General features: G+C 43.0%; 1 protein-coding gene across 1 annotated transcript; it reads right to left on the bottom strand.

Moving 5' to 3' along the window:
* Window positions 1-39,239: 39,239 nt before the first annotated feature.
* LOC126237241 (translation initiation factor IF-2-like) lies at window positions 39,240-59,423 on the bottom strand. The gene is made up of 2 exons (XM_049947188.1): window positions 59,081-59,423; window positions 39,240-39,343 (listed from the first exon to the last, which is right to left on the bottom strand). Exons 1-2 carry the CDS (start codon window positions 59,421-59,423, stop codon window positions 39,240-39,242), a joined length of 447 nt encoding a protein of 148 aa, XP_049803145.1.
* Window positions 59,424-72,089: the final 12,666 nt, after the last annotated feature.

Here is a 72,089-nt window from a genome sequence, read left to right as displayed (position 1 = left end):
GAAAACTTCATTGTGGTAGTGTTGGCTTCGTTAACGAAGTCAAACATACTGCAGTGACGGTATCAACAAACTGCTCTCTCGTTGGGAGAAATGTGTTCGTCACCTGGATAAAGATGTAGAACCTCAAGACCGTTTATTTTATTTAAAAAATTTTAAGAGTTTTCGTATAAAAATTTGGAGGGATTGCTTTTCGGAACATCCTCGAATAAGGGCAGATTTTTAAGGGTATTTTTGCGGTACTCGAGGAATTAGTTTGGACACTCGGGTTAGCCACTTGCTTGCCGAGTTCTGTATGGTAAAGTCGTGTTCTCGACGCAGTCTGAGAATACCTTCAAGAGCAAGCATATCCTTTATTAAGTGATAAATATCTTATCGTTGATTAGTAAGTATTTGTTTAAAGTGCTTGCGTTAGCTGTAAAAACACAATAGTTTTAGCTTCAGTGAGGCTACTCCATAGAGATATGATCACAGCATTTTCGTGATGTGTCAATGTTTACCGCTTTTTTCAACGAACGCAGTACAGAATTAGGGCCGACTGTGATTGCTGCCTGACGTCAATTCGGTTAAGATAAGGGATTCCGTGATGCGCATATGGCATTCATTGGGAATGTGTAATCAGCGCAGACTCGTCAAGGAAGGAGATTTCTCTCGTCCTGGAAGACGACGAGAATACTCTTCTGGTCTGGACTACAGAAGATGCCATTATATTCGTCAATTGCCGTACGATTCTGGGAATGAATTAGCATTTTGCTAATGTTTTCGTAGGAATAGACTTTTCGAATTTTTCTAGAAATGAAGAGAATTATATGAGTTATTTTGTTTAGTTACAAAATACGTGTCAGTTTACAACTGTGAAGGAGAAACTATTATGTGGGAGCATGGATACGAAACCTTTAATTAGGCCACATGCCCCCAGAACGAATTTACTCATAGAGACCACAAACATGAGAAGCTTAAATTGATTCAAAGTAATTATGATTAGCACAGTCACCGGCTGCTTGCTGGTAGCGAAGATTAGAAACTTAGTTGGTGAAACACATATACATAAGACTTTAACAAGAAAAAGTAGTTGCCAGCAACAAAATACCTCAAGGCTGTTTCGTGACTTATACGAAACTGGTTGTATGTATTACAAATAAAACTGGCACTAAACATCCTTCGCGAATTAGGACTTACGCCTGTTCCGACTGGTTGACTGCCGCTTACAAGTCAATACGATCTGTGATCGTGGGATATCTGACCAGCAGGTCTCTAGTCCCTCCAGCCGCTATTGCCAGTAGATGAATCCCGATGATGCCGCTGCTCCTTTATTCAAACCTCACTTGACCTCACGAGGCTGAGTGGAACTGAGAGAAGAAAATTATCTGAATTACTTTGATATTGATACTAAGGATAATTTACAGTAAGTTTCGCGCCGTCTGGTGACGGCACTCTGGTTACAAGTTTGCCATCACAGAAACGAACCGCCATTTTTCTTTTATTTGTATGCTACCAAGCAGTCGCGGAAGGTTAAAGAAAAGCATAATACACAACCAGCAATAATGTATGTTAGGCCACTCTTTGTGCACCGCATTCCCGACTACATACCTCGTATTTAACGTCTTTCATGCAAATGTCACTGGTCAACAAGAAACTACGCTGCAAGACATTGCAACAGAAGTAGCAATAAGTCTCACACAAATTTCCCAGAACCGCTATAAGGAGAGGAACCGCAAAGGACACGCTGATCTTTGAGTGTGGTCAGAAACAATCTGAAATCATGTAGGGGAAAGTGGGGCAAAGTGGCCACTCTAAGTGAAACTGAATTTTCATGAAACTATGGCTATTAACAGAAGCTTGTGGCATATGCATCTCATATCTACATACTGTAAGATATCACACAAAATGTTTATAGCTAAGGTGAAAGTATATTTTATAACATACACGAACGTTTTTCGGAATGTTTACGTAGTGGCCATTTTTCTCTAAATAATGGGGTAAAAGACCAGTTCTTCGTCACCATTCCCAAGTATACTGTTTAGTTTCAAAAAGTGGGTAGATATAGTTTTTATTACACCATTTATTCTTATCAGGAGAAAAATAATATAAATGAGAAAGAAACTTGTTGGTACGAAAAGGTCAGCAAATGAGAAGTATTAATTATTCTAATGATGTGAACAGAGACATCAATGACTAACTATGGCTTACTGTTTCAGTCTAATTTATTCGCAATTTAACCACTCAGAAACAATATTAACTCATGTGCAAAATTCACAAGTGAAGTTGTCATCGTCCTCATAATATCCAGCACACAGTTCTTGAGTCCTGCTTTTACAGCTCCGATATCTTATCCAGCCTTCATTTTCTTCAGCTCTAGTAAACGCTTCCTTGCAGTGAAAGCAATCTGTGTCACTTTCCTCATCAGTGGAATTTTCTTCTTCCACTTCTTCTTGAAAAAGTTTCTTCTTAGCAGAAACTCTTTCAGCGTTTTGGCCCACTTTTAGCTTCTTACTTTAATTTTGTGCTGCCTTACATTGTAGAATATTGGCGTTATCTGTTTGTTTTTCTTTGAACTTCTTTTTTATTCATTAAAAGCTCTTCATATTTCTTTCTTTTAGCTTCGGCCAACAAATTTTTAAAAGGGCTTGAAGTAATTATGCAGTCTTTCCTTTTTTATTCCGAATTTGTCTTTGATGCACACTTTGTTTCTTAGACAAAGGTTTTATATCATTTGGGCTTATGTGGAACCCACATGTTGAATACTCAGAGAGATGTTCTTCATTGGTCGGTCGCTGAGGGGAACCTAATCTTGGAGAAGGCTTATGTCGTGTAATCTGAAGTCAGCCTGCATTTGAAGAAATAAACGAGTAGGCCTATTTGAAGAAGACACAATAGTTTGGCGTCCAGAGGGACCAGCACTTGCAGAAGACTCAGCAGTTTCGCAATAAGAAGGAGCAATATTTGGACAAAGCACAATATTAGTGTCCTTATCCAAAGGAATATCAGTAACCTCAGCTGCAGTACAGTCCTCATCGGTAAACACGTTAGGGTCTAGAGGGAAAATTACACACGTTATAGAGCCATTGCTTGCTGTCACTGGAACGGCTGCACGAAGAAACGCTTCACCCATGCGTGCACTTATTTGAAACTGTGTAATAGTTCTGCCTGGATTATTGAGAAGAATTTTTTCACAAGCTTGTGTGTAGAAGGTATTAAAAGGAGACATGAACACCACATCCGATAATTTAGGGACTGATGACCTCAGCAGTTAAGTCCCATAAGATTTCATACACATTTTTTGAACCACATCCGAAGTATGGAGCTTGTGGCTACAGTCTGGGGGCAAACACATAAGAGTTCTACGATTTTCTCTGGCCTTATCAATGAAACCTAAGTTCTTAATACGGGGAGAGTTGGATCTTTAGCAGTTCGCTTTGCATGTTTTAAAAATGTTTAAATAAGTCGAAAAATCTTTCACTCTGCACCCACCCGCTAGGGTGGCAGCAAATTCGGTTCCTGAAGCAGCCGTTTTTTTAAGTTCAACCCTCAGTCTTCGCCTAGGGAAGATTACAAAAAGGGGAATGAAATTTCCTCCTGCAGGTGTGCACACTTCAGAAATCGACAGCAAACCTCTATCAGCTAAAGTAGCTGCTCCGATTTGTCGTCTTCTTTTGCCGGCCGTTGTGGCCGAGCGGTTCTAGACGCTTCAGTCCGGAACCGCGATGCTGCTACGATCGCAGATTCGAATACTGCCTTGGGCATGGGTGTGTGTGATGTCCTTAGGTTAGTTAGGTTTAAGTTCTAAGTCTAGTGGACTGATGACCTTAGATGTTAAGTACCATAGAGCTCAGAGCCATTTGAACCATTTTTGTCGTCTTCTTTAGAGTGGAAACACTTTGCTGTTCTTGGGCTGAATTGTCAGAAGACCGGTTTCATCTACATTACAAATACGATGATCAGGATGAAATCGTTTATCTTGCAATGTTTTAAGAGTATCAGAAATGTTGTTTACGTTCACCTTGTTAAACGGTTGTTCTCTAACCATAGAGTCTGCCTTCCTAAGGCTAATATTAGGATGGCGTTCTCTAAAGCACGCCACCCAGTCTTTGCTTACCATTTCACACTCTGCGTTGAAACGATGTGGTACTTCGTTACACTCAGCCAACTGGAATGCTAATCGCCATAGGTCATTCAGTGTAATTCCATAAAATCACTTTTCCATTTCGAAAATGTAATTAACGATTTCTTGCTCTTGTTCTTCACAGAAAACTGCCCTTAACCTGGCCATAACAATTTTATTGCCAACTGCAATCCTATTTTTCCTTAGAGCTCTTCGTTTTAGCGTATTACAATGGCATATTAAACTGTTTTGCTGCTGCTGAAAAAGGCGTTGTATTATTCTTTACTACTTCAATTGCCTTTTACATCGCAACAGGGTCCCATGTTTTCCGGATGTATTTTCTTGGCATATTGATGCTCTTGGAAACCCTTGCAGAAGAGCCAAATAACGGATAAGAGTTTTGTGTGTAAAACGATTTGTAATGTTTTAACTTCAGTTGTTGTACTATTCATTGAATATGGAATTACCTAATTTTCATTGGGGTAAACAATTTGAAAACGAACTGTTGGGAATAGTGGCCATCCGTTCTTGATCACTTTCCCGCATGTAGCGTGCCCAGTTTTCACGATGGGGCACCATGTCTGCCTTAGTGGTTCAAATACACTCCTGGAAATTGAAATAAGAACACCGTGAATTCATTGTCCCAGGAAGGGGAAACTTTATTGACACATTCCTGGGGTCAGATACATCACATGATCACACTGACAGAACCACAGGCACATAGACACAGGCAACAGAGCATGCACAATGTCGGCACTAGTACAGTGTATATCCACCTTTCGCAGCAATGCAGGCTGCTATTCTCCCATGGAAACGATCGTAGAGATGCTGGATGTAGTCCTGTGGAAGGGCTTGCCATGCCATTTCCACCTGGCGCCTCAGTTGGACCAGCGTTCGTGCCGGACGTGCAGACCGCGTGAGACGACGCTTCATCCAGTCCCAAACATGCTCAATGGGGGACAGATCCGGAGATCTTGCTGGCCAGGGTAGTTGACTTACACCTTCTAGAGCACGTTGGGTGGCACGGGATACATGCGGACGTGCATTGTCCTGTTGGAACAGCAAGTTCCCTTGCCGGTCTAGGAATGGTAGAACGATGGGTTCGATGACGGTTTGGATGTACCGTGCACTATTCAGTGTCCCCTCGACGATCACCAGTGGTGTACGGCCAGTGTAGGAGATCGCTCCCCACACCATGATGCCGGGTGTTGGCCCTGTGTGCCTCGGTCGTATGCAGTCCTGATTGTGGCGCTCACCTGCACGGCGCCAAACACGCATACGACCATCATTGGCACCAAGGCAGAAGCGACTCTCATCGCTGAAGACGACACGTCTCCATTCGTCCCTCCATTCACGCCTGTCGCGACACCACTGGAGGCGGGCTGCACGATGTTGGGGCGTGAGCGGAAGACGGCCTAACGGTGTGCGGGACCGTAGCCCAGCTTCATGGAGACGGTTGCGAATGGTCCTCGCCGATACCCCAGGAGCAACAGTGTCCCTAATTTGCTGGGAAGTGGCGGTGCGGTCCCCTACGGCACTGCGTAGGATCCTACGGTCTTGGCGTGCATCCGTGCGTCGCTGCGGTCCGGTCCCAGGTCGACGGGCACGTGCACCTTCCGCCGACCACTGGCGACAACATCGATGTACTGTGGAGACCTCACGCCCCACGTGTTGAGCAATTCGGCGGTACGTCCACCCGGCCTCCCGCATGCCCACTATACGCCCTCGCTCAAAGTCCGTCAACTGCACATACGGTTCACGTCCACGCTGTCGCGGCATGCTACCAGTGTTAAAGACTGCGATGGAGCTCCGTATGCCACGGCAAACTGGCTGACACTGACGGCGGCGGTGCACAAATGCTGCGCAGCTAGCGCCATTCGACGGCCAACACCGCGGTTCCTGGTGTGTCCGCTGTGCCGTGCGTGTGATCATTGCTTGTACAGCCCTCTCGCAGTGTCCGGAGCAAGTATGGTGGGTCTGACACACCGGTGTCAATGTGTTCTTTTTTCCATTTCCAGGAGTGTACAATACAACCGAGGGAAACGGCAGTGACTTGTATTTGTCGGCATTGCGTGAAGCGTGACGTTGCACGAACCTATTGTTCTATATAAAAGTGAAGCAAATAAAGTACTATGAGTAAATTACCCTACATCAAACGATCGAGAGACCTAAACATTTTCACAGAGAGATAACAGAGTAAGCTTCATTTATCAGTGTCACTGACAATACTAATAATATCGATTACACTCATTTTGGCCACTTTTTCGTAGGAAGCAGCACTGTTGAGGACATCAGATAAGACAGTTGCCACTTTTCCAACTAGCCTCTTTCCCCTTCTTACCCCTTAAGGTGTTGCAGGATAGGATATGCTGAGAAATAACTCTTCAGTAAAAAATTCGAAACGTTGCACCATTTCCGAGTTAACTAGCATTGAAATTAACCAGTCAGGCCATTCTGCTAGCAAATTCAAGCGGCCCGCCAGAGACGGTGTGTGTGTGTGTGGTTTGAGGTTTTCGGGCGCTAAACAACGTGGTCATCAGCGCCCAAACGCATAGAAACAGGAACACATGCAGTGAAGGGACGAAGACGGACAGCGAACAAGGAGAACGGCTAAAAGACACAGACCTGACGCAGTTACAAATCCTCACATACAGAGGCAAAACAAGAGGAGAAGAAACGCACTAAAAAAGGAAAGGAAACACGAGGAAAAGAGAACAGCAATCGAAGTGAAACAAGTAGGTAATCGTAACTGGCGGACCTCTTACCTAAAGCCTGGGTGAGTCAGTCATCCAGCAGCACATTAAAATCCTCTCCCTAAAATCCGAGGCAACAAATTGGACAGGACACAAAACCGTAAGACCTTAACCACAGTCGTTGCGTCGTCTTGCAAAATAGAGGGCAAATTCGGTGGCAAGGAAACCACCGCCCTCTGGTCAGAGAATAAAGGACAGTCAAGTAAAATGTGGCAGACAGTTATCTGGACGCCACAAGCACTGCAGATTGGGGGGTCCTCCCGCCGGAGTAAAAAACCGTGCGTTAAGGGACTGTGCCCGATGCGGAGGCGAGTAAGGAGAACCTCATCCCGCCTGCATGACTGGTAGGACGTACGCCATTTCCGCGTGGTGGCCTTGACCAAACGCAGCTTATTTTCACCGACTGCCAGCCACTCCTCTTCCCATTGACGCATAACACGAAAACGCAAAAGGGAGGTAACAGCATGGAGGGGGACGGTACATTCAACAACGTGAGGGAGGGAACATGCATCTTTGGCAGCCACATCCGCCAGTTCGTTTCCCCTAATACCCACGTGCCCCGGCACCCAGCAGAAAGAAACCTCCTTCCCCTGCCGTTGCAGGTGGAGTAGGGCATCATGGATGTTCTGGACGACCGTATCCGCTGGGTACAAGTGTTGCATGGCAGAGACGGTGTCGCGAAACGTGTACTCCCTTTTTTTTTCTAAAACAGATCATGAGAGGGATAAAAATTGTACCTATGATGGTAGTAAGGATCGAACCCGAACCAAAGTCTCGTATGCTATTATTTGCGCTATAGGGACCACTAACACTAATTGTATCTCGCTTTTCAAACTGTTTCTGATCACCCTGTATATATCTATGTCACGTGTTGCACCTAAACATCAGGTTCATCTACAAACAACAAAAGAACTAGACAACAGAAATGACTTTCTTTAGGAGGTATGGTCCTTCATACAGTCTAAAGTAACTGTGGCACGTAAGTGCTGATTTAAAAATTTACTGGCTTCATAAAAATGTGAGGCATAGCTCTGGAATGCGTGATGAGGAAAGGTATAGAACTGAAGGCAATATACTAAGGGAGAAACATTGCAGATCTGACTTTAAAATCTCGTCAACATTGGTCATATTTCAGTCGGAGTATGAGATTAGGGGAAAAGCGAGGGAAAACATCCGACGTGAGTTGTTAAAAGGAAAGATCCCGAAATTCCCTAACAGTGATTTAGGAAACCTATGTAAAAGCTCAGAATAAAATGGATTGTTTATTACTAAAAACGATAAAACCTCAAAAACTGAAACTGAAGATTTTGACGATTTCGGTTTTGAGTCTCGCAGCGGCACTTATCGATATGTGATGAGAGCGGTCAAAAGCCGTGTTGCTCTTATCGATATGTGATGAGAGTGGTCAAAAACCGAGTGGCTCTTATCGATACGTGATGAGAGCGGTCAAAAGCAGTGTTGCTCTTATCGATACGTGATGAGAACGGTTAAAAACCGTGTTGCTCTTATGGATACATGATGAGAGCGGTCAAAATAAGTGTTGCTCTTATCGATACGTGATGAGAGCGGCCAAAAACCGTGTTGCTATTATCGATACGTGATGAAAGTAGCCAAAAGCCTTGTTGCTCTCATCGATATGTGATGAGAGCTGTCAAAAGCCGTGTTGCTGTACCGCGGAGCTATGTTCTTCGCCATGGCACAGTAAAGTAAGGATTTAACGCCGCATGGCGGATGGCGCAGAGGGAGGGAGAGAGAGAGAGAGAGAGAGAGAGAGAGTGAGGGTGGAAGGTGGGGAGGGGGGATGCTGAGGGGCTAGCGCTCTTGTTTGGTACATCGCCTGGTGTGGAAGAGTGCAGAGGCGCCAAGCATGGACAGGTTCTACCGGCTGTTAATCAGGGTGTAGTGCTAATGAGGAACAGTCGTCAGGAGCGTATTGGGTCACCAGCACTCAAGGTTTCTGCCAGGCAAGGTTTAAACTTGGCGGTAGATTGCTGAGGCGTATTCACTGTTGATTTACGTCCGTCTCATCTGTACAGGAAGACTGTGGAATGTGGTGAGGCTTCATTTGCTGATATGAGCCAGTGCGTTTTGTTCTATGAGAAACCTGTTTTCATTGTACTGTGTCTGGCCGTACTTTGGCGATGTTAGAAGTATTTATGTTGAACGTATTTAATAAAGTGGCTTTCGTTCTGGTGAAACCAGTTTGTATTCTGGTCAGTTTCCAGAAGTCTATTAAAGTAATGTACGAGCCAACTAGATACTGATGTTATGTCCAGTATGCTGCCAAGCACAACTTAATTAGTAATTACTCTTGGCACATATTTGATGTTTTAATGTTCACTGGGTGTTTATATTTCTTATGTATTTAAGTGTAGGGCACGTATATATCCTTCCTGCCTCTATGTTTTAGTCAAGTGGTCTATTGGCTCTAATGATATTTCTAACTTATAAAGCACACACACCACCTGCACGGAGCTGAGCGTAATTCTGTGTTGACTGGGTGCCCTTGCTACAGAGGAGCTGACGATGAATTGTTATTATTTTTGAAACCCGCCTGTGAATCCTGATAGTAACCGAGTATTTAAACCTGTAATTGAAGTGTGTTACTTTAGTCATTTATCGTTTTTAAAATAGCTTTGACAATGGTAAATGCTTAGTTCAAGCTGTAGCCTCAATTGTCAAGATCTTCAATATATATTTTAAAATTCAGTTTCACTTAATCGTTGGTTCATAATGCTTGCTTTAAACTGTTTTAAATGAGCTGGAATATGCCTTTTAAATGATTGTGCCAAATTTCATTTCTGGGGACCTCTGGGAAACAAAAGCAGTTTTTGTTTGTAAACCTTACTTTACTGGAGCCCAGTACCTACGGCTGCCCTGCTCCATGCAGCTTCCACCATAGTAGATATCCTTCACCATAGCTGATTTATTGAAGCATAGACACATTGATTGGATCTAAAACGGAACACCGTCAGTTCCTTGCCGGTTGTAGAGAGCGGATTGAAATTTGCACTTGTTTCTAATAGCGGACAAATGTAGGAGTTATCTAGCTTGAGAAGTAAGTGTGTGACAGGCTACACAGATGATTTTAAGAAGAGCAGATCAGAGTTTAAAGTTTCATTGTTCTTCAACCCTAGTCGTTGGCTGAAGCACGGCACCATTGCGTTTGAGGATATCCTATTCGAGAGAAACCTCAAATGCCTGTATCTAGTCTCCATGGAATTTAACCAAGTGAGACACGCTGAAAGTTGCAACTCTTCAGAAAATAACAGAGTCACGTTATAATTTTCTGCCTCATGGCGTATTCTGCAGTTCTAACTGCGGAACATTCATACCGCATCCAAATACAAGAAAGTTGTGGAAGAATAGCGCCATCTTATTTGTGTGTCTATCATATTTTTTTGTCCTCCACATTTTTGTGTCCGCCAAATCCGATAGCAACCGTAAAGATTTTAGAGGTAGTAATGGAATCGTTAGATAATTTAATTAATTCAGCATTCCAGCTACAAAAGAACGAAATATTTATCATCTCTGTCACTTTTTTTCGACAATATGCGATTCTAATACGTAACTCGACTTACGAGTCCATAAATATATTCGCCGTTATCGTTCAGGAGTATTTTATAATTTTCCTGCGCTTCATGTGCTATATGTACTATTTAAAGTGTTTTAGTTGCTATCCTTAACAGAGGTAACTATCGCCCTGAGTTCTGATTTTCAAAAAAGTCCTACATCGTTATCAAGCCAAAAGTTTGAACTCTGTAACAAATCTCTTTGGTTTTCTTACATATTATTATACGTGACTACTCACAGTGACTGCATACTGCTGAAGTACCTTACATTTTCCCAGGCAGATAATTAGAATCGCTTTACGAAGGCAGCAATCACTTGTGGTTAAGCATTCTCTTTCTGTCGTCATTGTAATTTTCATACCGCACGACAATGAGTGTTTGAATAAATGTCATCACTCTCGTCCCAGTAAAACAGTCCAAGTTTATTTGTGGCCTCAGATTTCATTCATGCGTCCCCTACATTTTTGTCATTGGTTCCTGTCCTCAGCTATCGATTTTATTGCCCATTGTTCCTCCCTTTCTTTCGATTACCGAGAACGTTTCCTTATGTATATTTATTACATATACCCAGTATTCTTCTCTGTCATAAAGTTCACACCTTATATTATCTTCAGCTAGGGAATTGATACAGTGACTTAGCATTTTTCCCCTACCTTTTTTGTAGCCTTACTGGCGTCAGAACGATATTCATAGCTCACAAATTCAACACTATATTTCTTGTTTTAACCTAAGAGTTGAATACTAATAGACCATGAAAACGATTATTTATCTTTCTGTTTACCTCTGTATATTTTCTGCATGGAATCCGTATATACGCCAGAGCAATGGCTGCATGCAGATTAACTTTAATTCAGTTAGCTTTCTCATGCTGAGTAAGGAAGGGTAGACTGTATTTATTTAGTATACATACATACATTAATCCTTGTTCCATAGATCATGAATACGACATTTCGTACTGATGCAGAATGTGTCACTTTAACATAATTTTTCTTTACACAAAATAATTAATTTTTTTTTAGTTACTACTTCATATCTAAAGATTCATCTATTGAGTTAGAAGGAGTTGTCGTTCAGAAATTCTTTTAATTTTTTTTAAAATGTCGGTTGGGTATCTGTCAGACTTTTAATACTATCTGGCAAATGACCAAAGATTTTTGTGGCAGCATAATTCACCCCTTTCCACACCAAAGTGAGATTTAATCCAGAATAGTAAAGATCATCCTTTCTTCTAGTGTTATAGCTATGCACTTCACTGTTATTTATCATTTGGGATGGGTTATTAATGACAAATTTCATTAATGAATATATGTATTGCGAAGGTACTGTGAATATCCTGAGTTCCTTAAATAAATGTCTGCGAGGTGATCTTGAGTGGGTTCCAGCCATTATTCTGATTATACACTTCTGTGCAATGAATACTTTCTCTTTTAATGACGAATTGCCCCAAAATATGATGCCACATGAAAGCAGTGAATAAAAACAGGCATAGTAGGCTAATTCACAGACATGTTTATCACCAAAATTTGCAATAACCCTAACAGCATGAGTAGCTGAAGCTAACAATTTCAGCAGATCATCAATGTGTTTCTCCCAATACAGTTTCTCATCAGTACCCAGAAACTTTGAGTATTCTGGCTTAGCAACAGACTTCTGTTCATAGTCTATGTTTATCAATGGCGTTATGTCATTTGCTGAACAGAATTATATAAACTGTGTTTTCTCAAAGTTTTGTGAGACTCCATTTGTAGAGAACCACTTAATAATTTTCTGATAGACATTATTTACAATTTCCTCAGCTGATTCTTGCTTGTTGGGCTTGATTACTATACTTGTATCATCAGCAAAAAGAACTAGCTTTGCATCTTCATGAATATAGAGTTACAAGTCGTATATACATATTAACAACAATAAGGGACACACGACTGAACCCTGTGGGACATGATTCATCATACCTCACCGGTTAGAGGACTTAGCTGGTTTTTGCAGACTATCTGTACTGTTAATTTCAACCTTCTGCATTCTTACAGTTAGGTATGAATTAAACCATTTGTGCACTGTCCCACTCATACCACAATACTTAAGCTTATCTAGAAGAATTTCATGATTCACACAATCAAAAGCCTTTGACAGATCACAAATTATCCCAATGGGCGATGTTCGGTTATTCAGTGCAGAGAAAGCATATGTAGAATTTTCTGTTGAAAAGCCTTTCTGAAAACCAAATTGACGTTTTGTTCGTATTTAATTTTCACACATATGTGACCCCACTCTTGAATACATTACTTTTTCAGGAATTTTGGATAAAGCTGTCAGAATTGAGATTGGGCGGTAGTTATTAGCATCAGACCTATCCCCTTTTTTATGCAATGGTTTAACAATAGCATATTTCAGTCTATCTGGAAAAATGCCCTGTTTCAGTGAGCTTCTGCATATGTGGCTAAGAATCCTACTCATTTGTTGGGAACAAGCTTTTAGTACTCTTTTGGAAATGCCATCAATTCCATGTGAGCCTTTACTTTTGAGTGAATTCATTATTTTCCTAATTTCAGTAGGAGAGATGGGTTGAAATTCAATTTTATCAAATTGCATAGGTACTGCCTCTTCCATGTATTGCCTTGCATTTTCTAGTGAATAGCTGGATACTATTTTCTCTACAACACTTAAAAATGATTAAAATGTCTTCTACTTCTGACTTCTTGTAAACAAACTTTTCTTTGTGTACATATGATAGAAATACAGTCTTCCTGTGCTCTCAGTTGTCGTGTTTCCCTTTTAACAATATTCCAAATTGCTTTAATTTTATTATCAGATTTGCTAATCTCAGACATAACGCACGTACTTCTGCACTTTTTAATAACTTATCGTAATACAGTGCAGTTGTTTTTATGTTTCACTGTTTTGGGATCATTACTTCTCCTAGCTATGAGATCCATTTCCCTTTTCTGTTTACAAGATATTTTTATCCCTTTAGTAAGCCATGGCTTTTCACATGGTTTCTTACAGTTATGTTTCACGGTTTTCTTAGGGAAACTGTATTCAAATATACTCACAAGGGTATCGTGAGACAGATTGAATTTTAAATTAGCATCATGTCCCCTGTGCACCTCGTCCCACTCCAACTGTTGCAAGCTTTCTCTAACATTTTGAATTGTTAAATCGTCAGCTTGAATAAAGATAACTTCCTAGGCAAGATCACATTTGTAAAATTATTATTTATGAAGACCAGTTTCGGTAAACTGGGATACCATCATTTGACCTGTGAATAGCTTACATGAAGTGTAAAATATATTAAATTATGAAAGCTAGAGTACATATCATTAATAGAATAGATAGATTGAATAATTGCTACACTTACCTCAGTACAGGTTAAAACATGTTGCCAGTTTGAGCTCTAAATGTACTCCATATCTTAATTAGCTGACCAGCTAAAGTAAGATGCATTAGTATGTCAAACTTAAAACCACTACATAAAATATGTTTGAAGTTACAACTAGTATTTACAAAATGTTTCGACAAGTGCTTCCGACCCATACTATAGATTACAGGGTACATCACCGAAGCAAGAGCATCTCTGAACTGATGCACAGTGAAAGTTACTAGAGAACATTTAGACATTTAGGGCTGTAAGCTTGTAGTATTATTTTTGTCGTGTTATTTTTGAGTCATGTTTATATAGAATAAATTCTCATGTTAAGTGTATGTTCAGATTGTAACTAAAACCAGTTTACTTTCGTGTTCAATTCAGAACAATGTGGCCTAGTGCATGGTAATAGGGCGTTCTAACTAAAACCAGTTTACTTTCGTGTTCAATTCAGAACAATGTGGCCTAGTGCATGGTAATAGGGCGTTCTGATTACCACATCCGTGAATATATGTGGCAGTTAGACTGCCTCCCCCTCAAATAAAACCTGGAAAAACAATTGCACTTCAGTTATTTTCTGTCAATATTGTAAACACCCATTGTTGATACAGTAATTGTTGTGTGCTACTTAAAGGACCCACATGGGGTTAGCTGTCTTGTACACAATTCCCTGGAAGGTTACTATATCTTTCAGGCAAAGTGTGAATTTGTCTTTTCGTTGCAGCCGGCCGATGTGGCCGAGCGGTTCTAGGCGCTAAAGTCCGCTGCTGCTACGGTCGCAGCTTCGAATCCTGCCTCGGGCATGGATATGTGTGATGTCCTTAGGTTAGTTAGGTTTAAGTAGTCCTAAGTCTACGGGAATGATGACCTCAGATGTTAAGTCCCATAGTGCTTAGAGCCATTTGAACCATTTTCGTTGCATTGAAATATTTTCTTCCTCGGAATTTGCAACCACGTGGCTTTCTATGTTTGAACCAGTACTGCGCTTCCTGACGGTACCTGGTCTCAGTAGCAAATGCACAAGCTTTGCTTCGCCACGTATTCTTTTGCTGCTTATCTTAACATTTTTATAGCTATCCGGTAAGTCTACATGTGGCAGTTTGCTGATGTACGCAGTTTGGAGCAACTACGTTTCAGTCTCTACAACATAAATTTCGTCATTGTTTCTTAGGATTTCAAAGTTCTTCTTCTGAGCGCTTAGTTTCATACCAGAGTGATGGCAAATTCGTTGCCTTGCACTGATTTCGTATGCAAAATGAAGGTCATTACAGAGTTCTGCGTTAATGAAACAGCATTCCTAGTCAACACTCATCAATCTGTTTCTTTCAGAAATTTTTAAATAAGATTCTCCTTGCGTTTGTGAAAACACTTCCTTTGACGTTAGAATATCCGAGTCAGATTTCGTTATCAGAGCATAATATCTGAAAATTGGCTGAATATTAGGGTAAAACCTGACCTGCAGAGGATTTATAGATTCTGCAGGCTCTGGCAGTTGACTCTGAAAGTAAATAAATTTTGCATACTGCGGTACATAGAAAGAGAAATCCTCTACTGTGCAATGACACTATTGGTTAGAAACTGCTGCAAATAGTATCTACCGCAAAATATCTAGGATTAACTGTCGAGAGCGACGTTAAGTGGAATACCCTCGTAAAACAAATGTAGGAAAATCAGACGCCACACTGAGATTCATAGGAAGAATCTTAAACAAATGTAACACATCCATGAACGATTGGCTTGTAAGGCGCTTGTTCGGTCGATTCTTGAGTATTATTCATCTATATGGGATCCTTACCAGGTAGGACTGATAGAAGAGATGGAGAAGATCCAACCAGAAATGTCGCGTTTCGTCACGGGATCGTTTAGTCGTCGTGAGAGTATTACCGAGATGCCCAACAAACTCCGTTGGCAGACATTATTACAGAGGTGTTATGGAAGAGGGAGAGGTTTAACACTGCAGTTTGAAAGAGCACATTCCGGTAAGAATCGAACATCATATTACTCCCTCTCATATACATCTCGTATAATGATCACGACGAGAAAATTCAAGAAATTAGAGCCAATACCGAACATTGCCGACAATCGTTCTTAACACCCGCCATTCGCGAGTAGAGCAGGGTAAGGGGTGGGGTGATAAGGCTGGAAGGGGGGGGGGGGTGGAGGGAGAAATCAGTACCCTCCACCATACACCATTTGGTGACTTGCTGAGTGTGATGTAGATGTAGAATGTGTTTCAAAATTTTAATCTGACGTTTAAAAGCATTTTGTAAGATGACTGTAGGCTTTCAACTGACGGTGAAAATTTCTTTCACCACACGGATTCGTAATGACAACGAACGAGTCAAGTGCTAGCGCACAGACATTCTTCGGCTACTGAGACAGGCTGGGCATTACACCAGTTGTACATCTGCACTCCCACATGAAAGAGTAGTGCTGACGAAAGAAACGAAACTGCAGAGTTTGAAAATGGAAAACTAATATCTCATCTATATCCGCAAAGCAAGGTTAGATGTTATCAGACAGGTATGGAAAAAGGCCAGAGATCCCAAACATCCAGGATACATTATACAATATTTTTTCTAGGCTACGTTTTATTTCTGACACTGTCATATTTCGCACACAGGCCTCATAGTATCTCGAGCGTATACAATGAACCACTTGACGTCTATACCACATTTCACAATGTCATTAATATGTCACCGCATGAGCCGTTTCTACACAACTATCACGAGTATCGTAAGCGAAGTGACAACAAGCTATTCCCAGTGACAAATGGCTTCACAAAACTGTGGAATCATACACGTTTTGGGTTTCGCAACGATGACGGCATCGCTGCGTATAAACTGTTGACGTGTGTGCTTTAATATGCTGGTCGATGAAGCTACACATTTACGTAATTATATTGGGACGCGGCAGTAATTCTTCGGTGACAGGTTAATCGTTTCTACATAGGCGGAATTCCGACGCCTATGTGTGCTGCGTCTCACGCAACCGTCAGTATTGTAAGGCAGCTTTAATTTTCACTTCGTACTTTGTCGCCAACGGTGAACGTCGACGTGAAGGGACTATCCAGGATTGACGGATATTTTTCCTGGCAGGCAGCTGTCAGAAAGAAACAATAGAGTTGCGAAATTAAACCAGTCAGAAGGGAAGAAATTCGAAACATTTTTATCTTACAATTCATAGAATGAATGGATAAAGCAGTTGCAGTCACGATAGCTGACAATATTTCTTTCTGTATACATGTAACCCTTCTGACTCATTAAGACAAGTCAGTTACCTCTTAGAAGTACGGTAGTGGAGTCAATGATCCTTTAGTGGAAGAGATGATGATATTACACTCCTGGAAATTGAAATAAGAACACCGTGAATTCATTGTCCCAGGAAGGGGAAACTTTATTGACACATTCCTGGGGTCAGATACACCACATGATCACACTGACAGAACCACAGGCACATAGACACAGGCAACAGAGCATGCACAATGTCGGCACTAGTACAGTGTATATCCACCTTTCGCAGCAATGCAGGCTGCTATTCGCCCATGGAGACGATCGTAGAGATGCTGGATGTAGTCCTGTGGAACGGCTTGCCATGCCATTTCCACCTGGCGCCTCAGTTGGACCAGCGTTCGTGCTGGACGTGCAGACCGCGTGAGACGACGCTTCATCCAGTCCCAAACATGCTCAATGGGGGACAGATCCGGAGATCTTGCTGGCCAGGGTAGTTGACTTACAACTTCTAGAGCACGTTGGGTGGCACGGGATACATGCGGACGTGCATTGTCCTGTTGGAACAGCAAGTTCCCTTGCCGGTCTAGGAATGGTAGAACGATGGGTTCGATGACGGTTTGGATGTCCCCTCGACGATCACCAGTGGTGTACGGCCAGTGTAGGAGATCGCTCCCCACACCATGATGCCGGGTGTTGGCCCTGTGTGCCTCGGTCGTATGCAGTCCTGATTGTGGCGCTCACCTGCACGGCGCCAAACACGCATACGACCATCATTGGCACCAAGGCAGAAGCGACTCTCATCGCTGAAGACGACACGTCTCCATTCGTCCCTCCATTCACGCCTGTCGCGACACCACTGGAGGCAAGCTGCACGATGTTGGGGCGTGAGCGGAAGACGGCCTAACGGTGTGCTTCCCAGCTTCATGGAGACGGTTGCGAATGGTCCTCGCCGATATCCCAGGAGCAACAGTGTCCCTAATTTGCTGGGAAGTGGCGGTGCGGTCCCCTACGGCACTGCGTAGGATCCTACGGTCTTGGCGTGCATCCGTGCGTCGCTGCGGTCCGGTCCCAGGTCGACGGGCACGTGCACCTTCCGCCGACCACTGGCGACAACATCGATGTACTGTGGAGACCTCACGACCCACGTGTTGAGCAATTTGGCGGTACGTCCACCCGGCCTCCCGCACGCCCACTATACGCCCTCGCTCAAAGTCCGTCAACTGCACATACGATTCACGTCCACGCTGTCGCGGCATGCTACCAGTGTTAAAGACTGCGATGGAGCTCCGTGTGCCACGGCAAACTGGCTGACACTGACCGCGGCGGTGCACAAATGCTGCGCAGCTAGCGCCATTCGACGGCCAACACCGCGGTTCCTGGTGTGTCCGCTGTGCCGTGCGTGTGATCATTGCTTGTACAGCCCTCTCGCAGTGTCCGGAGCAAGTATGGTGGGTCTGACACACCGGTGTCAATGTGTTCTTTTTTCCATTTCCAGGAGTGTAGTTTCAAAACATATAGACAGACACAAACACACACACACACACACACACACACACACACACACACACACACACACACACAAACACAATATACACGAGTGTGCATGAGCGCACGCGCACAAGGACGCACAATATTACTACGAGGGTCGTTCAATAAGTAATGGAACATATTTTTTCTCAGACAATTTATTATGGGGTATCGTGGAATATTCCTGCTTCAGCTCCTGTACTTTCATGAAGTTCCGATAGATGGCAGCGATATAAGTAGCATTCAAAATGACGTCTGTAACGTAGCTGCGTTACAAGCAGAGAGCTCTCATTGCGTATCTTCTTGGCGCAGAACCAGAGGATCGTGGACATTCATAGTCGCTTGCAGAATATCGATGGAAACCTGGCACTGGACAGAAGCACAGTTAGTCGTCGTTGGGCGAGTTGTCTGCCATCCTGGCACAAGGTCGCGTCAACCTGTCCGATCTCTCGTGTGCCAGCCGACTGCATGCAGTTGTGACTTCTTCGATGCTGGAACGTGCGGACACTCTCATTCGAGATGCTGGATGGATCACATTCAAAAACGTCGCTGCATAACTGGACGTCTCTGTTCGTAGTGCTGACACACTCGTTCACCAGTCGGGGTACTCAAAGGTGTGTTCCCGCTCGGCTCTTCGCCACCTAACAAGACTATTAAGGGCAACGAAAGATCATCCGGGCAGAACTACTTGCGCTTTACGAGATTGATCGTGACAATTTTCTGTCGAAGGTAGTCACAGGCGATGGAGCATGGGTTCATCACTTCGAACCTGAAACAAAACGGCGATTCATGGAGTAGCGCCACACCATCTTTCGTCCGAAGAAAAAGTTCAAAGCCACATCTTAAGCCGGTAAACTTTATGACGACGGTCTTCTGGGACGTTGAAGGGGCTATACTGTTTGGTGTCCCTTTTAAGGGAGCAACTATCAACTCGTAAGTGTACTGTGCCCTTAGGAAATCGAAGGAACAACTTGCATGTTCGTCACCACAAAATTGTAAACGAACGTCTTCTTCTACAAGACAACGCAAGGCCTCATACAAATCCTGACACCCGAGAGGAGCTCACTAAACTTTTCGTTGAACTGTTCTCTCACATCCACTGTAAAGTCCGAATCCCGCTGCTTCCGACTTGCATCTGTTTGCACTCCGTTGGAAGCAATACATGAATGATGGGGAAGTTGTTGAAGCAACATCATTTTGGCTCAGACATCGACCAATAGAGTGGTACAATGGGGGCATACATGCCCTCCCAGGAAGATACCGTACGGCTGTCGCACTGAAAGGGGACTGTGTTGAGAAACAGAGTTTTGTAGCCAAAAGAGTGGCGAATAATATGGTGTGTCTGAATGCTGAATAAAACCAACCTGCTTTACGGAAAGGAAAATGTGTTGCATTGAGTATTGAACGATCGTCATACTTCACGTTTAATATACAACCGTAGAATAGTTAGGGCCATTTACATATGGTTGAAATTAACAGAAATAGTTTTTTTTGAGCAGCACCGAAATACGTTTACTAAGTACTTCCCTGATTTATCTGCGACTTTCATGTAAATCAGTTAGTTCAAAAGAAGAACGAAATTCTGGTGTTTATCCTGCATGGATGTGTTGTCGTCCTCTGTTTGGTGATGGAAGTTCTTTAGTTGTGTTTGTGTGTCGTGAGCGAGCGTATTTATATGTATTGAGGAACAATAAAAATATCGCTCTTGTATTAAATTTTTTGTTTCCATACCAAAAGAAATCTGTTTCTTCTTATTCTATGTCACCTCGACTGAATAGAAAGAGTGACATACGAGGGAACTCTTTAGTGTCGACTTGTAAGCGCACGGATCACTACTAAGATTCTTGAATTCGAGTGATAGCTTATTGTAAATGGATGCAGCAGTATACTGCACACCTTTCTGCACAACACTCAAGGAAGTCCGATCCAAATGCAGGTTTGATTTCTGCCGAGTATTAACTGAGTGAAAGCTGATTATTCTTGGGAATAAGCTAATATTGTTAACAAGAAATGAAAATAAGGAATATATATATATTGGGAGGCCAATGTCAAAATACCCAGACTCGTGAACAGGGATCGACAAGAGGTTCGTTAACTTACTTCCTACGCTATCCTCGTAAAGAAAGGACGAGAATAGTCACCGGAAATGACACAAACAATTGCACAAGATCGATAAAGAACCCTTTACAATATCCCATTTTCCGTGTTGTTTAGATCACCTATGTGAAGTAATGGTTGAGTAATTTCCCACGGCCGGCCAGTGTGGCCGAGCGGTTCTCGGCGAGTCAGTCTGGAACCGCGCGACCGCTACGGTCGCAGGTTCGAATCCTGCCTCGGGCATGGATGTGTGTGATGTCCTTGGGTTAGTTAAGTTTAAGTAGTTCTAAGTTCTAGGGGACTGATGACCTCAGAAGTTAAATCCCATACTGCTCAGAGCCAATTTCCGTCGTTCATATAACAGTTCTTGGATTTTTGAATGGGTGCGACCTGACAGTGTGGGGACGTTATCCTTCTTTTCAATCCAGGAGGAAACAGTCCCAACCCCCCACCCCACTCCCAACGTCACCAGCAAGGCCGGAGGAGTTGGTCCTTTAGAAATACAGCAGCTTTCTTGGCGTATATGGCTAGTCGGCTCCACGATGGCAAGAAACGCACGGCGAGGCACGCCATCCCGTTTTGACTGTCCAGTAGCAAATCAGTTATAAATCTAGGAGTTGTTTCGTAATACCACCGACGCGACGTGGTTGCTTGGTCATGCGCTAATCGGAAGAGTAGGAGACAAGGTTTTTTGTTCTCTGGCCAAAACTATCCTTTGCGAGATTTTCCCCATAATATCATCCTGGCGCCGACAAGACTCCAACCGCGCCTCCACACTAGAGATGGGGGATCCGCTCTTGAACTAATTCATAGAGTTGAATCTTTCAAAGGGGTGAACAATCAGTGATTCAGAAAAAAAGAACGGTAGCTCCAAACGTTTCCCACGGCAGAGAGAGAGAGAGAGAGAGAGAGAGAGAGAGACGGAGCATATCAGCAGCGCGTCTGCTGGTCAGAGCACACTGCACGCCACACAACACAGCCAGCGCCGGCCTCTGCCCTGCTTCTACCTTGGCTGCCTGCATTGTGCAGTGCCCCACTGGATTTTGTGTTTCACATATGCCGTGCCGTCTCTGTGCGTCGTCTGCCGCGTGCAGTGTCTGGCGCAGCTTAACTTCGCATCGCACTCTGTCGGCGATCGTTTCAGTCGCACGTCCTGCCCTCTGGGCAGTTGATGCGAGCAACAGGACAGAGAGCCATCTAGCGGATAACATAGGAACTACTTGCAAAAACCTGCTCGCAAGGGAACGGACGATTTGGCTCCGAGCGGGTGAGCTCCCCCCACCCTCGGAACTCGCCCGCTCAACGCTCACCCCACCGTCTCGACTCTAGCCAGAGCGTTGAGCAAAGCGACTCTGGTGTCACTCTGGTGTCTGCGGTCTCAGCTCATGCAGCAATACAGCTCGCGGCTCGACCTGCTCGACTCAGCGCCTCTGCATTGGAGTTCGTCCCCACTGGATATTGTTCTTCGTAGTAATACCGCTATGTATATTACATTATTATGTTATGTATACATCAATCGTTTTTATTTTATTTTTATTTGTTTAAACTGATTAGATTAGGTTGCTGATGACTCCTCTTACCATAGGATTTTTATTATGGACACTCGAATTTACGCTTTAATTACGAGCGAACCGATAAACGTATCGCAAAATGTGATACACCAATATTTTCCTTGTTTTATTCTGCGTAAGGCTATATGCAGCACTTTCGTTTTACAGTCAAATTTATATATTTTTTTCTTATTCTGGTACGGATTTTGCGATTTTAGGCGTCTTCGGAAGGAAACGTTCACTTTAAAAATATATGGCTTGCGATGTATTTGTATGAGGTTAATGAAATTTTAATACATTATAGCCAAATATATTGTTAATGTAAATCTCAAGTTACAACATTTTCCGATCACCCAAAAAACCACGATAGTGCAAAATAAATCAATAATCAAAAACTTTGTCATATCGTGGAAATTTCAATAAACAATACAAAATTCTTACTCATTATCTGTGTTACTTCAAAATAGGATCAAATAAGATCAAAATACAGGTGTAGTACTGGAATAAACCAAGTTTAAAGGGCAATGTGCCTTCCATTTATTTTCTATTGTAAATGAGTGGTGAGTCATGAAAAAGAGCTAATTCATTTCAGGGAGTGAACAGTTCTGATCCAATCTCTGAAAAGAACAGTTTTGCCCATCTCTACTCCACACGCGTCAGCTGTGCGGTGAGGGGTCGCTGGTGGTCGCATTACTCTGCTCCTCGCAAAATAGTCATTGTCGTATCCGATTGGCACCACACAGTTAGATGGTAAAATCTGATTGTGAAAAGCGAGAGTAACTTCTCGTTTCTGTCGTCTGACTGGCTGACCGGAGTTTATACGTCTTTGATCGAACGAAAAAAGTCATGCGTTTTTTTTTATGGGAGTCTAAGTGAAATTAAGATGGGGAGTACGAAAGAGACTGTGGTGCAGAACTGTGAGTGAAGCAGAATGGGTGCTGGCGTTGGCAGACTTCAGTACTGTCGGGTCATCCCGACTGGCTCAGAATCCGTGTCGATGGAAAAAACAGAATCCGTCGGCTGCTAAAGCTGGATCCACTCTGTGTTGGCGGATGTTAAATTCTGTAAGCATGGCATAGGTAAATAGAACGATAGGCCTAAGCCGAGTTTGTCAAAACGAAAATTATGGAAGCCCCGGTTTCACTTAGTTTAATTAATTAAATTCAGTTAGTAGCTTTAACTTCTGGGTGGACGAGAGACTCGTAATTGCTTATATATTGCCGAATAGATGTAATTTCATCTCATTCATAACGAACTAAAATTTATGTTGAAGAATATGCTCAAAGCAATGGTTTTTGTCCCATCAGGTCACGTAGTTTTTGGGCGAAGTGATTCCAAGTGGCGACTTTCATTCCTTCTAACATTTTTTCCATGCGGCCTAATCAGCAATATACTATGTCCATTTCTTGTGTTCGTTCAAGGTGTTAATTAATGTTCATTTGTCACTTTGTGATATAAATAATTTTTACGACCTTTACTGCTATTGTGATCCCTTTCGTTGTTAGTTTCTACAACTAATGAGAGTTAAATATTATGATTTCAACAACAAAATTTAGCTGGTGAGCTATCCAGAAATGCCTTCATAGCTTTATTTCCGCCAATTCCAGTCTCCACCTTGCTTCTGCCAAGAAGTTTTAAAAACAGCGCACAGTCTGCTACAGAGTGATAATTTAAGCCTAGTGATAATTTAAGTCAACTCTCCAAGTTGTGGCTAACCATTTTCGCCGAAGAATCTTTTCCTTAAGCCCGCACTATGCACGAGACGTTAGAAAGGCAGTAAAGAGGCATTGGAGGGAAATAAATCTGTGAAGGGTGGAGGAGAGGAAGAGGGGGCAGGAAATCTTGAACCATGCCCGGGTAGCTCAGACGTTACAATCATTGCTTCCCGTAAAGCAAGGTTCCACTAGGCTCGAGTACCGATGCGGCACACAGGTTTAATCACTCAGGAAGTTTTAAAAACAGTGTACACCCCGCTGAAAAGGGAAAGGTGGCTCCTAGCAACAAAGTTTTCTGCGTACGGCCTATTACTTGGCCACGGCTTTTCGGTCTCACTGTTGTAGAGCGTTTCTCACTATAACTCACTGCATATTTTCCTTAAAATTGCTACAACTCTTTCAGTAGCTTCGATGCTAGTGAAAATCACAACTTACGCCAAGTCTACCTGCGTTCGAAGAAATCAAAAGTAGATTCGTGATCGGAAGATAGGTGTATGGCCCAAGACAAATATTGATACACGAGCAGCCATTTATTCACGGGCGACAAAAAGTGCAGTATACGAGGGTTGGAACTTTAATAGTGGCAACTACTTATTTACAGCTCGTACAAAATATATACGTGTTCCAAAGTTTTACTGACCTTCAAAGTAGTCACCAGGATTGTGTATGACCCGTTGCCAGCGATGTAGAAGTCGTAGGATACTCTTAGTAGTGACAGTTGTGTTGACAGTTCAAGCGGCGCGGTCTATTGCCCAACGAATTTCTAGCAGTTCTGAAGCGAATGCCGTGAAGTGTTTCGTTCAGTTTAGAAATCGAGTTGAACTCACGAGGGATTAAGTCAGGGGAGTGCAGTAGGTGGTACAGCACTTAGCAACCCCGTCAGTGAAACAAATCAGTACAGTGCAAGCTGAGTTTTCGCCGCCATTGTGTGTTGTTGTAGCTGTGTGGTATTCATTTGTTTCGTGATGTATCTGTCTGGGTGAGGCGCGAAAGTGTGAAGTGGATTTGGCGTTTGTGGTGTTTGCTTTGTGTGTGTGTGTGTGTGTGTGTGTGTGTGTGTGTGTGTGTGTGTGTGTGCGTGTGTGTGTGTTTGTTCAGGACTTGGGCAGAGAGAGTGAGAGAGAGAGAGAGACAGACAGAGAGAATGGGTGTTTTTTTTTCCCCTCAAAAGTAGTTTTGGTATCATTTGTAAAGTTCTTCAGTTGTGACAAAGAGGGTTTTATTGCATAGTGATGTGTATTCATATAGTACTTTCTTTCCTTGGACTACTAATTTTTGGATGTAATAATTTTCTTCTGTAGTTAATTTTTGGTATAATCTGCTACTAGTTTTAAGGATCAGTAAGTCAGTTTCAATGTTTGTTGGGTGGTGATTGAGTGCTATCAGGTGATCTGCTAACGTTGAGTGTGAGCTATTGCTTATCAGTGCTCAGAGATTTTCAGTAGGTTCTGAAATTCCTGCATGTTTGATGCACATATACAGATTGACAGCAGTTGCAAGTAAGTTGGTGTAAACCAGACTGGCTGTATTTGTCAGTGCTGGTTCTTCCAGATCTGCTTTGCATTGGGTCTGTTCAGAATCCTATTTTGTGTCCTTTCTTCTTTAGTATATTACCCACCCACTGTGAGACTTTGTTGTGGTAAGTCATTTGTTGCTTACCGTCTGCTGATTTGTTATGGGTGGTGTTGTGTTCGTTTGTATGTGTTTCATGGTTATGTGTTGCTTGTTTTTGTATTTTGTAGTTTATTTTATCTACTCTGTTTCCATCATTTCCATTCTCCTGTGCAATTTGTTTTATTGTGTTCAATTCTTGTGTGTAATCATGTTTGTTCATGGATGTTTTGTTCAATATGTGTAGTAAATATCTGAAGCTGGCTTATTTGTGAATTATGGGGTGATTTGATTGGTTATGAATAATGGTGCTGGTGATTGTGAGTTTTCTGTAGATTGTGAATTCATGTTAGTTGTTTCTCTTGTGTATGGTGAGATCTAAGAAATTAAATTTTCCATCTGTTTGTGTTTCAGTGGTGAACTGTATTTTTGTGTGATTTTCCATCTGTCTGTGTTTCAGTGGTGAACTGTATTTTTGGGTGAATAGAGTTTATGTTGTCATGAATTTCTTTTATGCCATAATCTATTAAGCAGATATATTGGTACAGATATGTAGATAATATAATCTGCTTAATAGATGAACCACGGTAAGAAAATAAAAAAAACACTGACTATAGCATGAAAAGTGCTGAAACATGTCTGGTAAAAGGAAACTGAAAGAGTGTCTTGTATAAGGCGGAATTCCTCGTCCTATTACCTGCAGTATACTTGTCCATCCTCTTTTGGAGTTCTACTGCGCGATCTGGGATCTTTACCAGATAGGATTAACGGAGGACACCGAGGAAGTTCAAAGAAGAGCAGTACGTTTTGTATTATCCAGCCGTTTGTTACCCGGAGAACGCTTAGTCGATACTCAATTTCTATCCATGTCTCTGTTAAGCTCTCTTTCATTACCGCTTCTACAGTATTTCGTATTCGTGCCTTAAGAATTTTCGCATCTGGAGCTGATATACTCGGCGTAACTCCGCAAAAAATTTAGGAGGGGTTATGTATGATGAACTTGATGGTTATGGTGTTGAACCGTCTTTGCCAATCCATGTGTCCGGATAGGTTTCATCCGAGAACTGCCGAACAAGTAATACTCCGTATTGCGGTGCACAATCTGGTTGACACACTACCCACAGTTGAAACTCCTATAACTGTACTGACAAAGGAAGAGTGTCTATAAAAACTTTATGTTATCTAACTTTTGTAATAAACTGCGTAGCTCTGCCTAGCGTAGTTCTTTAGAAATAAACTTTTGTAATCAGAAGAAGACGTCATGCTCGCCACGAACTGTATGATTGAAAAAAAAAGAGCTAAATAATTCCAGGAATTGCGATACCACTGTTTTTACAAAAAGAACGAATGAACTGCCACTGACAGTTTTCTTTGTTGCATCCCAGAAGATTTCTTATTACTTGGCGGTGTATTACATTTACGTGCACATTCATTATGTTGAGTACTACTTTCTGCAACTTAGTTTTTTAGTCCGAGCTGTGATGAGTCCAATAGTTAATTATCATTTCATGCCAGTGAAGCGGTGAGATTAAGGTTTAGCGTGTCAGTGCTCTGCATAAAAACTGTGTTACGATGTACAGGATGTGACGGTATTTCCCCCTCAGTTCAGTTTCTTGGACGGTGTGTATGCCATAGTTGGCAGTTTTAGGAATACATATCCAGTTACCCGTGGTCTAGGGGTAGCGCCTTTGATTCATAATGAAAACGTTTTCGAATCCCTCCGCTGCTTAAATTTTGATTAATAATCAGCATTGGCGGCCGAAGATTTCCGGGATAAGAAGTCACCATCATTCTGCCAACGGCCTTGTCAAAGAGGGCGGAGGAACGGACAGAGGTTCAGGACACTCTCTTGTTCTAGGGGTGGGAAACTGCCCCTAAAGGCGGAAGAATCAGCAATGATCAACGGCGTGAGGATACAGAAGGCAATGGAAACCACTGCATTAAAGACACGTAATGTGTATCCACAGGACACGTGGCCTGTAATTGAAGAAGTGTCATGATGATCTCTCCATTGGCAAAAAGATTCCGGAACAGTCGCCCAGCCGGTTCTCCGGGATGGGACTGCCAAGGAGGAGGTTACCATGAGAAAAAGATCGAGTAATCAACGAAAGGATAACGTTCTACGAGTCTGGGCGTGGCATGTCAGAAGCTTGAACGTGGTAGGGAAACTAGAAAATCTGAAAAGGGAAATGCAGAGGCTCAATCTAGATATAGTAGGGGTCAGTGAAGTGAAGTGGAAGGAAGACAAGGATTTCTGGTCAGATGAGTATCGGGTAATATCAACAGCAGCAGAAAATGGTATAACAGGTGTAGGATTCGTTATGAATAGGAAGGTTGGGCAGAGGGTGTGTTACTGTGAACAGTTCAGTGACCGGGTTGTTCTAATCAGAATCGACAGCAGACCAACACCGACAACGATAGTTCAGGTATACATGCCGACGTCACAAGCTGCAGATGAATAGATAGAGAAAGTGTATGAGGATATTGAAAGGGTAATGCAGTATGTAAAGGGGGACGAAAATATAATAGTCATGGGCAACTGGAATGCAGTTGTAGGGGAAGGAGTAGAAGAAAAGGTTACAGGAGAATATGGGCTTGGGACAAGGAATGAAAGAGGAGAAAGACTAATTGAGTTCTGTAACAAGTTTCAGCTAGTAATAGCGAATACCTTGTTCAAGAATCACAAGATTAGGAGGTATGCTTGGAAAAGGCCGGGTGATACGGTAAGATTTCAGTTATATTACATCATGGTCAGACAGAGATTCCGAAATCAGATACTGGATTGTAAGGCGTACCCAGGAGCAGATATGTACTCAGATCACAATTTAGCAGTAATGAAGATTAGGCTGAAGTTTAAAACATTAGTCAGGACGAATTAATACGCAAAGAAGTGGGACATGGAAGTACTAAGGAATGACGAGATACGGTTGAAGTTCTCTAAGGCTATAGATACAGCAATAAGGAATATCTCAGTAGGCAGTACAGTTGAATAGGAATGGATACCTCTAAAAAGGGGCATCACAGAAGTTCGGAAGGAAAACGTAGGTACAAGTGAGGTAACTGCGAAGAAACCATGGGTAACAAGAAATACTTCAACTGATCGATGAAAGGAAAAATGTTCCGGGAAACTCCGGAATATAGAAATACAAGTTGCTGAGGAATGAAATAAATATGAAGTACAGGGAGTCTAAGATATATTGGCTGCAGGAAAAATGTGAAGACATCGAAAAAGAAATGATTGTCGGAAGGACAGATTCAGCATACATAAATGTCACAAGAACCTTCAGTGACCATAAAAGCAAGGGTGATAACGTTAAGAGTGCAACGGGAATTCCACTGTTAAATATAGAGGAGAGAGCGAATGGGTGGAAAGAATACATTGAAAGCCACTATGAGAGGGAAGATTTGAATGCTGTGATAGAAGAAGAAACAGGAGTCGATTTAGAAGAAACAGGGTATCCAGTATTAGAATCAGAATTTAAAAGAGCTTTGGAGGACTTACGATCAAATAAGGCAGAAGGGATAGATAATATTCCATCAGAATTTCTAAAATAATTGGGTGGAAGTGTCAATAAAACAACTATTGACGTTGGTGTGTAGAATGTATGAGTCTAGCGATATGCCATCTGACTTTCGGAAAAGCATCATCCACACAATTCCGAAGACGGCAAGATCTGACAAGTGCGAAAATTATCACATAGTCAGATTAACAGCTCATACATTGAAGTTGCTTACAAGAATAATATACAGAAGAATGGAAAAGAAAATTGAGGATGTGACGGATGACGATCAGTTTGGCTTTAGGAAAGGTAAAGGCACCAGAGAGGCAATTCTGATGTTGTGATTGATAATGGAAGCAAGACTAAGGAAAAATCAGGACACATTCATAGGATTTGTCGCCCTGAAAAAAGCGTTCGACAATGTAAAATGGTGCAAGATGTTCGAGATTCTAAAAAAAGTAGGGGTAATCTGTAGGAAGAGACAGGTCATATACAATATGTACAATAGCCAAGAGCGGACGACCAAGAACGAAGTGGTCGTATTAAAAAGGGTGTAAGACAAGGATGTAGCCTTTCACCGCTACAATTGAATCTGTACATCGAGGAAGCAATGATGGAAATAAAATACAGGTTCAAGAGTGGAATTAAAATTCACAGTGAAAACACATGAATGATACGATTCGCTGATGACATTGCTATCCTGAGTGAAAGTGAAGAACAATTACATGATCTGCTGAACGGAATGAAGAGTCTAATGAGTACAGAGTATGGATCCAGAGTATATCGAAGAAAGACGAAGGTATTGAGAAGCAGTAGAAATGAGAACAACGAGCAACTTAACATCAGAATTGATGGTCACGAAGTAGATGAAGTTAAGGAGTTCTGCTACGTAGGCAGTAAAATAACCAATGACGGACAAAGCAAGAAGGACATCAGAAGTAGACTAGCAATGACAAGAAGGGCATTCCTGGCCAAGAGAAGTCTACTAATATCAAATATCGGCCTTAATTTCAGGAAGAAACTTCGGAGAACGTGAGTCTGGAGTACAGCAGTGTACGGTAGTTAAACATGGACTGTGGGAAAACCGGAACAGAAGAGAATCGAAGCATATGAGATGTGGTGCTGCAGACGAATGTTGAAAATCAGGTGGACTGATAAGGTAAGGAATGAGGAAATTGTGTGCAGAATCGGAGAGGAAAGGAATATGTGGAAATGATAGGACATCTGTTAAGACATCAGGGAATAACTTCCATGGTACTACACGGAGCTGTAGACGGCAAATACTGTAGAGGAAGACAAAAATTGGAATACATCCAGCAAATAATTGAGGACGTATGTTGAAAGTGCTACTCTGAGATGAAGAGGTTGGCACAGGAGAGGAATTCGTGGCGGGCCGCATCAAACCAGTCAGAAGACTGATTAAGAAAAAAAATACAGTACTCGTACTCACTAAGGAACAGTTCCGTCGCGATACAACTAACGAGGAGGTTCTTCAGCGATTACAGGACAGGCCATGTCTATTATGCACCATTACATATAGGGCTATAAAAGTAACGACTAGATCTTATACCACACTCCTTCGATGTAGTCGAGGCACATACGCGCTGCAAAGCATTTTTATTCATTGCTTTATTTATTAAATGTAGTTATGTACAATTCTTTTTAATTTTTTGTGGACCCGCCCCTGACTAAGGTCATCTACACAAAACAAACTTGGCTTTATCTAGGGGCGCTGATGACCTCGATGTTGAGCGCCCACAAACCCCAACACACACACGCTTTATCTAGAATGAAATTTTCACTCTACAGCGGAGTGTGCGCTGATATGAAACTTCCTGGCAGATTAAAACTGTGTGCCGGACCGAGCTTCTGTAAAGTTTGGAAGGTAGGAGACGAGGTACTGGCAGAAGTAAATCTGTGAGGACGGGGCGTGAGTCGTGCTTGGGTAGCTCAGTTGGTAGAGCACTTGCCCGCAAAAGGCAAAGGTCCCGAGTTCGAGTCTCGGTCCGCCACACAGTTTTAATCTGCCAGGAAGTTTCTTGACTTTATCTGTTGGTTATTGTCTTTAAAAAATGGCGTAATTTGCTTCTATTCCGCTACTTGACGGTTACACTAGACGATCAGGAAAGGTACTACAATGTCTTAATGTGAAGTACGTGAGCCTACAAGGAGTTGTAAAACGGAACAAGTCTCTTGAGCTGAAATCATAATTTAATGATGCAATGAAACTGAACATTTTCTAACAGTTATGGCGAACAAACTGATTTCGCAGACATACAGTTCCCGCTCAAGCCACTCACGTTGTCTATTGATCGCGCACGGCTTCTGAATCAACAAGACACAGCGTGTGGAACGTACTGGTTGCTTAGGAGTACTTAAGTTTAAGTTGCGGCTTAAAGTCGCGCAGGAAGCCTGCGACTATTATGTAAATACTAAACACGTCTTATTCGTCGCCTGTTGACCACCAATAACGACAGTCTGCTTGTTAAAACGTTATTCATTTACGGTTTCAGGCACAGCCCATCATCACAATATCAGATAAAACTACTTAATGCAGAATATAATGTCAGATGATTTCAATCTGCACAAATGTTAACTTTCGAAATATGCGACACGATACACTGATATTTTTATGATGGGCAACGCCCAAAGGTAAAATAATGGAAGTTTTGACAACTGGAAGAAAAGCGATGCAAAAGACAACATGCCAAATACTTACGAATACTTTCGACTCGGCCTGAGTTGGACGCGTACTGCATGTGGGAGCGGCATAATGTGCTTGAGGAGTGACATAACGTATTCGGTGCTCCGTTGTCACAACCGATTAGAGGTCACTAAGATACTTCAGATAACCTGACAGCATGATGAAGGCCACAAATGAATAATTTGACCGGATTAAAAACTTTTACCGGTTCTATTTTACTTTTCAATTTTTTTCTTGCATTGTCAGTGTTATGACTGATTTGACGCGGCTTCCCCTCCTATAAGATTTTCTTCACCTCTGAGTAGCAGTTACACCCAGTACCCTCAATTATTTGTTGAAATATTCCTATTCCTCTTTTCGTTTACAGTTTTTACCATCTACAGGTATCTCAAACACCAAAAACATTGTTCCTTGAAGTTTTCACACGAGTCCCGTCGTCCTGTTTCTTCTTCTCGTCAGTTTTTTCCCATATATTCCCCTCCTCAACAGTTCTGCAGAGAACCTCCTCAATCATTACCTCATCAGTCCACCTAATTTTCAACATTATTTTGTAGCACCCCATCTCAAACGCTTCAATTCTGTTCTGTTCTGGTTTTTCCATAGTCCGTGATTCACTCCCGTACAATGCTGAGCTCAAACGCACATTTAAAAAAAAATTCTTCCACAAATTAAGATCAACGTTTGACACTGATAGACCTCTTTTGCCCAGCAATGTGCTGGTCTGTTTTTTGTGCCCTCATTGTTTCATCGATCACGCATCGAAGATGGTATAATTTCTTCCTTTACCTGCTCCACGTTACTTTAGTCTTTCTTCGGTTCTTTCGTCGATTTACTCTAAAAACAGTTGTAAAAAGGCAATTGGTTACCATAGACTATCATAAGTAATCACACATTACGGTAGTTTTCCAAGTAGCTTAGGTAAGATTGTACACTCATTACCTGTATGTTAAGTATGTTGCATACCTGTCGGACGTTACCTTAACAATATGGCATTTTTACGTATGAGATCAGTATCTAGATAGAGTCTACCAAAAACCTGAAGTGGTGAACTGTCTGAAAACTGAGTGAGAATATATACAGGGCCGGGAAACTTATAAAAAAGTTTCGTTCTACATACTTATCCTCCTGCCTGTTCTTTAAAATAAGCAGTCTTTGTAGCAAAATTGAAATTTTCACTGTTTAATACAGGTTATATACGAAAATTGTTGATTTGTAATGTGAAACAGAGGGATCTTGTATGGAAAATAAAGAAACAGTACATATTTATCATACAGCGCTAGAAAACGCAATTTCCTCAACAAAAAGGTAAAATTTAAAAAAAGAATCGCAAAACAAAGATATATGAAATGCTGCTGCAATACCTTGTCGAATTTATATAAAACATGCTTAAGATATTAATAAAAAACTTTTGAATTTATCGATATTAACAGGAAACTCTTGCCTTTGATCATAGTGAAGAACGGCCTGTACAAAATGACAAAAATAATTTTTTATATTCGTGCTTGTGAACTGTACTTGCATCAAAAGTAATTGCTTTGGTTACATAAAAACAAAGAAATTACGAGATCAACTAATTTTTATTAGTTATAAAATGCAGTTTATATTCTGTAAGGATATAAAATACACAGCGGACTCACATTGAATCATGTGCGGTTCTAATTACGTGCAAAATAAATAAATAAAATAAAACAAAAAGAAAGAAAGAGAAGTTTTCAGCTCGCAGTTTCTCTCTCACACATTCAATTATGTTTCTTTCGCCAACAATGCTACCAATATTACCAGTAATCCTACCATATGCTGCGTAGTTACGTAGTGTAACAAAATTTTCGAATCTTAGTTTTGGTTGAGCACAACTGTACTCTCAATCCATGCGCTCATCAGACTGCCCACTCCATGTAACAGGTTCGTCAACTCTTCCTCAGTTTCACTGAGGCGCCGGCCGGGGTGACCGAGTGGTTCTAGGCGCTACAGTCTGGAGCCACTCGACCGCTACGATCGCAGTTTCGAATCCTGCCTCGGGCATGGATGTGTGTGATGTCCTTAGGTTAGTTAGATTTAAGGGGCTCCGGAACGCCCTATACTCGCAATGTTAAAATAACGCTTATAAATTACATCTTTCCTCACAAAGTATTTGAGGTAGGAAGTTGAACTTTTTACAGATTATTTATTGGAATATGGGCTACAACTTAACACAGGGATTTTACAAAATTTTAGTTCAGTTATTAAAGATGATTTTTTTTCAATTGTAATGAAAATTCACAACATTTTTTTGCAATTTTTTATTTATATATTCAAAAATATACCGTTTTTTGGAAAAAGGCTGTGTTAAATTATGCAGAAGGTACTGTGTAACATTTACTGAAAGTTTGAAACAAATATGTTTGGAAGATCCTTGGAAAACATGTAATTAGTATGAGAAAATAAAAGTTTTGGGAATCGAGCGACAAAGATTGGATTAACTTTTTAGTGCATTCCAGGTCCATAGGATGGATTATCTTCATCCTCTGCAAACTCCTCCTCCAGCTTCCTCTTGTTCCTCCTCCTGTTTACTCTTGCTTGTATTTCTAGACTCTTTACAGCCCTGTCTGCAGCCCGAAGGCGTTCCTTGTCTAAAGCAAGCATCGCTCGTACCATGTTAGAACCTGTCTTCATTCCCATATTTCTAAATACCTAGCACCTTACAATGTTGCCATCATTGAAAGTCGCAACGGCATCATACACACCAAAGTGAAGTGTTTCTATTCCAACAAATACAGTCTTGGGGATTCTCGACCATATAACACTATTTACACTTTCATTGGGGTTTTGAGTTTTTCCGTGAATACACTTTTTTAACAGTTCAAGAGCTGCTAAGTCTCTGAAAATAGATTTTATCACCTCCATTATTGCATAATATTGCATAATAACACCATTTGACAGCAGTTTAACAGCGCCATAGTGGGTCTCGCCCATGTAGAACACATTTCAAAAAAAATTTAAAAATAGTTGCAGTCTTCGGAATTGAATAAATTATATATCTATTAAAAGGTAATAGTCTGCAGATTCAGAAAACGCAAAAAAGTAAAAATTGAACTTTTCTTGATTTTGAGTCTTTCCGGAGCCCCTTAAGTACTTCTATGTTCTAGGGCACTAATGACCTTAGAAGTTAAGTCCAATAGTGCTCAGAGCCATTTACACCATTTTTTCACTGAAGCGATGAATGGATTCTCAAAAATGATAGAAGCAAAACAAAAACTTGCGCTGACGCAGATGGGAAGCACGACTTGCATTGTGTGAATAGCGGAGTTCCGTTCGCGGATGTGTGTCCTGTGTCCTGTGGCTTGTGGCTGACTAAGCCGGCGCGGCGTCGCCGGACGGACGTCCTGCTGAGGTCACAGCGCAGCGGAAGAAAGGGAAGAAAGGGAGGGAAGGAAGGAAGGAAGGAAGCAAGCAGGCGCAGCCGGCGGCCGATTACCGCGCCGTGGCACAGGGCCCGCGTCCACACAGGGGAAGAGCACTGCACGTCTCGCGGAGGAAAAGGCGTAGCGCTAGAGTACTGGTACTCGGGAGAACTGAGGATCTGCTCTACGGGATCAGCGTGGCTTCAGAACAAGTAGGGGCACTAGAGGGGGCTCTGACCCTGTGCTTGATAAAGGAAGCAAGACTGAAGAAATATCAAGACAGGTTCGTCGGATTTCTTGATCTGGAAACAGCGTTCGCCGACCGCTGTGGCCGAGCGGTTCCTGGCTCTCCAGTCCGGAACCGCGCTGCTACTACGGTCGCAGGTTCGAATCCTGCCTCTGGCATGGATGTCTGTTATGTCCTTAGGTTAGTTAGTTTTAAGTAGTTCTAAGTCTAGAGGACTGATGACCTCAGATGTTCATAGACCTTAGAGCCATATCAACCATCTGAAACAGCGTTCGACAATTTAGACTGGAGCAAGATGTAAAAAATTCTGAGAAGACTTGGTGCAAGCTACAGGGAAAGACGGATAGTAATGCACAAGACCCAAGAGAGGAAAATAAGATTGGAAGACAAAAAACGACACGCTCGGGTTGGAAAGGGAATAAGGCAGAAATATAGTCTCTCGCCTCTACTAGTGAATCTATACATCAAAGAAGCAATGACGGAAGTTTAAGAAAGGTCCAAGAGTGTGATTAAAATTCAAGGTGAAATTATAACAGTAAACGGCTATGCTATTTACTAGTAAGACATGAAAATTAGTACCAGATCGGAACTCGAACCGCGATGATTTCCCACTTTAAGCGAGTTGTCGCTATAACTGCCTCGCCTATCCCAGACTCCAGGACCGACTCAAATTTCCATACGTCATAATGTCTACGTCCCACTGTGCTCGCATACAAAGTATGATTCTTGTACAGGGAGAGACGTAGTTACACACGTCAGATTGCCTTGCTTTGGCATGAAATACGGTAGCGCAGTGTTTGTATTTCACAGTGTCTGCCTAGTTCGATGCAATATTCTAAATTACATGCATGTACATTGCATGGAACTACACAGACACTGTGAAATGCAGATATTGCCGTACCGTAATTATTTTTCTCTAATGTCATACTTCACCGAGAGGATTTTTTAAACCGGTAAACTGAGTATTCTCTGGATGAAAATTAATTAATTTAACTAACCATGGGAGATTACATGGCACAGTCAGGATTGGGTTCTTTGGGGGAAGAGACCAAACTGCAAGGCCATCGGTCTCATCGGATTAGGGAAGGACGGGGAAGGAAGTCGGCCATGCACTTTCAAAGGAACCATCCCGGCATTTGCCTGTAGCGATTTAGGGAAATTACGGAAAACCTTAATCAGGATTGCCGGACCCGAGTTTGAACCTTCATTCCCCCGAATGCGAGTCCAGTGTGCTAACCACTGCGCCACCTCGTTTGGTACATGGCACAAGGAAAGCACTTTCTCTAATGTGTTTTCCTAAGAAGACGAAGAGTAACACAAACAAAATTCAGTACTTTATTACCGACAGACGACAGCATTAACACAACACAATTGCTTCATTTATAGTACAGATTCAAAATTGTCTGCATTGATTATAAATACACGTACACCGGTGGAGGATGTTGCATCTAACACGGCCGAAGACTCCAGGAGTGTCTTTAATTCCTACTGCAGCTGCTACTATCCGGGCAACCATATCCTCTTCTGATTCAACAGAGGTTCTGTAAACAAGGTTACACATCTCTCGTCACACAAAAATGCCCAGAAGGGTCAAATCAGGGGATCGCGTAGGCCATGATATAGGACGACCACTGCCAGTCCACTTTTCAGGGAGCTGTCGGTTCAAGAATCGACGTACAAGACGACTGTCTTGCAGCGAGCGGCACCTCATCCAGCAACTCTGGCTCTGCTCTGGCAAGGAAATTGTAGTAATGCATGTCATATAATGTCCTAGACCGGAGATATGGGTCATTTAAACAGTCACCGACAACACCTGCCCACATATTCACGTAGAACCTCAACCGATGAGCGGCAGTAATTGTGGCATGTCGATTAACCTCACTCAAAACATGCTAATTGTGGATCTCGAAGACACAATTACGCCGGACTTTGCTTCGTCTGTAAACAGCACAGAGAACGGAAATGTAGGATCCATCTGTTCCTGGCGCCACTGTGCTCTGAGTGGACGATTGTCCAGTTCGAGGTTGTGCATACGCTGGGAATGAAATTGATGGAAAACTGCTCGTAAAAGACGTTGCATACACTGCTGGCCATTAAAATTGCCACTAAGATGACGTGCTACAGACGCAAAATTTAACCGACAGGAAGAAGATGCTGTGATATGCAAATGATTAGCTTTTCAGAGCATTGGAAAGTTTCGAACCGATTTCTTATACACAAACAGCAGTTGGTCGGCGTTGCCTGGTGAAACGTCGTTGTGATATCTCGTGTAAGGAGGAGAAATGCGTACCATCACGTTTCCGACTTTGATAAAGGTCGGATTGTAGCCTATCGCGATTGCAGTTTATCGTATCGCGACACTGCTGCTCGCGTTGGTCGAGATCCAATGACTGTTGGCAGAATATGGAATCGGTGGCTTCAGGAGGGTAATACGGAACGCCGTGCTAGATCCCAACGGCCTCGTATCATTAGCAGTCGAGATGACAGGCAACTTATCCGCATGGCTGTAACGGATCGTGCAGCCACGTCTTGATGCCTGAGTCAACAGATGGGGACATTTGCAAGACAACAACAATCTCCACGAACAGTTCGACGACGTTTGCAGCTGCTCGGAGACCATGGCTGCGGTTACCCTTGACGCTGCATCACATACAGGAGCGCCTGCGATTGTGTACTCAACGACGAACCTGGGTACACGAATGGCAAAACGTCATTTTTTCGGATGAATCCAGGTTCTGCTTACAGCATCATGACGGTCGCATCCGTGTTTGGCGACATCGCGGCGAACGCACATTGGAAGCGTGTATTCGTCATCGCCATACTGGCGTATCACCCGGCGTGATGGTATGGGGTGCCATTGGTTACACGTCTCGGTCACCTCTTGTTCTCATTGAACAGTGGACGTCACATTTCACACGTGTTACTACCCGTGGCTCTACCCTTCATTCGATCCCTGCAAAATCCTACATTTCAGCAGGATAATGCACGACCGCATGTTGCAGGTCCTGTACGGGCTTTTCTGGATACAGAAAATGTTCGACTGCTGCCCTAGCCAGCACATTCTCCAGATCTCTCACCAACTGAAAACGTCTGGTCAATGGTGGCCGAGCAACTGGCTCGTCACAATACGCCAATACTCTTGATGAAGTGTGGTATCGTGTTGAAGCTGCATGGGCAGCCGTACCTGTACAAGCCATCCAAGCTGTCTTTGACTCAATGCTCAGGCGTATCAAGGCCGTTATTACAGCCAGAGATGGTTGTTCTGGGTACTGATTTCTCAGGATCTGTGCACCCAAATTGCGTGAAAATGTAATCACATGTCAGTTCTAGTATAATATATTTGTCCAATGAATACCCGTTTATCATCTGCATTTCTTCTTGGTGTAGCAATTTTAATGGCCAGTAGTGTTCATTAATATGATTCGTCGCCATGTTATGTGCAATTACACTAATGCTGTGAGCGGCTAAGCCCTTTACCGGATTGAAAAAATCCTCCCAGGTAATTACAACACAAGAGAAAAATGTTTCGGTGTCTCGTGCAACCTCCTAGAATGTCAGCTTGAATGCGATTCACCCTGTAGAATGAAACATAACAGGTGCACTACTGCAATTCCATCTTTGAAGCTAGAAGGGAAAAAAAGAAGGGGAAATTAGTGTGGTATTATTGTAGTATCTTGGCATGATGAAGGATGACAAGCTGATGAATCAAGACAGAAATGAAGGATAGCGCCGAAAGAGTCGCACGACCGATGACAAGTGAAGCAGCGTGTAGATTGGAAGGTGACGAGCTGCGCTGCCGGTGGCTGAGGCAGACAGGGAGAGAGGAGGAGAGGGTGGGGTGAGCGACCGGACGGTGAGCCAGTGCTGAGCCGGCGGCCACCTTGCACTGATTAGCGCATCCGCCGGCGCCGGCGCTGATAGCGCGGCAGCGTCTGCGCCTGCCGCAGCCGACACAGGCTGGGCCTCCCAGACACGCTCAGCCGGCAGCCACGCCCTGCGCGACTCACAAGGGGAAGGCCTCAGACACGGCCAACCGATTCGGCTCTAATTTTTCAGGTCGCTTGTATACAACCTAAAACGAAGGGCTCTAAGATATTATGGGTCACCACCCCCGCAATTTTGAGAAAATCGCCCCTAAAGGTTATAACGAGCAATCGACTCAAAATTGAAGGAATCGATAGATAATTATAAATAGAGCAATTTTCATCATCATGTATGGGGCCCGCAAACGCAAACTTTTCCAGAAATCGAGGAAAGAAACCTTTACAACTGCCGCTTCTGTATCCACATGGTAAACGTTTTTCGCCGACAGCACCGATAGTCGCCGGCACGGTAGCTCAGCGTGTTCGGTCAGAGGCTTAGCTGCCCTCTGTAATTAAAAACTGAGTCAACGGCTCAACACTAAACTTGAACGGGTGTCATGGGACATCCGCACCGAACAAATGAATCGAACAAAACGAGAACAATAAAAAAAAATTAACGCAACGGCCAAGGTAACTGTCTGGGATTCCGAGAACCCGGGTTTGAATCTCGAAGAAACCTAGCGGATGTTCTTCTTTTCGTTTGTATTCTTCCATATCTCAATTGATAGGGATAGGAGGGTTAATAAGGTAAGTAAATCAATAAGGAATGTTAATATTAAGGTAGGCGAATAAATTTCTCAAACGCCGAGAAACAGAACTGCCTGATTCCGGTATTGCGTTGATAATGCATCTGTCTTGCAACACTTTTATAAACCAAAACACAGCGTCGCTAACTTCCCGCTTGCCATCGTCTGTGACAGGGTCCCAACTACATATTACAGCGCTAGTCAATGGGTGTACGTCCTCCATTATTCAGATTATGCAGCTGAAAGATATGACACAACAAACAATAACTGCTTACTACGGCATAAACAGACGAGCTAATTACTAAAAAATACACCCAGCACTCGTCATATGTTACTTACGGAAGAACACTGTATTCATTCACAAAACGTATTTTATTCGGCGCATTAACGATGGAAAAATCACTACATGTATCCGCGAGGTTCGCGGCAGCCTAATGACGGAAAACAATTCTTTCCGATTGACTTCCATTAGGCTCGTGCTGGACACCTTCACTCTTCCAGGTGCACAACTATGATATGACGAAGAGGAAACCGGGACAACATACCTCTCCCCGGCTGCATTCTGTCCCGTGCCGCCGGCCGGAGTGGCCGTGCGGTTCTGGGCGCTACAGTCTGGAACCGAGCGACCGCTACGGTCGCAGGTTCGAATCCTGCCTCGGGCATGGATGTGTGTGATGTCGTTAGGTTAGTTAGGTTTGATTAGTTTTAAGTTCTAGGCGACTGATGACCTCAGAAGTTAAGTCGCATAGTGCTCAGAGCCATTTGAACCATTTTTTTGTCCCGTGCCTCGCTGTAAACAAGCGTCGCACGGTTGGCTATCTGTGATCCCTCGTGAGGAAGTCGCAGCACTTTTACTTGGAGTTGTTTTATGTGACAAGGCTTAAAAGTTTAATACTTTACTAACTCACGACATTTGGGAAATTAGTTTGCCGACCTTATTATTATCATTCCTTATTGATTTACGTACCTTATTAAGCCTCCTATCCCTATCAACTGAGATACGGAAAAATAAAAACGAAAAGAATAACATCAGCTAGGTTTCTTCGAGATTCCACCCCGGGTTTTCCGATTCCAAGCCAGTTACCTCGGCCGCTGCGCTATCGGCACTGTCGGCGAAAAACGTTCACCATGTGGGAACAGAAGCGGCAGTTGTAAAGGTTTCTTACCTCGATTTCTGGAAAAGTATGCGTTTTTGGACTCCATACCTGATGATGAGAAATGATCTATTTACAATTATCTATCGATCCCGCCAATTTTGAGTCGATTGCTCGTCATAACCGTTAGCGGTGATTTTCTCAAAAACACGGGGATGTTGACCCAAAATATCTAAGAGTCCTTCGTTTTAGGTTGTATACAAGCGACTTGCCAAATTTGAGCCGAAACGGTCGTCCGTGTCTGAGGCCTTCCTCTTGTCAGTCTCAGGCAGCAAACTGGTTACTCTGATGCGGAACAGTAGAGGAGGGTGGCACAGACACCGCACTGTGGACTGTAGCGCTTTTGGTTTGTCTGACTAGGGAGTTTGATTGGTATGTTCATCTCGTCTTCACGTAAAACCTGATGCCTCAGGTTAGGTGTCAGATTTACCCAGAAGGAGCAAGTCGTGCAATGCGCTTGTGCATACATGCATGGTGTAGACGTAGACGTAAGCAGGAGCCTCGGTTGTGGGTAAAGAAAGAAGGTTGATATTGCATACAAAAATTGGCTTACTTGCGAGACAACTGTCGTAATACAGAGGGGTCCAAAAAATGTATCCACTGTTTAAAAGTCCATAACTTGCAAACTAATAGACGAAGTTGTCTCATTTTTGGTGAAAGTGTAGCTTAAAGTCCAACTTAAAGATATCACTGTTGGTGTTCGAAATGGTCACCATTAACATACACACACAAACGATGCCACCGAACTGCAGTTCAAACTACTGACTGCAACGAGTTCAGTTGGATATTTGCACATGAATGTACGATGGATTCTTGAAGTGCATCCAATGTGCGTGGCTTTTGTCGATAAACAACGTGTTCCACACAGGTAAAAGTCCAGAGGAGTTAGGTCTGGGGAACGTGGTGGATACTCCACAGCACCTCTACGGCCTATCCATCTTCCTGGTAGATTTTCATCGAGATACGCCCTAACACGATTTTGATAGTGGGCTGGGGCACCATCTTGTTGAAAGTAAACTGTTCCATCTCCATACAAGTCTCCGATGGCAGGTAAAATGGATGTCTGAAACTTCTGAAAGTACACCTCACCGATAACTGTGCCGTCAAAGAAGAATGGCCCAATCAAGCCCCGGTAAGACATCCCACACCACACATTTACCCCTGGCATTTTCACGGCTTTGTCTACATGGACGTTCGGATTTTCGCGGCCCAGTAATGAAATTGTGGCAATTTACTGTACCATTAAATTTGAACTGTGCCTCATCAGACCACACAATCATCTCTGTAAACTCTTCATCGTTGCGCACCATGTTAGTAAACCACTCGCAGTACTCCATTCCATGATCTGGGTCGTCCTCGTTCACTGCGTGTAGCAATCGTGGGATGTAGCAATTCCACTTTGCTGTCTTCAAAATTCGCCGAACACTTGAGCGACTCACTCAAGTTTCACGGGCACACTGTCTCACAGACTTCTGTAGTTGGTTCAAATGGCTCTAAGCACTATGGGACTTAACATCTCCGGTCATCAGTCCCCTAGAACTTAGAACTACTTAAACCTAACTAACCTAAGGACATCACACACATCCATGCCCGAGGCAGGATTCGAACCTGCGACCGTAGCAGTCGCGCGGTTCCGGACTGAGCGCCTAGAACCGCTAGACCACCGCGGCCGGCACTTCTGTAGTGAGCGAGTGAATTGTTGTAACACACGACCGGAGTTAGCTGGACTTGATACTGTTACAGGTCGTCTAGGGCGTTGTTGTTTAGATCTTTAACACAGTCTTCGGCTTCAAATTTGTCTCGAATGCGAAGAATGGTTAAACGTGTCAGTGGCTCTGTTTGATACTCACTTCGCCATTGCCGTTGAACCTCATTAACGTTTTAGTAAAAATACCACTTCAAAACTAACTTCCTTTCATCGAATGTAAGCCTTGCGGCAGCCATGTTTACTCGAGTAACTACGTGAAACTAAGAACAAAACACTATCTGACAACTATCATCTGACAAAACAAAACAGCGCAATAGAGCGCCTGTGTGGCGATTGCCGGAACTACAAACTATTACACTACCAAAGATGAGACAACGCCGTCAATTAGTTTGCCAGTTACGGACTTTTAAACAGTGGATACATTTTTTTGGAACCCTCTGTATAGTGTAGGCCCCCGAGACGCGCATAAGTGCCGCAACACGATGTTGCATGGTCTCGACTAATGTGTGAAGCACTGTTAGAGGGAACTAACACCATGGATCCTGCGGGGCTGTCCATAAATCCGTAAGGATACGAGGGGTGGAGATCTCTCTTGAACAGCACGTTGAAGGCACCCCAGATATGCTCAGTCATGTTCGTGTCTTGCGAGTTTGGTGGCCAGCAGAAGTGTTTAAACTGAAAAGAGTGTTCCTGGAACTACTCTATAGCAATTCTAGACGTGTGAGTGTCGCATTGTCCTACTGGAAGTGTCCAAGTCCGTCGGAATGCACAGTGGACATGAATGGATGCAGGTGATCAGACAGGATGCTTACGTACGTGTAACGTGTCAGAGTCGTATCCAGACGTATTAGGGAACCCACATCACTCCGACTGCACACGCCCCACACCATTACAAAGACTCCACCAGGCTGAACAGTCTCCTACTGACATGCATGGTATGTAGATTAATGAGGTTGTTTCCGTATCCGTACATCTCCGTCCTCTCGACACAATTTGAAAGGAGACTCGTCCGACCAGGCAACATGTTTCCAGTCAGCAACAGTCCAATGTCGGTGTCGCCGGGCTGAGGCGACGAGTAAATCTTTCTGTTGTGCAGTCATCAAAGGTACACGAGTGGACCTTCTGCTCCGAAAGCCCATATCGATGTTTTGTTGAATGTTCCCACGCTGACTCTCGTTGATGGCCCAACATTGAAATGTCAGCAGTTTGCGGAAGGGTTGCGCTTCTGCCTCGTTAAACGATTCTCTTCAGTCGTCGTTAGTCCCTTTCTTGCAGCATCTTTTTCTGGCCGCAGCGCTGTCGGAATTTGATGTTATAATACCAGATTCCTGTCAGCCCCTATATCTGAATGGTCTGCCGTCCTAAGGGGCTTGGGGTTCTATTCCTGGCTGGGTCGGGAATTTTCTCCGCTCAGGGACTGGATGTTGTGTTGTGTTCATCACCATTTCACCCCCATCCGGCGCGCAGGTCGTCCAATGTGGCGTCGAATGTACGAGGGCAGTTCAATAAGTAATGCAACACATTTTTTTTCTGAAACAGGGGTTGTTTTATTCAGCATTGAAATACACCACGTTATTCCCCAATCTTTTAGCTACACAACACTATTTTTCAACGTAATATCCATTCAATGCTACGGCCTTACGCCACCTTGAAATGAGGGCCTGTATGCCTGCACGGTACCATTCCACTGGTCGATGTCGGAGCCAACGTCGTACTGCATCAATAACTTCATCATCCGCGTAGTGCGTCCCACGGATTGCGTCCTTCATTGGGCCAAACATATGGAAATCCGACGGTGCGAGATCGGGGCTGTAGGGTGCATGAGGAAGAACAGTCCACTGAAGTTTTGTGACCTCCTCTCGGGTGCGAAGACTTGTGTGAGGTCTTGCGTTGTCATGAAGAAGGAGAAGTTCGTTCTGATTTTTGTGCCTGCGAACAGGCTGAAGTCGTTTCTTCAATTTCTGAAGAGTAGCACAATACACTTCAGAGTTGATCGTTTGACCATGGGGAAGGACATCGAACAGAATAACCCCTTCAGCGTCCCAGAAGACTGTAACCATGACTTTACCGGCTGAGGGTATGGCTTTAAACTTTTTCTTGGTAGGGGAGTGGGTGTGGCGCCACTCCATTGATTGCCGTTTTGTTTCAGGTTCGAAGTGATGAACCCATGTTTCATCGCCTGTAACAATCTTTGACAAGAAATTGTCACCCTCAGCCACATGACGAGCAAGCAATTCCGCACAGATGGTTCTCCTTTGCTCTTTATGGTGTTCGGTTAGACAACGAGGGACCCAGCGGGAACAAACCTTTGAATATCCCAACTGGTGAACAATTGTGACAGCACTACCAACAGAGATGTCAAGTTGAGCACTGAGTTGTTTGATGGTGATCCGTCGATCATCTCGAACGAGTGTGTTCGCACGCTCCGCCATTGCAGGAGTCACAGCTGTGCACGGCCGGCCCGCACGCGGGAGATCAGACAGTCTTGCTTGACCTTGCGGCGATGATGACACACGCTTTGCCCAACGACTCACCGTGCTTTTGTCCACTGCCAGATCACCGTAGACATTCTGCAAGCGCCTATGAGTATCTGAGATGCCCTGGTTTTCCGCCAAAAGAAACTCGATCACTGCCCGTTGTTTGCAACGCACATCCGTTACAGACGCCATTTTAACAGCTCCGTACAGCGCTGCCAACTGTCGGAAGTCAATGAAACTATACGAGACGAAGCGGGAATGTTTGAAAATATTCCACAAGAAATTTCCGGTTTTTTCAACCAAAATTGGCCGAGAAAAAAAAATGTGTTGCATTACTTATTGAACTGCCCTCGTAATAAGACCTGCACCAAGGCGGTCGGACCTGCCCAGTAAGGGGCCTCCAGACCAATAACGCCAAACGCTCATTTCCATTTCGCCGGATTCCTAATATTCACGGTACACTTGTGAAATAGTCGTACGGGAAAATCCCCACTTCATCGCTTGCTGGGAAAACTGTGTCCTATCGCTCGTGTCCCGACTGTAACAACATGTTCAAACTCACTTAAATGTTGATGACTTGCCATTGTAGAAGCAGTAACCAATCTAACAACTGCTCCATTCACTTGTTGTCGTACTACAGTTATTGTCTTATATAGGTATTGCCGACTACAGCGCCGTATTCTGTCTGTTTCCATATCTCTGTATTTCAATTCCCGTGCCTATACCAGTTTCCGTTCGCAGCGCCGTATTCTGCCTGTTTACATATCTCTGTATTTGAATACGCACCTCTATACCAGCTTCTTTGGTGCTTCTGTATACAAACGTTCCACATTTTCTTCTACAACACTGAACCAATTATCAGTTTCAACCAGATTCGGTAAAAAGGCTTCTGACTGTTTTCATGTGACCCCCCCCCCCTCAAATTGTTCTCCTCTGACAAGCTTTTCATCTCGGACTAGCACTTGCCAACCACGTCTCCAATTATTTGCTGGATGTATTCCTATCTCTGCCTTCCTCTACAGTTTTTAACCTCTGAAGCTCTCTCTAGTACTATGTCAGGTATTCTCTGATGCTTTAACAGATGTCCTATCATCCGGACCTTTCTTGTTTTCAGTGATTTCCATACATTCTTTTCCTCGACAATTCTGCAACTAACCTCTTCATTTCTTATCTTCTCAGTCCACCTAATTTTCAACATTTTTCGGTTACAACACATCTCATATACTTCGATTCTCTTCTGTTCCGGTTTTCCCGTAGTCCACGTTTCGCTACCATGCAATGCTGTGCTCAGATTTCTTCCTCAGATTAAGGCCAATGTTTGATACTAGGAGACGTCTCTGGCCAGGGATGCCCTATTTGCCAGTGCTAGTCTGCTTTTGATGTCCTCCTTGCTTCGTCGGTTAATGATTATTTTGCTGCCTAGGTAGGAGAGTTCCTTAACTTTTTCACCAAACCTGATTTCAGATTTCGAGTAGTTCTCATTTCTGCTAGTTCTCACTCCTTTCGTCTTTCTTCGATTTACTCTCAACTCATATTCTGTACTCATTAGACATTCAACACATTTTGTAATTCTTCTTTACTTTTAATGTAGATAACAATCTCATCAGCGTATCTAAAAGCTGGTATCTTTTCTCCTTCAACTTGAATTCCACTTTTGAACCTTTCTTAAAATGCGCAGATTGAACACACTTTTCAGTCCGTGCACTTCGTTCTTGATGTTCCAGTCTTAATGTTCCCTCTTGGTCTTTGTACATATTGTATATTACCCCTCTTCCATTATAAATTACCCCCATTTTCTCAGAATTTCGAACATCTTGCACCAATTTACACTGCAGAACGCTTTTTCCAGATCGACAAATCCTGTATGTGTCTTGATTTTTCTTCAGTACTGCTTTCATTACCAACTCGACGTCAGATCTGCCACTCTGTTGCCGTTACCTTTCCTAAATCGATCGTCATCTAACAGGCCTGCAATTTTCTTTTTCATTCTGCTGTATATTATTTTTGTTAACAACTTGGATGCTTGAGCTGTTAAGATAATTCTCGCACTTGTCGGATGTTACAATATTGTAATTGTGTGGATAACGTTTTTCCGAAAGTCTGGTGGTACATCTCCAGTCTCATACATTATACACATCAACGTGAATAGTTCTTGCCACTTCCCTGCATTTTTGGATCTTAAGTCGTCGAAAGCTCTTATCAGTTCTAATACTGGGCCCCCTATCTTTTCCCTGTCGACCCCTGTTTCTTCTTCTGTCACGTCATCAGACAAGTACCCTCCCTTATAGAGAAAATGGATTTCCCGTTGCACTCTTAATATTACCGCCCTTGCTTTTAATTTCGCCGAAGGTTGTTTTGACTTTCCTGTATGCTGAGGCTGTCCTTCCGACAAATATTTTTTCAAGTAGCCGTTTCGCCTTAGTGCCCCTGCACTTACATTTACTTGATTCCTAAGTGAAATGTATTTCTGTATTCCTAAATTTCCCTGAAAAGTTTTGTACTTCCTTCTTTCACCGATCAGCTGAAGTACTTCCTCTGTTACCCACGTTTTCTTCGTAGTCATCTTTCTTGTATTTATGTGTTTCTTTCTAACCTGTGTGACTGACATTTTCAGAGATATCCATTACTTGTTAACTGACTTGCCTACTGAGCTCTTCATTATCACAGTATCTTTAATTTCAGAAAACATTAAACGTGTTAATTCCTTAGTACTTCCTTTGAGCACTGATTATTTCTGACTAATCTCTTTAACTTCAGCCTCTCTTCATCATTACTAAATTGTGTTCTGAGTCTATTCTGCTTCTGGGAACGCCTCACGACCCAGTATCTGATTTCGACATCTCTGCCTGATTGTGGTGTAATTTAAGTAGAATCTTCCCGTATCTCCCAGTCTTCCCAAATATACCTCTTCCTCTTGTAATCACTTACGATCTGGAAAGGAGCTCTTCCGGGGGTAAGGACCACCTTTCTGCCATAGGGATGTTGGTAACTGTGAAATAGAGGTGATATAGAAGCATAATTTAGTTCTGTAGCAATTTCAACCAAACTTTTTAATATGTGCGACTTATTATTTGTAAATACAAAATACAATGTGGGTAATGTACCCCTACCACCCGTAATGATGTGAATGGGGGCGAGAAGCCATAACACATAGAAAGGATAACGAACGGTATTAGTATCATCGGAACCATGGTTTTGTGTCGCTAGCGTAATTAGTAACAGCCCCGAATACGTTACATGCCGACGGTGGTGACGGGGGCTGGGAGTAGGGGGGGAGGGAGGCGATGACGACAGCATAACAGTCGTGCGACTTCATTCCTGTCAGGTAGGTCACAGTTCACTGTAATCGACGGGAAGTCTTCGAGTAAAATTTGATATCTGGCATTCCACAAGGAAGAGTTTCAGGCCGTCTGCTGTTCCTAAGCTACATGAACGATTTAGGATACTATATGAGCAACTTTATTAGATATTTTTTGTAGTTGATCCTGTCGTTTATCGTCTAGTAAAGAATTCCATAAAATTAAAACCAATCACACAGTATTTTAGACAAAATACCTGTAACAGCGAAAAGTGGTAATTGACTATAAATAATGAAAAGTCTGAGATCATACACCTGAGTACCAAACGGAATCAGATCTAAAGGCTGTCAATTCAACTAAATACCTAGGTGTTACAGTTACAAATAACTTGAACTGGAATAATCACGTAGATAACATTCTGAGGAAGGCAAATCAAGGACTTCGTCGTACTGGCCAAACAATTAGAAGATACAAAAGGTCTACTAAGAGCGTCCTCTTGTGGAATATTGCTGTGCAGTATGGGATTCGAAGCATGTAGGATTGACGGAGGACATAGGAAAAGTTCAAAGAATTACTGCTCGTTATCGTGAAATAGAGGAGACAGTATCACAGATATGATACGCGAATCGTGGTGGAAGTCTTTAAAATAAAAGCGTTTTTCGTTGCGACTACAACTTTTAACGAAATTTCAATCACCAGCTTTGTCCTCCGAATAGTTGACGCCAACCTATATAGGGAGAAATGGTCATCGTAACGTAATGAGGTAGGAGAAGTATGAGCTCACACGGAGAGATTAATATGTTCGCCCCCCCCCCCCCCCCCCCCCCTGCGCGCTGTTAGAGAGTGAAACGCTAGAGAAATAGTCCCTAAAGTGGACCAGTGAACTCTTCCCAAGCACATGTAACATTCCTGTGACAGTGAGGCAAACTTAGCACCCTTATTGTTGAAGGTAGGAATGAAAGGGGGTGACATAAAAGCGTAACTCAAAATCGTCTTGAGCGGTTTCGACCAAATTTGATTCATACATGACTCTGTGGAAGTAGGAGCCCCTGCTACCCCTAGGAGAGGAGACTAGAAAATACGACTTAAAAATATTTGAAAGCGACCTGTTGGTATTTCTGTCCTGTACTTGGATGATTTACAATACTTTAAAAATATGAAAAGCAACCTGTATCTTATTTCTGTTCTTTAGCGAGTCACCTAGTTCGCAAGAATGAGTGTTGCAGCGAACCAACAATTCTGCCGGCGTGCTTCAGGGCTAAAAATTATGCAACCACAGATACGTTTTATGTCCTCTCTGGAGTCTCATGATGTTAAACAAGCAGTACCTTTTTCTCGGAACAACAGCAGATACTGTTGTCATATTACATTACTGGCCATTAAAATTGCTACACCACGAAGATGACGTGCTACAGACGCGAAATTTAACCGACAGGAAGAACACGCTCTGATATGCAAATGATTAGCTTATCAGAGCATTCGCACAAAATTGGCGCCGGTGGTGACACCTACAACGTGCTGTCATGAGGAAAGTTTCCAACCGATTTCTCTTACACAAATAGCAGTTGACCGGCGTTGCTCGGCGAAACGTTGTTGTGATGCCTCGTGTAAGGAGGAGAAATGCGTACCATCACGTTTCCGACTTTGATAAAGGTCGGATTGTAGCCTATCGCGATTGCGGTTTATCGTATCGCGACAATGGTGCTCGCGTTCGTCGAGATCCAATGACTGCTATCAAAATATGGAATCGGTGCGTTTAGGAAGGTAATACGGAACGCTGTGCTGGATCCCAACGGCCTTGTATCACTAGCAATCGAGATGACAGGCATCTTATCCGCATGGCTGTAACGGAATCGTGCAGCCACGTCTCGATCCCTAAGTCAACAGATGGGGACGTTTGCAAGACAACAACCATCTGCACGAACAGTTAGACGACGTTTGCACCAGCATGGACTATCAGCTCGGAGACCATGGCTGCGGTTATACCCCTGACACTGCATCACAGACAGGAGCCACTGCAATAGTGTACTCAACGACGAATCTGGGTGCCCAAATGGCAAAACGACATTTTTTCGGATGAATCCAGGTTCTGTTTACACCATCATGATGGTCGCATCCGTGTTTGGCGACATCTCAGTGAACGCACATTAGAAACGTGTATTCGTCATCGCCATACTGGCGAATCACCCGGCGTGATGGTATGGGGTGCCATTGGTTACACGTCTCGGCCACCTCTTGTTCGCATTAACGGCACTTTGAACAGTGGACGTTACATTTCAGATGTTTTACGACCCGTGGCTCTACCCTTCATTCGATAGCTGCGAAACCCTACATTTCAGCAAGATAATGCACGACCGCATGTTGTAGATCCTGTGCGGGACTTTCTGGATAAAGAAAATGTTCGACTGATGCCGTGGCCAGCACATTCTCCAGATCTCTCACCAATTGAAAAGGTCTGGTCAATGATGGCCGAGCAACTGGCTCGTCACAATAGGCCAGTCACTAGTCTTGATGAACTGTGGTATCGTGTCGAAGCTGCATGGGCAGCTGTAGCTGTACACGCCATCGAAGCTCTGTTTGACTCTATGCCCAGGCGTATCAAGGCCGTTATTACGGCCAGAGGTGGTTGTTCTTGGTAATGAATTCTCAGGATCTATGCACCCAGATTGCGTGAAAATGTAATCACATGTCAGTTCTAGTATAATATATTTGTCCAATAAATACCCGTTTATCATCTGCATTCCTTCTTGGTGTAGCAATTTTAATGGCCAGTAGTGTACAAATAAACGGAACAGATTATCAGAGACGCCATTGAACTTTACGCTCTGCGGGAACGTCTCACCACAATCCAAGCGGGTGAAACTGATGATCAACATGAAAGTTGCGTGCAAGGCGCGAAGGAACGACCCACCATATCACAGGCTGGAGAATCTGTGAAATTTTTGAATTGTATTTGTAGTATATGCGACATTTGTGTGCATGTGCAAAGCAGCGTGTAAAAAGCTATATATAAGAAAGTCACCAAATATATCCATAAGGAATAAATAAACATTACGCAGTTTTCGCTAATGTAATGCGGACAATGTGGAGAATTTTCTTAATTGTTGTTGTTGTTGTTGTTGTTGTTGTCCTCAGTCCAGTGACTGGTTTGATACAACCCTCAGTGCCACTATATCCTGCGCAAGCTTCTTCATCTCCAAGTAACTACTGCAACCTACATCCTTCTAAATTTCTAAATCTGCTTAGTGGATTCATCTCTTGGTCTCTCTCTCCGGTTTTCGCTCTACGCTGCCATCCAGTACTAAACAGATTATCCCTTGATGCCTCAGAATATGTCCTACAAAACGATCCCTTCTTCTAGTCAAGTTGTGCCACAAATTCCTTTTCTCCCCAATTCTGTTTAGTACCACATCATTAGTTATGTGATCTACCCATTTAATCTTCAGCATTCTTCTGCAGCACCACATTTCAAAAGCTTCTATACTTTTCTTCTCTAAACCAGTTATAGTCCATGTTTGACTTCCATACATGGCTACACTCCATAAAAATACTCCATACAAATACTTTCAAAAATAACTTTCTGACACTTAAATCTATACACGATGCTAACAAATTTCTCTTCTTCAGAAATGCTCTCCTTTCCATAGCCAGTCTAGATTTTATATCCTCTCTACTTCGACCATAATGTTATTTTGCTGCCCAAACAGCAGAACTCATCTACTACTTTAAGTGTCTCATTTCCTAATCTAATTCCCTCAGCATCACTTGATTTAATTCTACTACATTCCATTATCATGGTTTTTTTGTTGATTTTCATCTTATATCCTCCTTTCAAAACACTGTCCATTTCGTTCAACTGCTCTTCCAGGTCCTTTGCTGTCCCTGACAGAGTTGCAATGTCATAGGCAAATTTCAAAGTTTTCATTCCTTTTCCATAGATTTTAATTCCAATTTTTTTTGTTTCCTTTACTGCTTGCTCAATATACAGTTTGAATAACTTCGAGGATAGGATACAACCCTGTCTCATTCCCTTTCCAACCACTGCTTCCCTTTCATAACATTTGACTCTTATAACTGCCATCTGGTTTCTGTACAAGTTGTAGATAGCCTTTCGCTCCCTGAATGTGGCCTCTGCCACCTTCAGAAATTGAAAGAGAGCATTCCAGTCAACATTGACAAAAGCCTTTTCCAAGCGTACAAACATTAGAAACATATACTTGCCTTTCCTTAATCTATCTTCTAAGATAAAGTTGCAGGGTCTGTATTGCCTCACATGTTTCAACATTTCTATGGTATCCATACTGATCCTCCCTGAAGTCGGCTTCTACTAGTTTTTCCATTCGTCTGTAAACAATTCGTGTTAGTATTTTGCAGCCATGACTTGTTAAACTCATAGTTGGGTAATTTTCAATCTCTCAACACCTGCTTTCTTTGGGTTGGAATTAATATATTCTTCTTGAAGCCTGAGGGTATTTCGCCTGTCTCATACATCTTGCTCACCAGGCGGTAGAGTTTTGTCAGGACTGGCTCTCCCAAGGCTATAAGTAGTTGTAATGGAATGTTGTCTACTCCTGGGGCCCTTTTTCGACTTAGGTCTTTCAGTGCTCTGTCAAACTTTTCACGCAGTATCATATTTCCCATTTCATTTTCATCTACGTCCTCTTCCATTCCCATAATATCGCCCTCAAGTACATCGCCCGTGTATGGACCCTCTATATGCTCCTTCCACCTTTCTTCTTTCCCTTCTTTGCTTAGAACTGGGTTTATATATATATATATATATATATATATATATATATATATATATATATATATATATATATGCCCGTTTCAGCGTTCTGATAAACCACACTCCGGTCCGTAGAATGCCAGTTTTCTTTCTCCTAATAACGACGTCCTCCTCAGTAGTCCCCACCCAGAGATCGGAGTGGGGGACTATTTTACCTCCGAAATACTATTTTACCCAAGAGGTCGCCATTATCATTTAACCATAAAGTAAAGCTGAATGCTCTCGGCAAACATTTCGGCTGTAGTTTTCCCTTGCTTTCAGCCGTTCGCAGTGCTAGCAGAGCAAGGCCATTTTGGTTAATGATACAAGGCCAGATCAATCATCCAGACTGTTGCCCCTGCAACTACTGAAAAGGCTGCTGCCCCTCGTGAGGAACCACACGTTTGTCTGGCCTCTCAACAGATACCCCTCCGTTGTGGTTGCACCAACGGTACGGCTATCTGTATCACAGAGGCACGCCAGCCTCCCCACCAACGAGAAGGTCCATGGTTCATGGGAGGAGGGGGTTATCAGTATAGGTAATGACTGACCGCGGAAATTTAGACGTATGTTACAAAAATCGTTACAGTTGAATCCTGAGTGAATTTTGGAATCCACCTGTTTCATTAAGGGTTTGTAAAGTTTCTTATATATTCTTACCAAGCCCTTCCGCAGTGATTTTACTTTAGCGCGTGACGAAATTTCTTTTGACGTCTTCTTAAGGTCGTGATGTTGTACCTCTTTTTTCTTGACTGTGGCGCCTAGATTTTAAAATAAACTTTTCTTCTTAGCATTTATTAATGAGAAGGACCGAAGCTAATTTTCCTTCATTTGCAACTGTATTCTTGTTATAAGTACAACTGTGATACATTGCAGTTGACGTATTTATCACCACCGTCATGCAATAACTTTTGTTTATTATTCAGAAATAACTCACGATCTAACAACTCCAGTAGTTTACATGGAACAAAAGCTCAAATAATGCAGTATAGAGTTGATAAGATTCATGTACAACAGTTCACAATGTAATGTAATGTATTGTCTAACAATAATTTTTGTTTGACATGGAACGTTTAAGCTCAAGGCACTTTGTGAAAGTAAAAGTTAAAATATTGTTATTGGGATTTCTTTCTCATCTGACGAATCTTTTAGCGTTCGTTAGGACGAATTCCACAATTTTGAATATGAGCATACAGCATTCGTCGCACACTTAGAGGATACATTGTAGTATCTTCTGACTGAATTAACTGATCTTAAATATTTTACACTGCCAAGGGACCGTAGACCGCACTATTTAACAAAAATTTTATCTTTGTACGTCTAATAGTTCCTGAGAAAAACCATTCTTAACAGCCGGACAGTCCTACGAACAAGAAGGCGATCCTATAAGGGTTGCGTTTTTACCGACTGAAGCATGGAACCCTTAAAAATTAAAAAAAGATAAAAGAAGATATCTCTGTCAACAGAGCGCGTGCTCGTAAAGGAAAAAGTCCCAGGTTCCAGCTCTGGTCTGGTACACAGTTTCAGTCTTCACATTGTTTAACCCTTTGACTCGTTGATTACAAATTTTATTTCGAAAACATTAATGTATGGTTATTTTAATTAATATCTTAATCAGAAGTATCAATATGAAAAGAATGTTTTCCGCAGTTTGTAACGCCGGAAATGCATATCCTCCTATTTCCATCTATTGTACTATAAAAGTTTTCCTTATTTTGTTACCTAAAGATATGATATTTCTGTGTCTTTATATATTGTAATTGTTTTGCTATATATATGACGATGTATAATTGGTTTGTTTTGTAAATATTATTTGTATTTTTACGCTGGGTCATGCCTAGGGAAAACTCTGCTATCGAACGATTACATCGATAGGTCGTGTGGAGAACCAAAGTGTTTAGGATCTTTAGTAGTGTTAACTCTGCCGCGTGGAGCGCGGGCAGAGCAGAGGGGTTCTGGCGGGAGTAGGGGGGTGGAGAAGGTGTGTTGTGTGACGCTCCCGCGAGTTGCCGCGCTTTCGGGGTTTGGCAGCATGTAATTGCGCTCGACTTGCTATGATAGTTTCTGACATGGTGTCGCGGACGGGAAGCATTAGCTGGCGCACATCAAGAGCCCGTTTCGCCTGGTGACCGTGTCGAGAAGAAAACGCGCCAACATCCAGCTTCTGCAACAGCGACGGCCGACAATGAGTGACTGTCGCCACCTCCTCGATCGACGACTTCAAACCTTCAATCAACCAACAAGGAACACTGGAAGCACGTAAAGTTTTAGAACTGTATGGCAGACCTCTCAGCTTTTCTAACTGTTCCATTTTCGTAACTAAAATTGCAGCAACTTAGCATGAACGTTTGTTGCTCATTGTCCCAATTGCATTACCAAGCAAGGTCCCTTCCTTTTCCGGAATGAACCCTAGTGTCCTTGAAATTCAAACGCCAGCATTAAAGTAATATCATTCCATTTCACTGTCTCAATTTCAAAGTTCAGTTAAAGTATTCATAGCTGGCTACAATATTTAGATTACACAAGCACAAATTAAGAGTGCGAGTTTTGTTACCATATTTTAGCTTACCTGTGACTGCAGCTCAGCTTGGTACGTACTAAATTTTACTACTGTTAATTGTTCAGAATCATTTAATTGAAGTTCAAAGTTAAATCTCTTATTTCTAAATTGCGTAGATTCAAGCAGCTTTTGAAGTGATTGTTGAGGTAGCCAAAGACTAACCATATTTTATTCAGTTTCGTAGTGCTTCAGAAACAAAGTTCACTATTACATTCAGTCACTAAATTAACTTTCAATTTTCCGGTTTTATTAATTCTTTTGCTAAATTAAGTCAGAGTGTAGTGAAATTTATTACTTCTGACAAACATTCAGTTTCACACAACACATGTCAACCTTCAGTTGCCACACTTTTAGTGCTAATTATATGTGCATTAATCTTTCATTTTCAGTTATTATAGTAGTTGTCCATAGGACTGGCGACCGTAATTTTCCAAATCTCAAATATCTAATTAACGCCAATTAATTGTTAACGTAACCACTGCACATTTACTTTCTTTATTAATTTCACCTTTTTCTCAAAATTAATTTCCCCCAATTTCATTTGCATTTTTCCTTTCATTTAGATGTAACCCTTTCCACCCTCCTTACCGACAAATTAACTTTGGTGACGATTGCTTTTCCCAAATTTCCATTAGGTGCACGCGGTTTAATTTTTCACTGTCATTCAGGTCGATGAGTGAGGGGGAGGTTACAAGTTTCATTTTAACAGGTGGTAGGGGAGGTTGGAGGGTAGTGCATACAGGATTATTCGTAAGTAGCTCGCGGGTTTCAGAAGACGACTGCGCACAAATTTTTTTTTTAAAAAAAAAGGCATTCTAAAAACAGATACACATTAGTGGACAGAGCATCTGCACAAGTTTGTAACTCACACTACGGATGCCCAATATTGGCTTCAATTGTGATGTGAAAAGCGCTAATATGCGAGTGCAAGTCGTTGACACAATGAATCCGGGAAGGCACGAAGGTCTTTTCGAATCAGGTAATTGGGTTGCCTTTCTGCAGGTGCGAACTAATTCTGTGTGAGTACGGAGACGAGGGTTAACAGTGAAACCTGAAAACAGCACAACCTACAGATGCAATCTGTAACCACAAGAACTTTGCTAACAGGTAGCTGGCTTCCCTTTACCAGTTGGATATTGATACATAACAATACCAAGCAGCAGTTCTCTCACAACCCATCGTGAGAGGCATACGTCCCGATGGTAGTCAGTTACGTGTTCCATTGATCAATAGCACGGAAAACCGTTATGATGTGGAATGTGTCAAATTCACAAGAAACAAGGTTTTTTTTTACATTTTAGTGTTATACCTAAATATTTCTATTATTTATCCCATTCCCTTAAATGGCACAAAATGGATATATTGTATCTCCAGATTACTCATATTCAAGAATTCATCTATGGTATAGAAAGAGCTGTCAAGGAGGTATGATTTCACTTTATTTTTGAAACTATTACTGCTGTCTGTCAGACATTTTATTTCATCTGGTAATGTATCAAAAAGTTTTGTAGCAGCATATTTTACCCCTTCCTGTGCCAAAGGTAGGTTAAGTAAAGGATAGTGTAGGTCTTTCTTTTTTCTGGTTTTGTAATCATGAATGTCGATGTTGATTTTAAACTGGTCCGTGCTGTTGGGAAAAAATTTGATTACTGAGTAAATGTATTGTGAAGCAGTTGTAAGAATTCCTAACCTTTTAAACAGATGCCTAAAAGATGTGCAACTATGAAGCCCACACATTATTCTAACTACTTTCTTTTGAGCAGTGAATACCTTTTTACCTTTTTCCTAGGTGTTGAGTTGCCCCAGAATATTATTCCGTATGACATCAGAGAGTGGAAGTATGCAAAGTATGTTAGCTTACTAATTTCTACAGCCTCAAAATTGGCAATTATTCTGATTGCAAAAGTTGCTGAACCTAGTCGCTTTAGAAGATCCAAAATATGAATTTTCCAATTAAGATTCTCATCTATATGTACACCCAAAACCTTAGTATGCTCTGTCCTGGCTACTGACTTCTTTTGATGTGTTATGTTTATTGAAGGAATTATACTTTTTGCATAAGAAAATTGGATGTAGAAGGGTTAAACCGTTACCATTACATCAATAATTTCTCAGAGTGAATGAACCAATATATTATCATTACATAGTAATGAGAATAATAATACCAATACTAACAACGATATGTAAAGGTCAACGTCATTAAGTTCGAAACAAATCAGAAAACGTGCCGTGGAGAAGTGTTATTCCTTGTGGTGTTCATATTACTGGCCGCATCTCTAGATTAAGGGGGTAGGACGTCAAACGGGCCGACTTGGAGCAGGAGAGGCATCACAAGACATTTTAATTTCCAGTGTCTATACTTTTAAAAATAAATTCATAAAACTTTGTCAGCATCACCAGGAAGGATTCATGATTCACACTCATTGCAGTGGGAGTTCGAAAACACAACAAAATAAATTTTTTTACGTGTGAAATTTCATCATTTTTTCACTTATTAATGGCTGCATTTGTTGCTATAGGTACACTTTTCTTCATAAGTTTGAGAGATTCTTCGATAAATTTTGCACAGCATACATACCATACTTAAAGGTGTATGAAACACCAGAATTTATTTAATTTGTGAAAAAACGATTGATCTGTTGTATTTTAAACTTCATGTTTAGAAAAAACACAAATTTTGTAGTTAATTACCTCAATTTTTATCACAGTTTTTAATAGATTTGGAAAATTCTAGAGGTTCATACACCTTTAAGTATGGTTTGTATGCTGTGCAAAATTCATCGAACCATCTCTCTTACTTATGAAGAAAAGTGTACCTATAGCAACAAATGCTGCCATTAGTAAGTGAAAAAAATGATGAAATTTCACATGCAAAAAAAAAAAAAAAATTACTTCGTTATGTTTCCAGACTTCCACTGCTATGAGTGTGAATTCTGAATCCTTCTTGGTCATACTGACGAAGTTTTATGAATTTATTTCTAAAAGTATAGACAGTGGGAATTAAAATGCCCTGTGGTGCCTCTCCTGCTCCAAGTCGGCCTGTTTGACGTCCTACCCCCCTTAAGTAATGGTTATAAAAATAATAACGAGAATTACGGGGAAGGAAAGGGAGGATGATGTAAACAAAGCGCTCATCATCGATTAGAGTTCGCCGACCTGGCTCGACGCCCACACGCCGGCCGGGCCGTGCTCCACCTGCCGGCACCCCCGGGCGTGGAGGCGGCCTCTTCGCTCGGGCGGACTCCCCTCGCCTCCCTGGGGGTCCGCGCCCGCCCCCGCCCCCGGGCCGGAGGCTGCCTTGACCCTGAGACACGGCTTTCACCCGCGTCCGGGGCAGTGGGCCCTCGGGAGCAAGGGCGCTGGAAGGGCGGCGCCGCCCCCCGGCCGCCGCCCACTGCGCGACACCTGTGGCTGCGCCAGAATGGACCGTTCCGCGTGCAGCGCCGCCTACGCTGCCGCCGTCTCCCTGGTTACTGCCGGGCCTCGTAACCTTTGACATATCAGCAATCGCTCAGCGCGCTCCGGCGCCCGGGTTCCGCTGTCGCTGTCGGCCAACCGCCCCTCCAGAAATACTGCCTGCCGTGCTCAATGAACAGGGGCGGCGCTCCGGCCGCGTCGCCGAAAATAAGGGCGTGCGCTCAGTGAACGCTCGTAGTGAGCACATATTTTTGGGGCGCCTCGGGCAGCAACCCACGTTGTGGTATTCCTGCCTTTGCACAGCTTGTTGCACCCGAGTCCGAAACCACCCAGCCGACGTGCTACATCACGCAAAATGGCGAAAATAAACTCCGCGGGCGGACCAGGTTTATAACCTCCACTCATAATTGTGACCCAATACTCAGTTTCAGGAAACCGAAATAGTGTAGCCATTCATTGACAAGCAGAGAATTTCGTTAAAGCAGAGTCCACACTCATACACCACGCATATACAGGGTGTTACAAAAAGGTACGGCCAAACTTCCAGGAAACATTCCTCACAACACAAATAAAGAAAAGATGTTACGTGAACACGTGTCCGGAAACGCTTAACTTCCATGTTAGAGCTCATTTTAGTTTCGTCAGTATGTACTGTACTTCCTCGATTCACCGCCAGTTGGCCCAATTGAAGGAAGGCAATGTTGACTTCGGTGCTTGTGTTGACATGCGACTCATTGCTCTACAGTACTAGCACCAAGTACATCAGTACGTAGCATCAACAGGTTAGAGTTCATCACGAACGTGGTTTTGCAGTCAGTGCAATGTTTACAAATGCGGAATTGGCAGATGCCCATTTGATGTATGGATTAGCACGGGGCAATAGCCGTGGCGCGGTACGTTTGTATCGAGACAGATTTCCACAACGAAGGTGTCCCGACAGGAAGACGTTCGAAGCAATTGATCGCGGTCTTGGAGAGGACGGAACATTCCAGCCTATGACTCGCGACTGGGGAAGAGCTAGAACTACGAGGACACCTGCAATGGACGAGGCAATTCTTCGTGCAGTTGACGATAACCCTAATGCCAGCATCAGAGAAGTTGCTGCTGTGCAAGGTAACGTTGGCCACGTCACTGTATGGAGAGTGCTACGGGAGAACCAGTTGTTTCCGTACCATGTACAGCGTGTGCAGGCACTATCAGCAGCTGATTGGCCTCCACGGGTACACTTCTGCGAATGGTTCATCCAACAATGTGTCAATCCTCATTTCAGTGCAAATGTTCTCTTTACGGATGAGGCTTCATTCCAACGAGATCAAATTGTAAATTTCCACAATAAACATGTGTGGGCTGACGAGAATCCGCACGCAATTGTGCAATCACGTCATCAACACAGATTTTCTGGGAACGTTTGGGCAGGCATTGTTGGTGATGTCTTGATTGGGCCCCATGTTCTTCCACCTACGCTGAATGGAGCACGTTATCATGAATTCATACGGGATATTCTACCTGTGCTGCTGGAACATGTCCCTTGACAAGTGCGACACAACATGTGGTTCATGCACGATGGAGCTCCTGCACATTTCAGTCGAAGTGTTCGTACGCTTCTCAACAACAGATTCCGTGACCGATGGATTGGTAGAGGCGGACCCATTCCATGGCCTCCACGCTCTCCTGACCTCAACCCTCTTGACTTTCATTTATGGGAGCATTTGAAAGCTCTTGTCTACGCAACCCCGGTACCAAATGTAGAGACTCTTCGTGCTCGTATTGTGGACGGCTGTGATACAATTCGCCATTCTCCAGGGCTGCATCAGCGCATCAGGGATTCCATGCGACGGAGGGTGGATGCATGTATCCTCGCTAACGGAGGACATTTTGAACATTTCCTGTAACAAAGTGTTTCAAGTCACACTGGTACGTTCTGTTGCTGTGTGTTTCCATTCCATGATTAATGTAATTTGAAGAGAAGTAATAAAATGAGCTCTAACAGGGAAAGTAAACGTTTCCGGACACATGTCCACACAACATATTTTCTTTCTTTGCGTGTGAGGAATGTTTCCTGAAAGTTTGGCCGTACCTTTTTGTAACACCCTGTATATCCAGCGGGATATCAAGTACGATTATATTTTAAATAAATGGTGCTTGATACTGTTATACACTATGTGATCAAAAGTATTCGGACACCTGGCTGAAAATGACTTACAAGTTAGTGGCGCCCTGCATCGATAATGCTGGAATTGAATATGGTGTTAGCCATCACAGCGATGATGACAGCTTCCACTCTCGCAGACATCAGTTCAATCGAGTGCTGGAAAGTTTCTTGGAGAATGGCAGCCCATTCTTCACGGAGTGCGGCACTGAGGAGAGGTACGAAGGTCTGGAACGAAGTCCGGCCGGCCGAAGTGGCCGTGCGGTTAAAGGCGCTGCAGTCTGGAACCGCGAGACCGCTACGGTCGCAGGTTCGAATCCTGCCTCGGGCATGGATGTTTGTGATGTCCTTAGGTTAGTTAGGTTTAACTAGTTCTAAGTTCTAGGGGACTAATGACCTCAGCAGTTGAGTCCCATAGTGCTCAGAGCCATTTGAACCATTTTTTTGAACGAAGTCGGCATTCCAAAACATTCCAAAGGTGTTCTATAGGATTTAGGTCATGATTCTGCGCAGGCCAGCCCATTACAGGGATGTTATTGTCATGTAACCACTCCGCCACAGGTCGTGCGTTACGAACAGGTGCTCGATCGTATTGTAAGATGCAATCGCCGCACCTTTAACAGTGGTAACCAAGAAGGTGCTTAAAACACCATTGTAGGTCTGTGCCCCGATAGTGCCAAGCAAAACAACAAGGGGTGCAAGAAAAACAGACCATGGCATAACGCCAACGCTTCCGAATTTTACTGTTTGCACTACACATGCTGGAAGATGAAGTTCACCAAGCATTCGCCATACCCACAGCCTGCCATCGGATCGTCACGTTGTGTACCGTGATTCGTCACTCCATTCAACGTTTCTCCACTGTTCAATCGTCTAGTGTTTAGGCTCCTTGCATCAAGCGAGTCGTCGTTTGGCATTTACCGGCGTGATGTGTGGCTTATGAGCAGCCGCTCGACCATGAAATCCAAGTTTTCTCACCTCCCGTGTAACTATCATAGTACTTGCAGTTGATCATGATGCAATTTGGAAGTCCTGTGTGATGGTCTGGATAGATGTCTCCCTCTTCAACTGTCGGTGGTCTCTGTCAGTCAACAGACGAGGTCAGCCTGTACGCTTTTGTCCTGTACGTGTCCCTTCACGTTTCCACTTCACTATCACATGGATACAGTGGACCTAGAAATGTTCAGGAGTATGAAAATCTCGCGTACAGACGTTTGACACAAGCGACACCCAATCACCTGACCGTGTTCGAAGTACATGAGTTCCGCGCTCTCACGATGTCTAATGACTACTGACGTCGCTGATCTGGCGTACCTGGCAGTAGGTAGCAGCACTATGCCCCTAAAGTGAAAAACGTACGTTTGTAGCGTATCCGGATCGTTTTGTTCACAAAGTGTAGCTAATAAATTTGATCTCTGAAACAAAAACCTCGTCTACAAAGTTCACGTTCGACGTCATAAGAGAGTAGTTATTGTAGATTATCCTGAAAATGATTAGGTTGATTCATAAGTTCGTAGCGTTCTTGTTTTTCTTGTTGGCTTTCCGTTTGCTGTGGGGTTATTTGTCGATTGTCGATTTTAATTTTTAGTTCCCGGAACCTATGTGAGTTTACATATTTTCATTTTGTCACTTGAAGGCAGTGAGTGGAGCTGTTTAGCAGATGGAGTGCCAAGTGGAGAAATCAGAACATTTCCGTCATATTCTATTTCAGTTCAGTAGAGTGGTGATGGAGTGGCGGCAGCAGGAAACATTTTTGCAGTCTACGGGGTTAATGCCGCTGGACAGAGCAAGCAAGAAAGTGATTTCCTCGTTTTATGGAGGATCGTTTTGACATCAATCAATGTCAACGTTGAGGAAGGCCTTCGGGATCTTAAGAAGATCGTTTAAAGGCAATCCACAATTTTCCACGTCGCTGCACTCGAGAACTGGCAAGTGTGGTGAACTCTCATCGTTTCACCATCTTGTGACATTTGCATGCAGCGGAGAAGGTTCAAAAGTCTGCGCCAAAATCACAAATACCACGGGGGTAGCCATATGTCGTTTCTTCTTGCTCGTCATCAGCTGGCTCTCGATCAACACCGCCCATTCCTTAGTGACGAGAAATGGTGTCTTTAGGCTAGCATAAGGAAAAAGACGGAATGGTTGAGCCCAAACAAAGCAGTTACTCCCCGTGCGCATCCACAAAAGATAATTTTATGCATTTGATGGAACAGCGATGGTATGGTGTGCTATGAATTGCTCTCCCTCAGTGTAACCACCTGCGCTGACATTTATTGTCAACAATTGAGACGTCTTGCAGACGCAGTCAAACAACAACGCCCAGGAAGAGTGCGTGAAGGAGAGCTACTCCTCTATAACCCCCACCCACGTTCTGCTAGGCTCACAAAAAGCGCTATTTAGAATTTGGGTTAAGTAGTCATCCTCCACCCATCTTACTCACCTGATCTTGCGCCCTCAGATTTTCACCTGTCGAACAGCCTTCGAGGAACTTTCTTTCCGGATGAAAATGCGCTCAGAGCCTGGCTCGACGAGTTCTTCGCGTAACAACCACGTGGCTTGCACAGTTTGAGAAGTTAGCCGCCCCGATAGCTGAGCGGTCAGCGCCGCGGTCTGTCACGCGAAGGGTCCCGGGTTCGATTCCCGGCTGGGACGGAGAAAATCTCCGCTCAGGAACTGGGTGTTGTGTTGTCCCCATTATCATTTCATCATCATCAGTGGAAGGCAACGGGAAACCACCACTGGAATTATTCCCCAAGACGCTCATGCGGTGGACCTCTCTGACGAGGCTTTCCCCCATGACAAGACCTACCTTAAGGCAGGACACAAAGTTCTTAATATGGCAGACGCTTGTAAATACTGAAGAAGAATGTATTATTGATGACTAACGTATTCCTTATGTGTATCTGTTGTATTTACTAAACTTACGGAAGAACGCTACGAACATAAGCACTAACCCAGTAATGCGTAGCTTAGTTTTAAATCTAACATTTAGCGTTTCCTTCGTGTGTAAATCAGTATCTAGTTAAAAGTGACTTATATTAAAATAAAGTATCAGAATTTCATGAAGTGAGGTTCACATACACGAGAAATATTGTGCTCTACATTTGTTCATCAGCACCTGGACATACAACACTTTCTCGCAGCGATCGCAAGCGTCAAGTGCTAATGCAAATATTCTCACAAACGAAATCAGCAGACATATCAAACATTGGCTTTATGAGGCCTGATTAGAAGCCATATAATAGGCTAGGTATGTAGCGAATCTTTTTCAGTCGTCTCGTAGTACAAAATTTTTGATGATAGTGACCAGCTAGGTATAGCGCACTAAATTACTGTACCCAAATTCTATCCCTGGCCAGCATGTAACTGCGTAACAATGCAAAACTTGTTCAGACTGGCTGAATGACAACATTTTGTCATACTGATTGTCACTGGATAAAGTAAAACTTAATTTTGTTTTTGATTTTTTGAGGATTTTCCTGTTAGTAGAGCACAGCATGTCTTTCTTAATGGAGAGCAATCTTTACTCGTGAAACTAAATTCAGGCATACCCCAGGAAACTCTTAAAGGACAGTTTTTGTACGCAATGCATACATGAAGGTCGTAAATACACATCAAAAGCTTGATAAGCCTGTTCACGGAGGAGGAGGCGCAATGCTTGAAAATTACAGGGAAGTGCTGGAAGGCCTGGGGAGGAGCGACCTTGGTGCAGGAATTGGAAGTTGACCCTCAAAATAAGCAAATGAATATAAAATGAAAAGTACTCGCGTTTCCAGCCGCTTCAAGTGATTAAAATTAGACGAGCTGAAACGTTCGTCATTTGGCCCCTCTAAACTGAGAAACTGGACGAGTTCTTGGAACACCTCAAGGGCATTAACAGTAACATCCAGTTCACCACGTTCTCGAGCAATGCAAACGAAATGGACGCCTTAGCCACAGCGTTTACTGATCTGTACTTGCACGCCATGAGTCATTATTAACCGGCATAGAAGCACATTGTGTTAGCAATAAATTTTATAGTGATGGCAATGCCCACAGTACTATATGGAGCAGTAAGTTGGACAGTAAGATCAAAAGACCTAAGACAATGGGAAATATTACAAATGAAACTCCTTAGATCAGTGAATGGTTACACAAGAGAAGGCAGAAAAAGAAATGAGGAAATAAAGGAAGAACTGATTGGTACAACCGTATAGCTATCAAGGGAAAGATGTAATCCAACGAAAGCAGAATTGAAAAGAGCACGTATTGTGTATGTCACCTCAGAGAATCCCTCGAAGAGCAATGGAACAGTAGTGTCTGAAGAACGAGTGTGGGAAGGATGCGGAAGAGGTGATGGGGCTGGAACACGCCATAAGGCCTTATCCTGGTCCGGCAGAAGAAAATAATCGTGCTAACTACTACCAAGAAAGGCTTAGAATCTCGCCCTCTATCTTTTTAAAAACGTCAGAAATGAAGTTCAGAATCGGATGGCAAAAAAGTATGGTGAATAAAACGTTGGACATAGGAAGGACGGAGGTGAAGGATAGGGATGGCGGTTATCGCTGAGACAACCGGTTGTCGGTTATATCGGCTTTTTTCAACGAGGTTTACGACTATTAAAACCACTGAAAATAACAGTTTTCTGAAGTAACCGATTTTCGCTTTTCATTTCTATTATTTCTGCATTAAACGTAGAAATCGAACAAAGAACGAAAAATTTTGACTCTCTCAGTTTTGAGATACACAGAATCAAATTAAGTAGGCAAATAATCGGTCCACAGTTTGCTGCTTTTTTCGAAAACTGAACAGTGGGTGACTACTACAAGAAATCACCAGTATTCTATTGATTATAATTTTTTTACACTCTGCTCAGAAATCATTTTGTAATTGGGGATCATACCAATATTTGGACATTAAGAACCCTAAGGAGTGAAAAGTGAGGTTGAAAAACTGCATTTTTCGAGTTAATTTGTCCGTTCTGAACGGATAGAAACAAACAAAGGCGTGTTATGTAGACACAGGCAGCTAATCAGCTGCTTTCTGGAGTAACCGATTTTCGCTTTTCATTTATATTATTTCTGCATTAAACGTAGAAATCGAACAAAGTTTTACAGGGTGACAATTACTGAACTATATGAAAAAAATCGTCGTAACTTCTGAACGGTTGCATTAGCACGTTCAAACTGTACGGTTGGCCGCGTGGCATGATGGGAATTAGTATGCTCGTAATGGTTTGGTTTAGCGACGAAGCCTACTTTCATTTGGATGGGTCCGTCAATAAGCAAGATTGGCACATTTGGAAGCTGAGAATCCGCATTTCATGATCGAAATCACCCTCAACGGGTGACTGTGTGGTGTGCAGCGTCCAGTCACGGAATAATTGGTGCGATATTCCTTGGGGGCACGGTGACTGCCGAACGGTACGTGAAGGTTTTGGAAGATGATTTCATCACCATTATCCAAAGTGATCCTGATTTCGACAAGATGTTCACGGAAGACGGAGCTCGAATCCATTGAGCAGGAGAGTGCGCTTTGGGCACCACTTTCTGGGTCTGGGGTATGTTAAAGACGGGGTTACAGCAATAACCCCAAAACCACTGCTGAGCTGCAAAAAACCATTCAGGAGGACGTCGACAGCATAGATCTTCCGACCCTGCAGCGGGTCATGCCGAATTTCGCTATTCGTTTGCGCCACATCATCACATGACGGCAGGCATATCAAACATGTCATAACCTAGCTGGCCGCGGTGGTCTAGCGGTTCTAGGCGCTCAGTCCGGAACCGCGGGACTGCTACGGTCGCAGGTTCGAATCCTGCCTCGCGCATGGATGTGTGTGATGTCCTTAGGTTAGTTAGGTTTAAGTAGTTCTAAGTTCTAGGGGACTGATGACCACAGATGTTAAGTCCCATAGTGCTCAGAGCCATTTGAACCATTTTGTCATAACCTAAATCCGAATATCTGTAGTGATGTTTACATGTTGAGGAAAGTGTCTGCACGCCGTAGTTTGTAACTAACTTACGTTTTTTATTTAGTTCAATAATTGTTACTCTGTTAGTTTTCTCCTTATGTTATGTGTCTCCTCCCGTTTTTAATATTTTAAATCTAATGGGGCATTGCACGTTACTGATACTGCACTTCGTAAATACTTCCAGACTAGGGATGGTGCCGTTATGTAATGCTATTGATGTCAGAAGACGACAGTGATAAAATAGCATATAAATGAGATGCAACAAGCCTTGCACACTGCTTGTACACACGTACCATTTAATAGGCCGCACCGCATGGTAAGAGGTACATTATTGTCTCAGCAACGCTATACGATTTCTTATGCCACGTGTTTGTTTCATGTTTCTGTCGACGTTGTTCTTAAAATAACACTGAGGGCTTTCCCCATTTTCTGTAATAACACAATATTTCAACGCAATGCAAAAAGGTTTATTTAAAAACGAAAAATTTTAGAGCTGCTGCAGTGACTAACTGTATTTCGGTTTTCTTACTAGGGTTATTAGTAAAAAATAAGAATACCTCTTATAACCGGGAGCAGACGGATATCGAAAATTACCGGTTATTCAGAACTAAAATACCGGTATCGGTTTTAACCCGTCGGGTTTTCCCATCTTTGCTGTAAGACTGAGCGACGGCTAGCTCATAGCGGCAATACGACGTTACCCTTGAACTACTTTGGCGAGCGGGTAAGCCAGCCTCTGGTACCACGTGGATACATGTTTCGATCATAAATTTGTTGTCTGTTGTCGAAATACTGGGCCCGTCTATTACAATCATGAGACTGTCCTTCCTAACGTTTCGATCATCTCAGCATTGCCACCCTTCTACAGGTGATTCATATCGATACATCGTCCGCGACATATAGGGGCCTGTTCTCTGCCCCCTTTGTTCCTGCTCGTACAGTCATGTATCTGCTAAAGAATGATGGCTCGAGCGAAATCTCCCCTTTGCCAGGGATCGACAAGCGCTCATCCACAGGAATCTACTGAACAGGGTAGTGCAAGGTTTGAGTAAAATGGGCTCTAGCATGCGAACCACACTCTTCCACAAATATTCTCATCAGACTTTATGTGCTACTTATCAAATAGTGGATAGTCTCCTACACTTTATTCAAAATATTTAAAAAGTGTCCAATGTTTCTACAATTTCTCTTAAAGTACTCTGTAATTATGACACTTCAGCGTACCATACAATTACTCCAGGCTGCTATTGCAACTGCTTTCCTTTAGCGTTTGCCTAGTAGCCTTGAGAATTAACAACTGTTCGGGGAATAATATAAAAAGAATTTGAGATAACATAAAGAGAAAAAGTTAAAAAAGAACTGGAACGTGAAAAGCCATATACTTACAATAACTATTGCAGCAATTAAATTCGTAAGAAGCTCAAATATTACAGGAGAATCACAAACGAAAGAACTTATTGACGGAGATAGAACCAAGTAGCAGTGAAATTAACTCATAGAAAAAGGATTCTAAAAGTAGTTGCAGACATCTACAACGAAAAGGTGTCATGAGGAATAAAATATTTTCTATATACCATGAATAAACCAGTAAATAAATCTATAAAAAGACTAAGAGATTCAAAGTATGTGTAGAATAACTTCAGAAAAGTAAGAAGGTTTGGGAAAAAACAACAACGGAAATTCGCGACAGCCTACAGGAGCTTGAGAGAAACACCTTTCCAGATGTGTCCTATTTCCGGATTTACCGAAGCCAAACAGATACCTTATGAGAAACGGATAATTAATGTGCACCACTATAAAAGGTCGGGACGAGAACTAGTAAGGTAGCTTGTTTATCCTAATGGCCCGCAGAACACGGAACCTTATTTGTGAGTTTAGCCACGCAACAGCGAGAGCACTGTTTTCACTGTCGATGGCATTTCGGAGAACAGATGGGAGAGCTTCAGCTTCACCTGATCTAGGGTCACGGACGACTTGTTCTCTAGCAGTTATCTCACTGCGCAGGTCTCTAATATCAGATATTTTCTTCAATATTGAAGCGAATTCCTACTTACTTCTTTAATCAGCATCGGTGACTGCTCTACATGGATATATATATGAGGTGCTGTTGCACTCGTCCCAAAGGTAACCCAATCGCAGAGGTTGAAGGAAACCTATTCACTAGTATTAGATTGGCAAGTTCCTAATGACTATAATACGTAGTTTAAACTGTAATATTTACACCAGGCTTTGAAAGAAATTTTTATTTTATTTGGTGACCTCTTTCAGTCAGTAAAGATCATTCGAATCAGTGTTCGCAATACGTGGTTTAGTGGATAACATCACTATATCCAGACCGCGAGGTCCCAGATTCGATTCTCGATCGGGTCGAAGATTTTCATGGCTCAGGGACTATGTAGGTGTTTGTGTTATTGTAATCGTTTTCCCTCATCTTCATTGACACATAAATCGCTGAAGTGACGGCACATATGAGAGGTCCGAATTTTTTATTTTGATCTCAATATCGGTTGAGGCATGTCACGCATGTGTTTCGGTCGACTTTCACGCTTCGCTGGTGCAAGTTGGAACCTTCTGCCGCTAGAGGGCTCCGAATTGTAGCGTGTAACATGTCTGTGTATAATGTTACTATGTTGGTACTGTGATCGAGTTTCCAATCTCAGAAAAGTTCGTCCTCACGTGGAGCACCCTCTGCTTCACCATGGCAACACAAACCCTACGACATCTGCTTCACTCGGACGCCTTGCGTTCACTGTCATTGAACATCATTCATAGAGTTCCCACTTGGCCCAATCCGACATTGATCTGTTCAAAACATGTAATCTATTGCTTCGAGGACCATCACGCTCAAAGCCCAGTTGAGGTTTTGGCTCCGTCAACAAAGCCATACATTCTACAGTGACAGTTTCAACGAACTGGCCTCTCGTTGGGAGAAGTGCGTTAGGCACTCCTCCTCAGCACGCCCTCATAGAACGACTAGCACCGTACGGACGAACAATACCAACTCCCGACCAATAACGCCAGGCAATAGTTTTATTTTATTCAGATTTGCCTGTACTCATAACACTAAATAACAAGCATAATAAAACTAATGCTTAGATAGGCAGCTGTTGAAAATAAAGTACACGATAAAACTAAAGAGGGAAATTGTGAGTAGCCCGTACAGTGAGACCAGCGCCGGTATACTACACTACTGGCCATTAAAATTGCTACACCAAGAATAAATATATTATACTATAACTGACATGTGATTACATTTTCACGCAATTTGGGTGCATAGACCCTGAGAAATCAGTACCCAGAACAACCACCTCTGGCCGTAATAACGGTCTTGATACGCCTGGGCATTGAGTCAAACAGAGCTTGGATGGCGTGGACAGGTACTGCTGCCCATGCAGCTTCAACACGATACCACAGTGCATAAAGAGTAGTGACTGGCGTATTGTGACGAGCCAGTTGTTCGGCCACCATTGACAAGACGTTTTCCATTGGTGAGAGATCTGGAGAATGTGCTGGCCAGGGCAGCAGTCGAACGTTTTCTGTATCCAGAAAGGCCCGTACAGGACCTGCAACATGCGGTCGTGCATTATCCTGCTGAAATGTAGGGTTTTACAGGGAACGAATGAAGGGTAGAGCCACGGGTAGTAAACACATCTCAATGTAACGTACACTGTTCAAAGTGCCGTCAATGCGAACAAGAGGTGACCGAGAGGTGTAACCATTGGCACCCCGTATCATCACGCTGGGTGATACGCCAGTATGGCTATGACGAATACACGCTTCCAATGTGCGTTCACCGCGACGTCGCCAAACTCGGATGCGACCATTATGATGCTGTAAACAGAACCTGGATTCATCCGAAAAAATTACGTTTTGCCATTCGTGCACCCAGGCGCTCCTGTCTGTGATGCAGCGTCAAGGGTAATCGCAGACACGGTCTCCGAGCTCATAGTTCATGCTGCTGCAAACGTCGTCGAACTGTTCGTGCAGATGGTTGTTGTCTTGCAAACGTCCCCATCTGTTCACTCAGGGATCGAGACGTGGCTGCACGATCCGTTACAGCCATGCGGATAAGATGCCTGTCATCTCGACTGTTAGTGGTACGAGGCCGTTGGGATCCGGCACGGCGTTCCGTATTACGCCCCTGAACCCACCGATTCCATATTCTGCTAACAGTCATTCGATCTCGACCAACGCGTGCAGCAATGTCGCGATACGATAAACCGCAATCGCGATAGGCTACAATCCGACCTTTATCAAAGTCGGAAACGTGATGGTACGCATTTCTACTCCTTACGCGCGGCATCACAACAACGTTTCACCACGCAGCGCCGGTCAACTGCTGTTTGTGTATGAGAATTCGGTTGGAAACTTTCCTCATGTCAGCACGTCGTAGGTGTCACCACCGGCGCCAGCCTTGTATGAATGCCCTGAAAAGCTGGACATTTGCATATCACAGCATCTTCTTCCTGTCGGTTAAATTTCGCGTCTGTAGCACGCCATCTTCGTGGTGTAGCAATTTTAATGGCCAGTAGTGCATGTGTGTAACAAGTCCACAATAATGCGTAGCATCATTATATAAGTAACGAAAAGAAAATCGTACAGATTACGACTAAAGGCATAAAATTAGTTGATATAACATCTAAGAAAAA

This window comes from Schistocerca nitens, chromosome 1, assembly GCF_023898315.1.
Source record: "Schistocerca nitens isolate TAMUIC-IGC-003100 chromosome 1, iqSchNite1.1, whole genome shotgun sequence".
NCBI classification, from domain to species: domain Eukaryota; kingdom Metazoa; phylum Arthropoda; class Insecta; order Orthoptera; family Acrididae; genus Schistocerca; species Schistocerca nitens.
Note: the sequence above shows the minus strand (reverse complement) of the source record. Positions and strands in the feature narration are given on the sequence as shown.

What these genes read in the sequence shown, in the direction of transcription:
- LOC126237241 (XM_049947188.1), bottom strand. Translation starts at nt 59,423, where the DNA reads ATGTCAAAGGTTACGAGGCCCGGCAGTAACCAGGGAGACGGCGGCAGC. An exon ending in GCGTGTGGGCGTCGAGCCAG is followed by an intron (nt 39,344 to 59,080) that starts GTCGGCGAACTC and finishes TGAGTCGCGCAG; the next exon opens with GGCGTGGCTGCCGGCTGAGC.